The sequence below is a fragment of the Strongylocentrotus purpuratus genome, unplaced genomic scaffold (genome assembly GCF_000002235.5).
Source record: "Strongylocentrotus purpuratus isolate Spur 01 unplaced genomic scaffold, Spur_5.0 spur5_scaffold_3, whole genome shotgun sequence".
Taxonomy (NCBI): Eukaryota; Metazoa; Echinodermata; class Echinoidea; order Camarodonta; family Strongylocentrotidae; genus Strongylocentrotus; species Strongylocentrotus purpuratus.
This window is the reverse complement of record NW_022145609.1, coordinates 7304745-7376833: the sequence shown is the minus strand read 5'-3', so window position 1 is coordinate 7376833 and position 72089 is coordinate 7304745. Positions and strand designations below refer to the sequence as shown.

Here is a 72089-nt window from a genome sequence, read left to right as displayed (position 1 = left end):
ACAACTTGATGAGCAAGGAACAGACGAAAAGTACCGACAAGACAGCGGAAAAGGTGTCTGTTATTCTATTTCCAAGTAATTTGAGCATGCAGAATTTATGAACTCCCGATTTGTAAGTGTTTGTTTATTTGACAAGCAGTCAACTAAAAGGCCAATCAGACTATTGTCAAAGAGGTTCTTTAATATGAAAATACAAAAGCAACAGAACAACAGCATAAACTAATGTCTTGAACTTATATGGCTCTCCTCCATCTCTATGTATGTGTCTCTCTCATGTTTCCTCCTCTTTACAGGCTTGCTCCAATTTCTTTCTCTCCCCCCCCCTCTCTCTCTCTCTCTCTCTCTCTCTCTCTCTCTTTATGATTTCCCTGCTTCTTGTCTATCACTATGCAGGCACATAGCCAGGGGGTGGTGGGGGCGGTCGCCACCAAAGAAAATGCCGACCAAAGAGAGAGAGAGAGAGAGAGAGAGAGAGAGAGAGAGAGAGAGGGAGAGAGAGAGGACGTAGGGAAAAAAAGGAGCAGACAAATAAACTTTTTGAAAATTCAGATAAAGATTAAGAGTCGATAACGGTGCAACGAATCGTCACCTTTCTCTGATAATTTTATGAAACGTCAAAGCTTCCGCGCTTCGCGTGGGAGGGGGGGAAGGAGGGGACTCCACCTTCCTTGCACCCCCCCTTAAAGCGCTCGGTAAGTGCTCACTACCGTCCCCTAAAATAAAATCCTAGCTTCGCGTTTGTCCCTATGTGCCCCCTCTCTCTGCCTCTCTCTCTCTCTCTATAAATCTCTCTTGTATCAGGAGGCCAAACTCCCTGCTCATATCCTCCTCTATACACGCTTGCTCCAATCTTTCTCTCTCTCTCTCTCTCTCTCTCCCTCTCTCTTCTCATTTAATAAATTATGAATGTGACTGCTCTATGTCTATCTCTCCCCTCCCTCTCTCCATTTCTTCCATTCTCTATCTCTCCAGCTTTCTCTTTCTTCCTCCCATCTTTCACGACATGACCAAAAGAAACTATCACGAGGAAGCATGATTACGTCATTCCATTTAATGAGACCGTTTTGGACAAAATGTGTCAGAGAAGAAAGCAGCTGATTAAAAATGTGACTACTTACAGTCAGAACATACTGTCTAAGTCGTTGATTTATATTCATGTATACACCTCAATGTTTTCCAGTGAATTAGCTAAACCTGCTATCAGCACAATACTACATTGGGCTACATGACTGTAGGAATATTGATACTTGACTTTGAAACGAGATTAAAATTGTATATATATACGTATTTCAATTTTTCTTTTAAAGGCAGGGTTATATATTGGTTGGGGTTAGGGTTAAGGTCAATCATGACTGATAATAATATTAATAATAATGAACGATACTTGTATAGCGTATCACTAACACAAAGAAAGTCCATGATCACCAATGATTTGTGTTTCGCATTAATTTGACAAAAGTCTCAACAAACAGAGAAGTCGTCTGACCACATGGAGAAGATCCAGCTAGTCTGCTTCCCGAACTTTTCCATTCTAGCCTGAATCTTCTGTTAAAATAAAAGAAAAGTAAATATGTTATAAATGATTCCCGGGTGTTTTGGCTGTGTACTGACAATGTGCATGCGCCGGTTGCAAGTCAGAAAGGGTAAAGTGCTGTGATATGTTGTGATTCTGCTAGCGGGATAATAAAGAGTCGTACATGTGCATTCTGCGAGCAGTGTAGAATTGGGTAAAACTGTGCACATAAGAGGTCAAAATGCATGTTTGTTGAATAAAATGTACCCAACCTCGGTTAAACAATACCGAGTGTTGGTAAACTCTTACCCAACAAGCATGCATGGTCCATTTGCTCCTCGTATGTGTCAAACGTACCCAACCCTTTATTCGATTATGAATTTAAATATGGAAAAAATATTGATTGGATAGTTCTACCAATTATAAGTAACTTTAGATATGACTCAATGCCCTCTATACGAAAAGACACTCCTAAAATAGAGGAAGTTGCCAGCCGTGCTTAGTTGTTTAATCATCCTATATTAAATCATCAATCAAATGACAACGATGCTTGTTCGAGCCTGACTTGTATGAAATAAACATGGTCTTCATAATGTAATTAAAAACAAAAAGTTATGCAAAGTCTTTTTGATCAAAATTATGCAAACTTATAAGCCATCTTGTGTCATGGTTATTGAGTGCTCCGTGGTAGTCTTTAAAACAACACACTCATTCATAATTAACATTCCGGTGAACAGGACAACGTAAATGTTACCAATAAAATTATTTATGCCTGTACTGCACATACACGAGTCATATATCGACATTAGCAGTATTGCTATTATTAACTAAATCATTACGTTCAATGGCATTGATCATGTTGAGGGTGGTAACGGTGGTGGTAAAGAGGACAGCGAAAGAAATTTATCTTGCTGAGTTTTGAAGTTTGTCTTTATTGAGCTTTTTCATTTGCATGACTATCTAGAGGTGTTGAATCGAAAATTGAGGGGTGGATTATTACTACTCATAGAAACTGCATTCTATATAATATGCGTTTTTTAAAATAGATTTTGAGATATTGATAACGCTTGACTTACCATCACAAACTAGAATCGTTTTTCCCTTGCAGGTATTCTTGCCTGGGGTAGTTCATTGAAACTTCAACTGGACAAAATCCTGGTTGTTCAAAAAAGAGCAATACGAACAATTTGCAAAACCTATTCGTAATCACTCGAGCACTCTTTTCTTTCATACTAAAGTACTGAGAGTTCGGGATATTTTTAATTTACAATTAGACTGCCTCATGTTTCAGCTGAATAACAACGAACGGCCCCGGGCACTATCTATTTGTTCTAGAAAAGAAATCAAGTCCACGACTATCCTACCAGACAGGCGTTTTTCTATCACCTTCCTAGAACGAGAACAAGCTTTGTTCAAATATACAGGTCCTAAGTTCTGTAATTCTCTCGATTCTGTGATTAAAAGGTCTGTCAGTGTTCATGTATTCAGAAGAAAATTGAAATGTTATTATTTGAATACATATTGTCATTCCTGATTCCTGACTATTCTTGTCTCCAAGCTGTATACCTTTGTTCATTACAATGAGTAAATAACGGTGTGACCATGCCAACTATGTTTATAATATACTCATTTCGAGAACAAAATATATTGTAATATTGTTTTAATAAGCTGCAGATACATTCCCTTCCCTTTTCCTTGTCTTTTGTAGTTAATTGTGAGTATCGGTTCATGTATCCCTGTAATCTCCCTTTCCCTGTTTTAGCGTGTATTTTTACTTTAGTTAATTATGTCGTTTGTAGTTTAAGGAGCCTATCCACAACAAGCTCTGCTTTTCCATATAAGTTCAACTTAATGGGCAATATTCTGAATAGTGTGTACCGGTATTGTATGTACATGTATATTATAATCATTTTCAATCACTCTTTGTAAAATGAGATATTGTGGAAACCAATAAACTATCTATCAATTTAACTACAGCTAGATTTCGTATTGTTTGATAGATTGAGTAGATATCGAAGCCTGCCGTTTGTAACCGACAAGTCACCGCAGTCATTACACATTGAACGAATCAATCAACGTCAAAGAATTGATTTATCATCGCTCTATAATAAATTATTTATAATTTTAACATACCTGCATTCGTATCCCTCGTGTATGAATGTATAGTAGGTATCTTAAATGTTCGTTTAGATGAGTTTCCTCTCCATTTCTTTCTTCCTGTTCAATAATGATAAAATGTTGTATTTTAATTTTCTTAAGGGGGCCAGTCTGTTAAAATGCAAGTTGATAAAGAATTATGAATCAATCATTACTTGATTAAGTAAACTCCTATAAACTATATATTTCTGGAAAGCTGGGACGATGATTAGATTAGAATGATTAGAATTTATTGACTCATTCGACCCCCTTCTGGGGTATGAGAGTACAACACATGTACATGTCATGATAATGATACATAATAAAGAATACAAACATAGCTTAATAATACAAAGAATACAGAATACAACAAAACAACAATATAAAAGTATAACGATAAATAGGAATGATCTAAACCTAGCCTATGCTAAACATAAATACACTATTATACAGTATGGCAAGCATACATGAAAAGTGGAGAATACCACATGAACAATCTAAATACAAACATGAAGAAAAAGAAAGATAAAAACAAAAAATAATTAAAAAAATAAAATAAAATACATTATTGTCTTAACTATATAAGAAATGATAAGTTTCATTTTTGTACATGTAAGAGAGTTGTGATTGGATTGTTAAGATTTATGCAGACTAACAAAATACGGCATAATCGTCCATTGGACAAACAAAAACATAATGAAATATAATGTAATAAGACAAACAAAAACAAAAAGTATACTAACAAAAAAAGAAAAGAACAAAAGAACAAAACAAACCATCAAAACTATACTTGACCTAAAGAAAGACTGTACTACAGATCAAGAATTGTTGGTTGCTTAATTAACCTACCACTTCGGGTTGTAACATTCCTTTTTATGGGTGACATATGATTGGGTGTTTAGATTTACATGTATATGGACCAGCAAAATATGACATTATTATCCTTAAGAAGAGTACTAATTTCTTCAGCTGTCCTATACCGGAATATAAAAATAAATTCAACATGTGTAATGTGCAAGGGCGTTTAACTATTACTTTGCGACCTAAATACAACTCTCTTTCCTTTCTGAAAAAAGGGCATACAAAAACATAATGGAATTCATCACCAGACTCATGCATATCACAACATGGGCATTCAATACTAATTTCATTAAAAGCTTCTTTGAATCTGTTATTATTAATTGGTAAACGGTGTGACCTACATCTAAAACGGCTCAGTGTTATTCTATCGTTTTTACTCAGCAAAACTAAATACTTTTCAAAGAGACAATCCTTTTTAAAGATCCTATAATTCAGGCACACACTGTTTGTCCAAATTGTTGCCATCACATCTTGTTTTGAAATATCGTTTAATCTCAACTTCAGAGTGCTCAGTATCCAACTATTGCTAAATCCTTCTCCTTGCTTTAGCCAAACAATACCAAGACCAGCATGGTTCAACATTTTTTCAATACAAGATAACCACTTGAAAGAAGTAGACATATCTACATTCTGACTAATTAACCTTTGCAAAAAATAAAATTTGACTGAATATTTAGAGGGAGAACCTTTTACTATTCTTAACCAGAAACTAACCATGCGATGTTTGATACTGTTAGCTAGCCATGCCCTCCCAGTTTCTCCATATATCATACAATCTGGTGTAAATTTATTTACACATAACGCTGACCTGAGAAATTTTCTATGGAATATTTCAATTTGACTCAAATCTTCATATCCCCACACTTCGCATCCATAAATGAGTATTGGTAATACAAGTTGGTCAAACAGTTCACATTGAATATCCAGTGGCAGTTTGAGTCTTTGAACCTTTAATGACATAGAGAAGAGGGCTTTCCTGGCCTGTGATACCTGTTTTGAAATAGCCTTTTTAAAACTTCCATTATAATTAACCTGAACTCCAAGATATACAAAATCATCCACAACATCAATTTCATCTTCTCCAAATCTGAAAACTGGAAATTTACGTACTTTGCCTCTTGAAAATATAAGTACTTTAGTTTTTGATAGCATTAACACTTAACTTCCAAATTTTACAATATTGAGACAAGGCATTCTAAGCCACTTGCAATTCCTCTGCTGTGTCAGCCAATATTAGGGTGTCATCTGCGTACAACAATGTGTATTATTGTATAAAAAGATCTTTGTTTACTTCTTTATCTAAAATGTCAGCACATTTTCAACTAAAAATTTGAGACCTTTAAAGTGTTTACTGAGAAAATCCTTGAAATCATTAAGATATATTGCAAAGAGCAGGGGTGATAAGTTTTCACCCTGCCTAACACCAACATCACATTGAAAAGCCTCAGACATTTGACCATCTACTATCACACACGATTTTGCTTGAGAATACATATTCTTAATAACTGTGAACACCTTACCATCCACCCCTGACCTCAATAATTTGTGCCAAAGTGAAACCCTCTCAACCATATCAAAAGCTTTTCTATAGTCTATAAAAGCGCAGTAAATTCTCTTCCGTTTAGACAAGTAAATGTCAAGCAGGGATTTCAAAACAAAAATATGGTCTGTTGTAGAATAGCCAGCACGAAAGCCAGCCTGTTCTTTTCCAAGCTTGCATTCATTTTCGAAATAAATTGTTATCCTATAATTCAAGATAGAAGTAAACAATTTTCCCAAACAGCTTAAAAGTGTTATCCCACGATAGTTATCTGGGTCTGTATCCTTACCTCTATTTTTGAAAATAGGGACTATACTACCTAGACACCAGTCTTTTGGTACTAGACCACTCTCCAGTATTACTTTTAAAAAAAAACAGTAATACAACCAATTACAGCTGCTGAACAATTTTTCAAAAACTCATTTCTAACCAAATCTACACCACATGCCTTATTATTCTTTAGTTTCTTGATAATCTTTATAACTTCATCAACCGAGATAGGGGCATTCAGCTCATCATTGCCCATTGACTGGTCAAAATCCACATAATGTGTTTCAGATGCTGCACATTGCACATTATTCAAACTACTAAAATGATGCACAAAATCATCTAAAGAGAATGAAAATCTTTTCGTGAAATTTATTTATCTCATTGAATATGCGAATTATTTGCAAATTTCTCAAGGACAGGAATATTCAATTGAATAATCAATATAGAGTGCCTCCATGGAGGCTGCTATCTTAGCATACATACACAAATGCCCTGACCCTACTAGGCCAATATATTGCAGCAAACCTATTACTAGCCTGTCAGTTACATCCAGAGGTCCATTGCAACACTAAAAAGTGGTTAATATAGTTGGACTGTTTTATAAAGATATTTTGGACTAAAATTATTTAATTCCGGTCTGATTATTGGCTTACCAAATATTTTCTTCGCCCTAAAATACAATCAAATACTAAATTTTTCAAGAAAACAGTAATTGAATGTTGAAGAGCATATATATCAAAATATCAGTCCAATACTAAAAGCAAATATTCTTTTTTTCTTCCGTACCAGACTGGCCCCCTTTATCAAGGCAAAAGATTATATTCATAATTTCTTTATGCCAGATAATTACATCCTTGTCAATATCATTCAATTTTCTGTCAATATTCAGGATCTGGATATGATTAATCCACTCAATACACCAACGCTGTTAACCGCATCCATCGCTCCAACCATAGCTCATATGCCAATACACCATGCTGATCCCATGTGGAAAGTTTCCAAATGAAATTTGAATAAAAATCAAATATACCATGCACTGAGAGTATTCAGTTGTGTATTAACTACAGCTAGATTTCTTATCATTTGATAGATTGAGTAGATACCGAAGCCAGCTGTTTGTAACCGACAAGTCACCGCATTAATAGTGTTGAACACTGTGCTGGTGGATAAAACTTTCTAAAATTGCAATAAATATCATCTCACCAGGGGCGGCGATTTCTTTTCATGACCGGGGGGGGGGGGGGGGAGGAAATGCGAGGGACGAGGGAGCAGTGGCATAATGGGCAAAAACGTTTTTTGGGGCAGAAAAAAAAATCCGCATCACCACCACTCTTACATGTTACGCAGGCCCTGGGAACGTTTTTCAAAGTGTGTGTGTGTGTGGGGGGGGGGTAAAGTATTTACGATCAGGTAGAGCAAAGCAAAGCAAAGTGGGGCGTGCACTGGCGTGGGGCTCCAGGGGCAAAGCCCCGGCGGGTGTCAAAGGGCGTAGCCTAATGAAGCTCATGGGTTGTAGGCATTTATTGAAGTCAGTTGAGCATCCTGGGGGCGGAGCTCCCTGAAGCTCAGGGGTTTTAGGCATTCAATTACGGTCAGATGAGCATATTTTGATACCTTATTTGTGACACTGGCATGCAGGTCACTTATTGGGGTGGGGTCAAGGGGGCAGAGCCCCCAGAAGATCAGGGGTTTTAAACATTAAATTACGATCATATGAGCATCAAGAGGCCGCCTTAGGGCCCTTGGTGGGGTCCAGGGAGCAAAGCCCCTGGAAGCTCAGGCGTCTAAGGCATTTAATTTCGGTCAGATGATCAACCAGGGGCCCGACGTAGGGCCCTTGGTGGGGTCCAGTGCACCCGGAAGGTCAGAGGAAAATAATGCCATTTCTACAACATTTGTAAATCACTGGTATCGAATTAGAAATAAACCACGTTTGATTTTTCATTTTGGGGGAACTGCCCCTAAAGACCCCGCTCCCATCAGTACGCAAATGCGAGGGAGCATAGTGAATGAGAGGGGTGAAGGTGACGGAAGTGACTACCCCCTTAAAGGTTTTTCAAGTTCTGTTGTATTAAACAAATTATATTCCTTAGCAAAACTATAGTATAAACGTTAGCAATGTACTTTCTTCCCCTTCAATTTTCTCGATATTTACTTGTACATTTTGAAGGATATTATGCGAGGGAGCGTAGCTACCGAGTGAGAAGATTTTTGCATTTTTATTTGTTTAAACGCTGCACTCTTGGGCCCTCCAGAGCCTAAAAGTGTGTTGCAGTCTTTAGTCAGTATTTGCTATCCATTTTTTTTCTGCACTTTTTCAAGTTTTTTTTTTGGGGGACGTGTCCCCCTCCCCCCCAGATCGCCGCCCCTGCATGTAACAGCATAAAAATCGGGACTGATTTGTATGCCACGTCATGTTCGTGTAGTCCCATATTATTAATGTGTACAGTGCTTGTAACGTTACCAAGACTAGGCCAAATGTCTTATCATTTTGATGATTCCAGAACCTTGCAGTACACACCAAAACTTATATGCTAGATCATCAGGAGTTTTCTGATCGATTCCATTATTCTGAGGAGCATGAATAAATTAATTTGCATTGACAGATATGCACAAATTTGAACTTGAAATGAAATGTTTTCATTTTAGTGTCTAATTTCTCATCTCAATATGTTATGAAATGGTAGAAGGAAATGAGTGAAAATGAGATAAAGCAAGCTAGTGCAAAAGCTAGTAAGAGGAATGGTGAAAACAAGAGAAAAAGGGAAAGATGGAGGGAGAGAGAGAGAGATAGAGAAAGAGCTAGAGAGAGAGAGGGAGGAAGAGAGCGAGAGAAAGGAGAAGAGAATTACAAGGAGCAAACAATATTTTGACGACAATTAAAAAGTGGAATACTAATTAAGCTTTGGGGAGAACGCAAAATTATCTTATATATTTAAAGAAATTAAAAAATGTGAAGTACAGCTGAATCATAAGTTTGCTACAGATCTATAATTTATTTTTTAAATTTGTTTATCAATTTGTTAACATGTTGAAAATACACATGTTCGTATTTATTAGTTATAAATGTGCAACATAATGGACCAGTTTCGTAGTGTGTTCGGGTTGGGTGCGTGGGTCTTTGTCGGGGTGCCTGGATGCGGTGGCTCCATTCACCGTTTGGAGTGGTTGTGTTTCGGTGGGCGGGGTGTGAGTAACGTACGTTGGTTGTTGCTAGGTTGGGCGAGCTCTAATGTATTGTCAGCCTGGAAGCGGCTATCGTGTGCAATACCCATTCTGCCTGTTGGGATACGATTGTTCCTGGCGGGTGGGTGGAGTCAGTCGTGTCCGCGTGCTTCGCGGGGACCTGCGCATCCGACGTGGACACGTTGCGAAACTGGTCTATTACTTTTCAGATAGATAGTAAACAATTATCTATAGGTGTCTTGTACAATTCGTTCCCCTTCCTTTTCCTTTTCTTTCTCCTCCCTCTATTTATATCCTCTTCTCTCCTTTACGTCCTCCATCGTGTCCACCTTTCGTTCCTATCTTTCTCTCTCTTTCTCTCTCCCCCTCTCTCTCTATCTCATCACCTCCCTCTCTGCCTCTCTCCCCTCTCTCTCTATTCTGACTATTTTTTGCTCTTCATCTAGTCCATTTACGACCTTTTCTCTCTTCTCAATCTTTAAATGTCGACTCCTTTCTTAGTTTTTCCCTATTACTATGTAATTTATACTTGTGCTTTTTTGTTAATGTCATGATTTCGTGTAAATGTATGTACATTATGTGACGTAACTATACACCTAACTGTTTATCAATTATTTTGTAACTACTTTGTATTTTGTTAATGTGCTGCCAGTGGAGGCCAATTTTCTATGTTTTGAATATGGATCAATAAAAATTATCTATCTATCTATAAAAAATCATAGCTTCGCGGTTATCCCTCTGTGCTCCCTCTCTCTCTCCCTCTCTCTCTCTCATATCGGGAGTTCCAACTCTCTGCTCATATCCTCCTCTATACACGCTTGCTCCAATCTTTCACTCTCTCTCTTTCTCTCTCTCTCTCTCTCTCTCTCTCCCTCTCTCTCTCTCATATCTGGAGTTCCAACTCCCTGCTCATATACTCCTCTATACACGCTTGATCCAATCTTTCTCTCTCTCTCTATCTCTCTCGCTTTCTCTCTCTCCCTCCTATCTTTCAAAATTACCCCTTTCACGACATGACCAAAAGAAACTAACACGAGGAAGCATGATAACGTCATTCCATTTAATGAGACAATTTGGACAGAATGTGTCAGAGAAGAAAGCAGCTGATTAAAAATGTGACTATTTACAATCAGAACATACTGTCTAAGTCGTTGATTTCTATTAATGTATACGCCTCAATGTTTTCCTTTACACGTTTCCTTTACATACAAAGCACATTCACAAGGTCGTACTGTTCAATGCATTATATCAAACAATCACATTCTCCAGTGAATTGGCTAAACCTGTTGTCAACACAATACTACATTGGGCTACATGACTGTAGGCATATTGATACTTGACTTTGAAACGAGATTAAAATTGTATATATATATACGTATTTCAATTTTTATTTTAAAGGCAGGGTTATATATTGGTTGGGGTTAGGGTTAAGGTCAATCATGACTGATAATAATATTAATAATAATGAACGATACTTGTATAGCGTATCACTAACACAAAGAAAGTCCATGATCACCAATGATTTGTGTTTCGCATTAATTTGACAAAAGTCTCAACAAACAGAGAAGTCGTCTGACCACATGGAGAAGATCCAGCTAGTCTGCTTCCCGAACTTTTCCATTCTAGCCTGAATCTTCTGTTAAAATAAAAGAAAAGGAAATATGTTATAAATGATTCTCGGGTGTTTTGGCTGTGTACTGACAATGTGCATGCGCCGGTTGCAAGTCAGAAAGGGTAAAGTGCTGTGATATGTTGTGATTCTGCTAGCGGGATAATAAAGAGTCGTACATGTGCATTCTGCGAGCAGTGTAGAATTGGGTAAAACTGTGCACATAAGAGGTCAAAATGCATGTTTGTTGAATAAAATGTACCCAACCTCGGTTAAACAATACCGAGTGTTGGTAAACTCTTACCCAACAAGCATGCATGGTCCCTTTTCCCCTCTTATGTGTAAAACGTATCCAACCCTTTAACGAATATGAATTTAAATAGAGACAAAATATGGATTGGATAATTCTCCCAATTATAAGTAACTTTAGGTATGATTCCATGCCCTCTATACTAAAATGCAATCCTAAAACATAGGAAGTTGCCAGCCGTGCTTAGTTGTTTAATCATCCTATATTAAATCATCAATCAAATGACAACGATAGTTGTTCGAGCCTGACTCGTATGAAATAAACATGCTCTCTATAATGTAATTTAAAACAACAAATTATGCAAAGTCTTTTTGATCAAAATTATGCAAACTTATAAACCATCTTGTGTCATAATTGTTGAGTGCTCCTTGGTAGTCTTTAGAACAACACACTCATTCGTAATTAATATTTCGGTGAACAACAACGTAAATGTTATCAATACAATTATTTATGCCTGTACTGCACATACACGAGTCATATATCGACATTAGCAGTATTGCTATTATTAACTAAATCATTACGTTCAATGGCATTGATCATGTTGAGGGTGGTAACGGTAAAGAGGACAGCGAAATAAATTTATCTTGCTGAGTTTTGAAGTTTGTCTTTATTGACCTTTCTCATTTGCATGACTATCTAAGAGAGGTGTTGAATCAAAAATTGGGGGTGGATTATTACTATTCATAGAAAGAGCATTCTATAAAATATGCGTTTTTTAAAAGATTTTTTAGATCATTGATAAATCTTGACTTACCATCACAAGATACTAAGTTCGGTCCCTGGCAGAGGCAATTAATTCCGTTGCGAACACATTCTGCAATACGACAATAAAAGACCCCCAAAATAATGATCGAAACAATAATATATCAATTCAAATCAAACAACACTTGGGCGGTAAATCTTGAAATATCATCGACAAGGATATAAAGTGACAACAAGTGTTAATCTTTCTAAAATGTTAAATCAGCGGCTTTCTCTAACAAACCTCCCTTCGTGGCCGCCTCTTTATTATTAGGCCATCCGCCTTTAGATGTCACCGATATTGCCTCCAAATATAGAAGGGAATATGTGTTGAAGAACCTGTCTGGAAGGGCCACCTATAGTCAGTGGCCCACTTTATATGTTTTCATTTGGTGGCCTTAAAGGTACTATGTCCCGTTTGCAGGCCCAAAAAATGAAAAAGTTAAATTCCAACGGCATTTGAAAGATGATACTAATTTAGAACTCCCCTTAAAAAGTGGGGCTTGAAAATGTCTTTAAGTTGGAAAATAACAACTATTAGTTGTCAAATCGACTTAGGGGCTATAAAACCAATAAGTAATAGTCTTGATTTTCAGACCATTGTACTGCATGGTTGTTCGTTTTATGCTGCGCAAAGATTCAATCAGTTTAATTTTGGCCATTACAAGAAGTGGGTTATTGATGTAGACAAATGCTCACGTACCCTTTACAGCTCATTTTATGTATGTTATTACCAAAGAAGGAAAAAAGCCAGTCAGTCACTCAGTAGTGTCTGACAATGAAGTCTAGCAAGTAAACGGGTTTCCTTGCATAATTTGAATATTCGGACACTGCTAACGTTTAAATTTTACAGATAGGACACACATGACATAATCATAATTCCTGCAAAGTTCTACAGCATTTGAGGTTCGCTGCAAAAGGGACATAGTATATTTAAGTAGTCGGGTTTGACTGTAGTAATGATAGTGACAAACCATATTTCTATGGTACATATCACCACGTATGAAGTCCCCATTTTGTAATAGAGAGAGAGAGAGAGAGAGATGAAGCGGGGGGGGGGGGGGTGGAAGGAAACTAACATGCATATAATTTTAATACTGAAAACAACTCTGATAATATTTAATTTTGAAGACTCTAGTTGTCTATCTTTAAACCTCAGCGCACACTTTCTCAAACCTGTTCGGATTATGTGAAGACACTATTGTCACGTTAGCACATTTCAATATGTGACCGTACACGCCTACGGATATTGTCATTGCTTTAGGTTGAATGTTTTGTAATTATATTAGTTTAGTTAGTTGACATCTTTAAAAATGAATCGCTTACCAACTATTGGGTTGCGTACGTTTTCCCCGACATTCAAGGCATCAGAATTGTCGATCGCATCTTCCTCGACTAAAACACTTGCTGCCAGGGCCAAGGCAATCAGAAAGTAGAGAGCAATCAGGATTTTTGACGCCATTTTCAAAGTCTAAATAAAATAGAGTCAACATGGAATACATTTTGATCATTTGGTAAAAGTTAGGTGAAATCGCAACACAACTAAGAATATCAGCATAGAATAGTGACCTACTGAAGCCTTCTTTTACCACTCATCAAGAATGAACAGAAAGCTGAAATCGGACAATATAAAGATACATTGCGCGACAAAAAACGGGCTTCGAGACGATTGTCTGCCAGAAAATACTGGAATTGTGGTTTCCTCCGAAGAATGCAAGGCAGAAAGCTTCAGAATATCTACATTCAGTCATATTCTCCGCTTTCTGAAACCAAACAACTGAACATGTTTTGAATGCTCTATTGAAAGACGATGTTCCCGGCCCTCTTATATACACTGCTGTCTTTACATGCACTTAACAGCTTTACCCCACCCTCCTTGAGAAGACGATGATAAAGATTCATCGCTTAGTTTCATTTTCACGGAATAGCGGCAGGAGAATGTAATGTCTTTAAATTGCTATCAATGCACGGAAAATATTAAGAAATTTAATTTAATGAATAATCTGACAACAGTACTTGACCCCGTACTTGACATACCATCTTGTAATATTACTCAAACTTCCCCTTTAAAAGTGTTGGGTACAATTATTTTACACAAGGGAGGTTAAAAAGGACCATATTATTATTATGTGTGTTGGGTAAGACTTAAAACCAATCTTCAACCAATTTTAGGTACATTTTACTCCACAAACATGCAGTAATGATAATGGCTCATACCCAATTATTATTTGATTTAAAAAAAAAGAAATTTAGGAAGGTAGGGGTAGGTTAGTGTGATTAATGAGGATGATAAGATGATGAAGCGGATCCTAATCAAATGATTGGTTGAGAGCGTACACGTGACCAGGCATTTACTTTGCCTAACACGTAATTTTACTAATAACTGGTCATTAGTAAATACTTATGACTGGTCATAAATAAAATCATTTTATAAAACAAATAAAACATCATCTTATTAAACAATAAATTAATGCACATCATTTTGTTTGGGCATTAGTAAAATAACCTTCGAAACAGTCCAGTTACAACCTCGGTCATCGCCTCGGGCGTGTTAGACTGTTCCAAAGGTACTTTGTGTGTGGGTATAATTCTTACTAATGTCCTCACTGCTGTGTATTATTTGTATATTAATGCCTTGCCGAACGAAACTAGCACCCTTTAGTGTTACGAACCAGGGATCTCCCGATTACGAGATCACTGGGCCATCACAATTAGAAGCATATAGCTCCCTGATTAATGTGCACTAAAAGCCCGTTGCACAAGAGGCGAAGAAATGTCTAAAGAAACGCAGACCTACGCTCAACAACTGAATATATATTAATTATTCCCAAATCCAGACTCTCATCTACCAAAACACGTCCTACATCGGCTGCTTCGAAAACGTAGAACAATTTTCCCCTTTCCATTTATAGAGTATTAACCTGTCTGTCCACTTTCAGAAGATCCATTAAAAGAACATACTTCTTGCTTCAGTAATATAGTATGATTTACCTATTTATGAATGTTATGTTTCTTTTAGCATTCTGTTACTCTGTAAGCGATAAAGTACTTTTTGTTTTAGCGCTACTAAATAATCGATATCATTATCAATACAATTAGAAACTGTAACAGGCATAACGTAAGAGATGTTGGGCCTACCTGATTTCGATGCGGTGTTCGAGTAGAATTCTGTGAAATGATGATAAACTTTGATGTGACGAAGTGTCTCTATCCAGCTTTCTGTTGAAGTATTGTCTAGATAGCTTCTAGTTTTATAGAATATCGAAGCCTGCCATAACCATCTGCTCGTAACCGACAAGTCACCGCATTCATTGAAAATTGAAAGTGTTCCAAAAACAGGCTGAAGATAATAAATCGCTTAAATCATGGGAAATCGATGTGCAGTTCTGGTTAATAATTGGAAATTGTTGTTCCGTGTACTGTGTTCTATTTTTGAAAAACATGTTGATATTACCAGATAGGTTTTGTTTGGATTGTTTGTGATTTAAATTCCCGTTTTCCCCAATTTCCTCATAATATTCCAGAATTACAACGCACAGGGCTTATAAAGACCATGGCCTTCTAGTTGTTTTATAAGGTCATTGGTGCGTGCAAAAGTGTGCAAATCAGTAATAATAAATTTCATATCACCCAAATCGTCTGCTTTTTAACTTTGCTGCTCCCCATTGGGGATGTTTTTATTGAAGACATACTCTTACAGATTACACCATCCAAACAAAACCCAAGAGAGGGAAACTGCTCCTTTGTCAATGCCCGAAAATGCTTACGCAGTCGTTATTGTTAAAACAACTGAATGTTCTCATTAAGATGCACATAATCAGAAGGCGGTGACTATCATAGGATCAAAGAAAGAATCACGTTTAATTTCCATCCATAATAGGTCCATGATTAGACTGCCACATGTTTTAGCTGAATAACAACGAACTGCCCCGGGCACTATCTTATTTGTTCAAGAAAGAAATCAAGTCTACGACTACCCTACCCGACAGGCGTTTTCCTATCACCAACCTGGAACAAGAACACGCTCTGTTAAAAATACCTTAATATATACAGGTCCTAAGTTCTGGAATTCTCTCGATTCTGTGATTAAAAGGCCTGTAAGTGTTCATGTATTCAGAAGAAAATTGGAATGTTATTATTTGAATACATATTGTCATTCCTGATTCCTGACTATTCTTGTCTCCAAGCTGTATAGTTTTGTTCATTACAATGAGTAAAAAACGGTGTGACCATACCAACTATGTTTATAATTCATGGGTGTCGATCCCGGGGGGGGGGGGGGGGGGGGGGGGGATATATCCCCCCCCCCAATATTTCAGGTGGGGGATGGCCTGTACAATCATCCCCCAGTAATTCACCATAAAAAAAAAAGGAAGAGTAAAATTAATGATGAGAGCCCGATGAAAGTAGTTAATGGTTATTACTCGCAAGATGACCATCAATATACACATTTTGCTATCTCATTTTCATAAGAAATACATACATAAATAGAAAACAAAGTAAATGAGACAACCGTATATGAATTCTCGCTCATACGGCTTCATCAGGAATTGATGAATTTATTCAATTTATTCAATCCAACAGAATCATAGAAAAGCAGTGCGCCAAATGCAGAGCCGCAGCGTTAAAAAGCAATGAGCTATGTTAAGCGCGAAGCGCAAAATAGAAGTAGAGAGTGGGAGAGAGAGAGATAATGAGAGACAGAGAGGATAATAACCCAGGTAGTAAGCCCATGTGGGAACAACATGGGTCCCATATTCTCTGAAACATGGGCCCCATATGGAAAACCATCTGGGGCCCTTAGGCATCTGCACCCAAGAAGCATATTTTCAATTTTTCAATTTATTTGCTCATAAAAATCCAGAAAACACATGAAAACATACATAAATCAACATGATACAAAGGATAAAATTCACAAGAAAAATTAATAACAAAGTATACATTTGGATTAAGTATGAGAGGGACAGCAAGAAAGGAACAAGCCTTGTGATTAGCTGACCCTGTAACATAATACATTAAGGACGCTACAAAAAATAACAAATCACTTACAACAACATAAAGGGGGGGGGTATACCTATACATTTAAACAAACAAACTTGGTGAATACCTGTCTAAAATTAAGTGCCTAGATTTTGACTTAAAAACATTTAACGAAACTGCTTGTTTAATATCTGAAGAAAGAGAGTTCCAGATTTGGGGTCCTTGAAATAATATTGAGTTTTTAAAAGATGAGAGCCTCGGTTTGGGTAAATGAAAATCATTAGCATTTCTTGTATTGTATCCATGATATTCATTATTGAACTGAAAGAATGTTTTAATATAGTCTGGCAAGAGGTGATTGTTACATAAGTACATAAATATAAGTACCTGAAATACATATATATCATGAAATTTCAAAACACCTGATTCAATAAATAAAGGGTTGGTATGGGCAAGGTAAGGTGCATGAGACATATTTCGTATTGCACGTTTTTGTAAAATAAACAATCTATCAATGTGATTATTACTTGCATTACCCCAGACAAGAATACCATAATTAAGGTACGGATATACAATTGCATAATAAATCATTTTTAAAATCTCCTTTAGAAATGATCTTAAACAATACATTATTCCTATATTTTTTGCCAGCTTATTGCACAGACTATCAATGTGATTTTTCCATGTAAGTTTATGATCTATTGTAATGCCTAAAAATTTTACTGACGTTACACACTTAATATCTGTATTGCACACTCTAATTGAAAGATAATCTGGTATCAATAAATTACTAAAAATAATATAACTGGTTTTTGCTACATTGATTATCATTTTATTTGCGTAAAACCACTCAGATATTAATTCAAGTTCAGAATTGAATAGATTATGTAAGTCCTGACAGTTAGGATGGGATAAAAACAGACTGGTGTCGTCAGCAAACATAATACAATGTAATAATTTAGATACTTTACTAAGGTCATTTATAAATAAAAGAAACAACAGTGGTCCTAAGATAGAACCCTGTGGTACCCCACATGAGATAGTCCCTTGCTGTGATTTGCATTTAGAAATTTCAACATATTGTTTTCTATTTGATAAATAACTTTCAAATAATTTAAGTACAATACCTCTCATGCCATATAATTCAAGTTTGTGTAATAAAATAGCGTGATCTACTGTATCAAAAGCCTTCTTCAAATCTAAAAACATTGCAATCATATATTTCTTGTTATCAAGAGCATTAACAACAGTGTGAACAAAATCAATAAGAGCCGATGACGTCGAATGTCCAGGACGGAAACCATACTGGTTCAAAGATAATATATTGTACTTGCTTATAAAATCAAATAATCTATTGTACATACATTTTTCTAAAATTTTAGAGAAAATTGGCAAGACTGATATGGGTCTGTAATTTGCAACATTTTCACTTGAGCCATTTTTATATACAGGAACCACACGAGCAATCTTTAATTCATCAGGAAATATACCTAAATCTAAGCATTGATTGAATATTGCACAGATGGGTTGACATAAAATATGTATAGATTTCTTTATAACCTTGATACTTATATCATCGTACCCAGGACTGCAATCTCTCTTTATATTAGACACAATATCAATGATCTCGGAACATGTGATTGGTTTAAAATAACACGTACTAGAATTCCTATCCAAATAACGACAAGGATTCAAATTTAAATTATTGCCCTGATCAACAGGATATTTCAATTCAGATACAATATTAATAAAATATTCATTAAATACATTACAAATTTTGGAGGTATCATGTAACACCTGATCATTAGATATCAAAAAATTAATACTGCACTTTTTATTTACACGACCCATTGCACAATTAACTATGTTCCAAGTCTTTTTCATATTCCCTTTGGCTGTTGCAAAATTTTCCATGAAATAGTGTTTTTTAGCTTGTTTAATCATATTATTGACTTTATTCCGACATTTTCTGTACACTTCTTTTCGATACGGTGTTGGGTTTCTCAGATAAAGTCGATATGAACGACATTTTTTCTTTGACAACTTACGAATATCAGGATTGATCCATGGTTTATTTTTTTTGGGTGTTTTTTTCAAACATTCTAAAGGAAAACACAGATTATATACATTTAAAAACCTTTCTAAAAATTGCACATAATTTACATTTGGATTGTTATTATGGCAAGACCATTGGACCATCTGAAGGGATCTTAAAAAACAATTTATACTTTTATCATTGATTATTCTTAATGGCTTATTAAAATTTTGCTGAGATTGAATATCATTCCAGCTAATACAATATACAGGTAAATGATCGCTGATGTCTGTTATAAATATTCCTGATTCAACATTGTCTACATTATTAGTAATTACATTGTCAATCAAAGAAATTGTGTCGTCAGTGATTCTGGTAGGATGGTCTATCAACTGATACATATGATGCGACAATAGTAAATTGATGAAATTATCAACATGTTGCACTTTACCTACATTCAATAAATTGATATTGTAATCACCTAATAAATAAATAATTTTATTTTCACTATTTACAACGCTAAAAAAATTTGAGAATCTCTCTAAAAAATCATCAACAGACTGATCCGGAGGCCTATAAATTGACCCAACAATTATACCAGAATTCTTATTGACAATTTCCACAAATACACTTTCAATACAGCTATCGGTCTGTTCTAAGTCGGGACGTCTTATATATTGCACATTATTGTTTACAAAAATCCCAACTCCTCCACCCCTTCTTGACAAGCGGCTAACGCCTTCAAATTCATAACCATCTATATTACACAAAGGGTGTATGGTGTGCTCCTGGAACCAGGTTTCTGTGACACATAGTACTGTAGGCTCTAGTTTCACACTGTTTAAGAATTCAGTGATATTATCAAAACTATGAAGAAGACTTCTTGAATTCAAATGGATACATGAAAGTGGATTTGCAGATTTTGCTTTGTTTGTAATGTATGTATTAAACTCATCAGGTGTAAAATATTTCTTACAAGGACAAAAATCAATATTATCAAGCGATAAAAATTCATGCAAGGTGTTTAAGTCATGGTTGCATTTACTTAGGCATTCTCTCAAATTGTTACAGGTAGACATTTAACAACAACCAAAAAAAAAATATATAAAAAATTGATGTTCAAGAAAACAAACAAACAGTACTGAACAAAGGCTAAGTCACCTTAAAAATGTACTTAAAAATGTACTTAAAAAATGTATTTAAAATCGTACATAAAAATGGACATAAAAATGGAATATGTAAAATAAATAAAATGCCTATATAGGTATCGGAGGAATGGATTGGTATATTTTAGTAGTCTGCTTTATAAAAAAGCTGCATGAGTTGTAGAAGTGAGACATTCCAACAAGGTGTTATACAGTATATCATGAATGTGTTTTAATGTTTTTCAGATCTCCTTCACTTGCAATAAGTTTGGTGATGCTCTTACCTCCGGTTGCGTTGATAAGAGCAATGATTCGACCGTCGGAAGACCATGCAGCTGTGACACCTGAAGTCTTACGTGTTGCAGACAGAAGTTTCTGATTCTCAACTGTCAAGTCTTCGACAATTACTATCCCTGTTCCTTTCAATTTCTTTCTATTGTAGATAACCTCTCTCCTCTTCCTGTAGGTTGTCAACTTGACAATTATGGGACGTGATCGGGCCTTCCTAGCTGATGAAGCATCAGTCGACGATGTACCTGGTGCTGATGGCTCACTGTTATCATGCAGCCTTCCTGTACGGTGAGTGCGATCTAGGTCTCTCACTGGATCCAAGGTTACACCAAGCTTGCGAGTGATGACGTCAGCTACAAGGGCATCTGTGTTTTCCCCTTTCTTTTCTTGCAGACCAAATATCCGGATATTTGATCGTCTAGAGTACTGTTCCATTGCATTGATGGCAGATTCCATTCGGTTGATATCATGCTGTTGATGAACAATTGTTTCTTTCAGGTGTATAACTTCTTTCTCTTTCTCCTCAAGGTTCTTCAGGACATCAAACATATCTCCCTGGATTTTCTCAATTGAAGTAAGAAATTCACCCATTTTCTTATCAATAGCTTTACTAACAATGGCATCCAGGAGGTTAGTGAATTCATCATTCTTGACTAAGTCTCTTATTACCTGACTAGTTACAGCAGCTTGTTGTCTTGTATTAAGTGATGCAGCCATTGTGATGATAACGAAGTCCAATGTGCATTCAACTGATACAGGTGTGTAGAATGAAGAGAATTCACCTATTCCTTTGAATAGACCATCGGAAGTTCAGTGAACATGTTTCAGTGTAGCTCTAATTCCAATGTGAACTGCACTCTCAGTTAAAAACAACCCCATAAAAACCAGCACATGGGACCAGAAGATAAAAAGGAAGACCAGTTTGAAGATGTCTCACTTTTCAATCCAATATTCTCCAAGCTAAATCAAAGTTCTATACATCCTACATTCCGCAGATATCTTCTATAAGAAGTTGTAGATAAAGATATGATGAAGAGCACGATGAGAGTCCAACATTTAGCTCTATATTTAGCAATTTTTCACTCCTCTAAATTCTCGCTCCACTGGCTTCGCTCGCTATCTATATATATGAACAATATGGGGCGCATATGGGTAAACCCATATAAGACAGATGGGACCCAGATGGGACCCAAACCCAACTGGGCCCAAATGGGTATGCCCAGCTGAATTCCATTCGGTACCCATATTGGTTAACCCAGATATATCCCATGTGGGTTAACCCAGATTTTCCCCATGTGTTACCCACATGGGCATATTCATATTTTACCCATATGTGTACGCCCAACTCATTCCCATCTGGGACCCATAAGGGCTGGCCCAGATAGATCCCATATGGTTACTAAATATTGGCCGCATATGGGATACATATATGGGTTCCATTTAGCCCAGATGGCACAAGACTGACCCAGATCATCCCCATATGGGCTTGCTATACCTGGGAAAAAGTGAAAAGGGGAAAAAGTGAAAATGGGAAGAAACGGACAGAAGAAAAAAGGAAGAGGGAAGAGAAAAGGAAGAAAGACAAAAGAAAGACGGTTTTGTCCAAATGGTAGCATGTAGGAGACGAAACTTTCAGTTTGTTCTCGGATTCATACTCACTATCTATTTTGTTTTATTGATTTCATTCATTTCTTTGTTTATATATATCTCTAGAATTGTAAAACATTTGAAGAGCTATTTTCCGAAAGAAGCAAAATCTTTTGATAGCAAATGGAGAAAATGAGATACATTTTCCTCTATTTACCTTGAACGAAATTATTAACCTAAATTACGAGAGAAACACATGCATCTTTTAATAACAATTTTGCATAGACACCTGAACAAAATCGGGTAAACAAAGAGTTCTTTCTTAAGTTACATACATGGATCTAGTGCCTAGTAAGCTCTTTGTATGTACATAAACAAGCAATACAACAGAATACTTCAGTTCGATATTTTGGAGAAAGATTATTATGTCACAACTTATTTTTGTTTTATTGAAAAGCTGATGTAGGCCTATGTATTGTATTCAAACGTAACAGACATGAGATGTGTTTTTGAAGGTTAGAATGTTATTAAGTTTGAAGTTATGTTTATAACACCCTTCCAATAATAATGCACCTTCTAAGACTGGTTATAGCTTTTGAAGAAAAAAAATAGTGCTCCGGTCAGGGCCTTAGGGGAATATTATGTTTAAACAGCGTATCTGGTATAATAAGTATATCTGGGTGAAGAAGGAGATAATGGAAGTTTGTTTTTCGGTAGTTGGAATATAAGTTATATATTATGTTTTTAAGAAACAGACAGTTTGTATGAGATCAGGAGTGGAAATTTTCTGTCATTTTGAGAACCAAATTTTGCATCAGTGATATTCTGTTTCATTGAATTGAGTTTCCCGCAGAGATCACGGTTGCAGTCTGAGCATGAGCAGATAAAGGTCATTGCAGAACAAATTTTGAAATACACGGAGACGAAATACTGGATACGTGTTCATGAAAGTTATGTAACATTATTCATTCATGCACATTCAGTGCCATCCATGATACACAGGTGGAAGTATTCTTTGAAAAGGGGAAACAAAGGCTATTTATATAGCACCTCCATCGCTGTAGGAGTGATTATTTCAAAATGTAAAAAGTGGGACCTCTTCATGTTTTTAAGATCTGTGGATATTCGGGGTCATTGCAGTAATGTGCTAACCGTGAACTGGTCTATTAAAGAAGGAAGAGAGTCAAATGAAGAACCAAAAGCAATATGTTTTTCATTTACTAATGAGAACTATGTTTTTTGAGATCTCCTTACACAGAATATTGGAATGGGTTTTTCATGATGAATGTTGTTTGGAGACATCAATATTCATAAAATGTATGTTTCTATCACCAGGAAATAAAGAATTTTCTGTCTACATGAACCTTTCCTGCTTGCTTATTAATGCATTTGCCCACTGGTAACATAATACTTTCACAAGTTGATATCCCTCAACATTGGATTTTTTGGGGGTAATGTCTAAATTTCGTTTAAAAATAGATGATATCAGTCTGGTAGGCCTACACTGCAGGCAAGAGTCAGTACTAACATTTAGCATGTTATTAATTTTATTACCACTCTTATATTCTCTGAAATGTTATCTTTATTGAGGGTGACTTGAAAAAGTTAATAACTTGGAAGGGAGGGGATGCAACCTGCCACACGCTTCTACTTCTTGGTTGCTTTGATCCATTGCCGAAAATATTTTGGCACCTATCATCCCCCAACCACAGATACAAATTGACACCTCTGTTTATAATATACTCATATCGAGAACAAACTATATTGTAATATTGTAATATTAATAAGCTGCAGATATATTCCCTTCCATTTTCCTTGTCTTTTGTAGTTAATTGTGAGTATCGGTTCATGTATCCCTGTAATCTCCCTTTCCCTGTTTTAGCGTTTTTTTTACATTAGTAACTTTACTTTAGTTAATTATGTCGTTTGAAGTTTAAGGAGCCTATCCACAACAAGCTCTGCTTTTCCATATAGGCTCCGCCACTATATCTCTTAAGTTCAACTTAATGGACAATATTCTGAATAGTGTGTACCGGTATTGTATGTATATTATAATCATTTTCAATCACTCTTTGTAAAATGAGATATTGTGGAAACCAATAAACTATCTATCTATATATCTAACTACAGATAGATTTCGTATTGTGTGATAGATTGAGTAGATATCTAAGCCTGCCGTTCGTAACCGACAAGTCACCGCATTAATTTAACATTGAACGAATCAATCAAAGTCAAAGAATTGATTTATCATCGCTCTATAATGAATTATTTCAATTTTTAACATACCTGCATTCGTATCCATCATGTATGAACATATAGTATGTATTTTAAATGTTCGTTTTGATTAGTTTCCTCTCCATTTCTTTCTCCCTGTTTAATACTGATAAAATGTTCAATGTTAATTTTCTTAAGGGGGCCAGTCTGGTAAAATACAGTAAAATGCAAGTTGATGAAGAATTCTGAATCAATCATTACTTAATGGAGTAAACTCCTATAAACCATATATTTCTGGAAACTGAGACAATGGAAAATCTAAATCTTTTCGTGAAATTTATTTATCTCATTAAATATGCAAATTGTCCGCAAATTTCTCAAGGACATGAATATTCAAAAGATATTGTAGTGCTTGTTCTTTGTACTACTAGTACTACTGTAATTGTAATTACAATATCAAGGCACTTTTATGTGATTTTGATAGTACATGGTATGCACAACAATCCTATGACACCGTTTGTTTAACTTTCATCATTTACATAAAATTATAATATTTCAAAGAAAAAACAGAAATTAGAATGATTTTTTGAAGATGATTCTGTTGTGAGGAATGTGTGTGCAAATAAAAACCATTATAGGATTGTTCGTTGTATGAAATCAAATGTTACTGCCAATGTTGAAGCAATTCTGATGAATAATTTTCAAGTTATAGCAATTTTTGTCAACAATTTCTAATTCAGAGATATTTAGCATATTATAAAGGTACTTCAAACACAGTTTCCAACAATAAATTTGATCCAAAATGGGATAAATTGACGGTTGACCTGTAATCGTGAGTTCAGTGGCACTATACAGTGCGTCCCATCAGAAGCAGAACTGACAAAAGACTTAACTCCGTTTTGTTTAAAATCAGCCATGCATGAGGTCTTTCGTCTACGGCTTATTGTCAACGAAACGGAGTTAAGTCTTTTGTTAATTCCGTTTGTTGCTACAGCAGACAGCCAGTGAAAACGAATTGGTTTAAAGGTAAAAACCAGTATTGGAAACGCCCCAATTTCAAAAAATGAAATGGAAGCTCTCATTACCAATCATGTGAAAGAATATGTTTAGACTAATACATGATGATAAAAAATTTGCCGGGAAACCGCCTACTAATTCATATATTTGGTAAATTTGTTTCTCTCATGGTCTGTGAGAGATATAGGGTAGTCCCATATACATCTTTCTGTGTATAGTGCTTGTAACTTTACGAAGAATGGGCCAAATTTATTATCATTTTGATGATTCCAGAACCTTGCAGATGCTAGATGCTAGATGATCAACCTTTTCTGGTCGATTACACAACGTTTCTTTCACAATGCAATCGCATGACCATAACTGGTCTTTTCCTTTAATAAAATTATGGAAATGCGAGCACTACTTTAAACAAACATAACTTTTTTTTATTCCTAGCTCATTTTTCTTGGCTGATGTGTCATATGAAAGGGCAGAAACTCAACTTTCTAGAAATGTGATTTTCTTTTTGAAATTCAGATACCGTCCGCCAAATTATTTTTTGCTTTCCTCTCTTCAAATTCATTTTAGTCACTCATGCATGAAATATACATCATATGAGTTGCATCAATTGAAAGAAGAGGATCTAAGCTTTCCAAATATGTGTCATTTATTAATTATAAATGTGACTAAGTTAGGATAAAACATCGATAGTTCTAGGTTTCGTTTTTTCTGGGACGCACTGTCGAGTGCCTCCATGGAGGCTGCTATCTTAGCATGTACACAAATGCCCTGACCCTACTAGGCCAATAGACCCTGTCAGTTACATCCAGAGGTCAATTGCAACACTAAAAAGTGGTCAATATAGTTGGGACTGTTTAAAAAAAAAAAATTGGACCAAAATGATTTACTTCCGGTCTGATTATTGGCTTACCTGATATTTTCTTCGCTCTAAAATACATTCAAAGACACAAAATTTCAAGAAAACAGTAATTGAATGTTGAAGAGATTTATATCAAAATATCGCTTAAATACTAAAAGCAAACATTCTTTTTTTTCCGTACCAGACTGGCCCCCTTTATCAAGGCAAAATTTTCTGTCAATATTCAGTATCAATACACCAGCGCGCTAAGCCCCATCCATTGCTCCAACCATAGCTCGATATGCCAATATACCATGTTGATCACATATGGAAAGTATGCGCTGAGAGGATTCACTATTACTGCTAGATTTCGTATCGTTTGATAGATTGAGTAAATACCGCAAAGCCTGCTGTTCATAACTAACAAGTCACCGCAGTAATTGAATATAGTGTTCGATATGCCAATATACCATGTTGATCACATATGGAAAGTATGCGCTGAGAGGATTCACTATTACAGCTAGATTTCGTATCGTTTGATAGATTGAGTAAATACCGCAAAGCCTGCTGTTCATAACCAACAAGTCACCGCATTAATTGAATATAGTGTTCGAAAATATGCTGGTGGATAAAACTTTTGTTCTCAGAACACATTGTTTGATTATTGTTTTATTCAAACTAATCGTAATACTGTTTATTGTTACCTGGTTATTGGTTATACAGTGCTACCCCTTTTTTGTGTATATTTGCCTAATCATCTCATAAGCATATGTGCAATTTGTATTAATATGTTGCTAATCTTAACGCAGGAAACCTGAAAACATGGATAACACTACTTTTCAAGGGTGTTCTATATGACGAGGAATTCATTTAAGACACCACTTCTTATTTCATTATATGGACTTTATTGTCATTGTTTATCTAGAAAGCCTGAAAATAGTGCAATGCAACATTGTAAAACACTTTTTAAAGACAACACATTAATTCATGAGAAGATATTCCACGTATATGAAGTCATTAGCCTAAATAACATTATGAGTAAATTTGCATAATATGTCTAGTATATCCAGAAAAATCTAGAATGACAATTTTAATGTGTATTTTTTTAATGACAACCAATATCTATCTCAAAAGTCAATCATGTTGAAACGAAAAATAATTAGCATTTCTAGCATAAACCTAATTAGCATATTAATCAGGCAATTGGCTAGTTCATTTACGATGGCTATGAGGGTAAGCTAATTACCTGAGCTGCTTTCCGTTGACCTCTTTGCTGCCTACGACACCGTGAACCACAGAATCCTCACCTGGAACAAGATCTTCAAGCTCACAAAGGATGCGAGACGACTGGACTCATCCAGACATTGTCCAACCGGCAATTTTTGTGTGTGGTCCTCAACGGCAATCGCAGCAGATGATGCAGACCAAAGAATGGCCTCCAACAAGGAAGTGTGCTTGTACCACTGCTCTTTACATGTACACGAACGACCAACCGATCCATCAAAACACCAGGGGGTGTTTCACAAAGATCCTAAGTTGAACTTATCCCCAGGCGCGGATCCAGGATTTCTTAGGGGGGGGGGGGGGCCCAAATTTGAAATTATGCGAGCCAAATATTGGTACATAATGGTGACCAGCAGTGATGTAATTAGGGGGTGGGTGCAGGGAGGGGCGTGTTTCCACCCACCCTCCTCTGCGAAGTGCAGAAGCTTTGACATTGCAATAAATTATTAGAGAAAGAAGATGATTCGTTTACCGTTCCCAAAAATAATCCTCGTCTGAATTATGTTCCCCCCCCCCTCGCGCGGAAGCTTTAACGTTTCATTCAATCATTAGAGAAAGAAGACAATTAGTTGTGTCGTGTTATCGACTCCTAATCTTTGTCTAAATTCAGTTTCCCCCCTCCCGCGCGAAGCGCGAAAGATTTTTTAGAGAAAGAATACCAATCGTTGTAACGTTCTCGACTCTTAATCCTTGTCTGAATATCAAAAATGTTCTTTGTCTACACCCTTTTCTTCATACGTCCTCTTCCTTTTCACTCCTCTATTTTTTTTGGCCGGCGGTTTTTGGGGGACCATACTGCCCCCCTGGCTACGCGCCTGCGGTCAGATGAACATATTACGTTGATACCTTGTCCGCCCCCGGAAGGTCAGGGGTTTAAGGTAATAATTTCCGGTCAGATTAGCACTCAGGGGTCCGCCTTAGGGCCCTAGGCGGGGTCCAGAGGGCAGAGCCCCGGAAGTTTAGGGGTTTTAGGCATTTAATTACGGTCAGATGAGCATTATTTTGATACCTAATTGTGACACTGGCAGGTCCCTAATTGGCGTGGGGTTCAGGGGTCGGAGCCCTTGGAAGCCCAAGGGTTTTAGGCACTCAATTACTCTACCTCATCGTATGGGAAATGTTGTTTCCACAGAGTTTTTGGATAATCTAATTACAAAAATAATGATAGCATTCAAAAGAGTGCGTTTCTATCTACTAGTGGGTGTTTTTAAAGTTTTTAATTTAGGCACAGGCTTTGGAGTTATAGTTTAATGGATTTTGTCTGATATTTTCTTGGGTTATGTAAAATGGATTTCAAGTTTAAAGATAATAGTCACGTTTGTATAGAACTCCTATGTGTCTAAACGCCTTACATATTACCCCGATCATTGGATTCCATTGCTAACAAAAAGTCGTGTATAGGTTTACTAGGAGATCCTCTCCGAAGCCGCTATCAATGTTATTGGAGACAGTCGAGTTATGGTACGTTGTTCCTTAATCATGGTCTATATAGCTTTTTGAGCAAATGCTGAACCGTGTATAATATTTTGATTATGATCTACGCGTAAAAACACATACACATATCAACATACAATTTAACTCGTGATTAAAATGTGGATTTTCTATACCTTCACATTTTGTCTCATTTACATATAGATAGAACTTTTCTTGGCCACAGAAACCAACTCTCCTTTGAACACAAGTGCAATATGGTATTACTTTATCTCCCACGTCATTGATGGTTAGGTGGTTATTTTACCTGACTGCTTAAAAAGCATAAATGCTTGTAAGTAAGCAACCAGACGGCCGACCAGGCGCGGATCCAGGATTTCTTAGAGGGGCCCAAATTTGAAATTATGCAAGCCAAATATTGGTACGTAATGGTGACCAGCAGTGATGTAATTGGGGGGGGGGGGGGGGGGGGGGTGGGTGCAGGGAGGGACGAGTTTTCCCCCTCCCTCCTTCGCGAAGCGCGGAAGCTTTGACATTTCAATAAATTATTAGAGATGGGAGACGATTCGTTGTACCGTTCCCAAAAATAATCCTCGTCTAAATTATGTTCCCCCCCCTCACGCGGAAGCTTTTACGTTTCATTAAATCATTAGAGAATGAAGACGATTCATTGTGTCGTTATCGACTCTTAATCTTCGTCTAAATTCAGGTTCCCCCTCTCGCGCGAAGCGCGGAAGATTTTACGTTTCATTAAATTATTAGAGAAAGAAGATGAATCGTTGTAACGTTTTCGACTCTTAATCCTTGTCTGAATTTCAAAATTTTCTTTGTCTACTCCCTTTTCCTTTTAACTCCTCTCTTTTTTTGGCCGGCATTTTTGGGGGACTACCCCACTGCCCCCCTGGCTACGCGCCTGCGGTCAGATGAACATATGTTGATACCTTGTCCGCCCCGGAAGCTCAGGGGTTTAAGGCAATAATTTATGGTCAGATTAGCACTCAGGGGTCCGCCTTAGGGCCCTCGGCGGGGTCCAGGGGCAGAGCCCCCGAAGTTCAGGGGTTTTAGACATTTAATTACGGTCAGATAAGCATTATTTTGATACCTAATTGTGACACTGGCAGGTTACTAATTGGCGTGGGGCCCGCCTTAGGGCTCTTTGTCGGGTCCAGGGGGCAGAGCCTCCGGAAGTTCAGGGGTTTTAGGTGTTTAATTACGGTCAGATGAGCATTTTTTGATACCTTATTATTTTGTGACACCGGCAGGAAACTATTTGGCGTGGGGTCCAGGCGGCAAAGCCCACAGAAATCAGGGGTTTTAGGCATTAAATTACCAACAGATGAGCATCTAAGGGCCCGCCTTAGGGCCCTAGGTGGAATCCAGGGGGCAGAGCCCTCGGGGTTTTAGGCATTTAATCATGGTCAGATGAGCATATTTTGATACCTCATTATAATGTGACACTGGCAGTTAACTATTTTTTTTCTTTCTTGCTCTCTTTCTTTCTTTTTCTCTTTAATATACTTTTTCCAAAAAGTGGGTAGTGGGGGGGGGGGGGGGGTGGGGGTTCGAGGATCCCGATCCCCGCCGTTCCGCGAGCCCTGACATGTAGGCATCTCAAGAAGCATTTCCTTGCCTGGGTGTAAATTTAGGAGTTTGTCATTTTCCAACAAATGCATAAAAAAGTATAATATACTTAAAAATATGTCATTTCAGCATTATTTGTAAATCACCGTTATGGAATTAGAAATAAACCACGTTTGAATTTTATTTCCCCAAAGCCCCCCCCCCCCCCTCCCCTATCAGTACGCCAGTGCCCCCCCCCCCCCGATCTACACCTTGTTAGCGGGAAAATTGCAACTGATATCCCTTACCTTTCTTCATTCTCTTTCTTTTTCTTTCCCTTTCTCTCCTCTTTTCCTTTCCCTTCCCTTCCTTCTTTCTCTTTTATGTTTGCTGGAGGAGGGCAAGGTCATTTTGGCCCCACCCCGCTCCACACATTGTTGGCGGGATTAACCGCAACTGATCTCCCTTTCTTTTCTACTTTTTCTTTCTTCTTCCTCTTTTTTGTTCCCTTTTAGCTCTCCTCTTTTAAGGCAAGGGCCTTTTGTCCCCCCCCCCGATCCACAATCTGTTGGCGGGAAAATTGCAACTGATATCCCCCTTCTTTTGTTTTCTTCTTCCTCTTTTTTCCTTCCCTTTATCTCCTCTTCTTCTTTTATCTTTCCCTTTCCTTCCTTCTATTTTTATTTTTTGATTGGGGGGGGGGGGGGAGGCAACAGCCTGGGAGGCAAGTCCTTTTACCCCACCTCCCCGATCTCCTTCATCCCTCTTTTCCTTTCTTCTTTGTCTTCTTTTTTCCCCTTTCTCTCCTCTTTCCCTTTCCCTTCTTTTCCCTCTCTCTGTCTCCTTTTTTTTTTGCGGGGGGGGGGGGAGGGGGGCCAAGGCCCGCTCGGCCCCCCCCCCCTGGATCCGCGCCTGCTTAATCCCTCAGTTGGACTTAACAATTATGGAAAGCCGTTGGCATCTATGAGAATATTTTGTAAAAGTTATTCTAAAAGGCATAAAATGTTGATTCAAATCATTAATATTTTCTATTACCAACAGGTATGTCATGTTCTTGATGTGGAATTTATAAAAAATTTAAAATACTTGAGTTTTCGCTTTTAAATATATTTGATTTTAAGGCTACAAATGGCTCTCCATAATTTTTCAGTCCAATTAAGAGTTAAGTTCGACTTGGATCTTTGTGAAGCACCCCCCAGGAGCTTCCTCTACGCTGATGATCACTCCATCGCCACCCAGAACCAGTCTTTCGTGAAACTGGAGGAGTCCCTCAGCGATGCCTAGCTGGCCGGACTCATCCCATACTGTGGCCCCACCACACATCGGAAGGTTGGTCTTGACAATGACTAACAAGAAACCAATCGACTCCATCCACTCTTCTAACAACAGCCATGCAGTGGGCAAGCGGATCAAATCCAGACACAGCTTCCTGTACACTGTAGAGCCTCTTAATACCAGCCCTCACAACCAAAGGATGACATTGTAGTCTAACCATCTCCAGACCACTCATAAACTCTCCCTCAGCCCCAAAGAATCCCTTGCATCAGGCTCCAGCGATTTCATAATGCTACCAAGAAAAGTAAGTAAACATTAATTTTGTGTGAAGATCTCTGATTTGATCACTAACTTAGTTGGCCCTCTGTACCGTCACAACCACTGAACTCTAACACCATGTGGAATGGGCGTCACGGCTGAGTGCACGACACCGGTGCCTTTGTCTGCTATTTTGCTTCCCCCAGAAAACACTCCTCATCGAAGCAGGCCTGCATACACGTGTCAAACAAATGTGTATGTGTGTAAGAGGGGGGGGGGGGGGGGGGGGGGGGGGGGTTATAAAGTAATGTAATGACAAAAATGTATTGTTTTATAATTTCAATAAAATCACATTAATGAATATAGAGAGGTGTCATGGACGAGTGGATATGTCACCGGACTGTGGATCATTTGCCACTCTCCACCCAGGTGTTAAATGGGTACTTGGTAGGATGCGAAAGTTAATGTGGTTGGATTAGCAAGTGGCGCTTGCAAAATGGCGACTGGCTAGATTGCTCCCCAGGGAATGGAAATTGTGCATACATTGTGTTGCGGGTAAGCCTGTATCCGATTATAGGGTTAATAATAGGTGCTGCGCACAGAAACAAAGTATTAAGCGCATTATAAATGTGAGCTATTATTCTTATTATTATTATATTATGACATGCTACATCATGAAAAACAAAAAAAATACATCGTGACTCGCAAAATTGCTATTATTCTGAGGAGCATAAATTAAATTGCATGCACATGTGCACAAAAAGTAAGTTTGTTGTGAGCATAAACTTGAACTTGAAATGAAATTAATATTTTGGTGTCTAAATTCTCATCTCAATATGTTATGAAATGGCAGAAGAAAATGAGATAAAGCAAGTGCAAAAGATAGTAAGAGAAATGTTGAAAACAAGAGAAAAAGGGAAAGACGGAGGGAGAGAGAGAGATAGAGGAAGAGAGAGAGATAGAGGAAGGAAGAGGAAGGAAGAGAGAGAGAGAGAGAGAGAGAGAGAGAAAAAGAGATGAGAATAACAAGGTGCAAACAATATTTTGATGACAATTGAAAAGTAAAATACTATTTAAGCTTTGGGGAAAACTCAAAATTATCTTAATTAAAAAACAAAAATCACACACAAAAATGTGAAGTACAGCTGAATTATAAGTTCGCTACATATGTATAATTTATTTCAAATTTGTTTATCAATTTGTTAATGTGTTGAAAATACACATGTTCATATTTATTAGTTATAATCTATACTATATACAAATATACATATCACAAACTTTGAAATGAAAGACTTGTCTTGAAAAATTACTTCTTCCCCCACCCCATTACCACCCACTCCCCCCCCCCCCCAAAAAAAAAAGGTGCAAACTGCTTTCTAATATTAATCTTTACTAGCACAGTTTTCTTTCAAAACATAATATTCAATTCAATTCAATTCAATTATTGAATAAATAGGCTTTAATATAGAGTAGAGGTAAAGTGTAGAATCAAATATTGGTTTGTTACATATATTTGGTCCTTTGCTTCCTGAAAGACTCTAACATTCATTGATATTAAAAAAAAAGTTGGATTTCAGCTTGAATTACAATAATTTCATGAACAATTTGTTCTTTTTCCTAGAGATTTGTGGAAATATATGCCCTCAAAGAGGACAGCACATCAATTTCAACATAATGTAATATGAAGACAATTAAACTACATTTTTGATACTTTTTCACACCACATTGGAAGTACCGGTAATATGGACGGAATAGGGCATGGTCCCAGAGTAATGTAAACTACTTTCCATATTAGTGATAAATACCCATACAAAATATAATGAAATGATCCATTTCAGCTCCCTTTTATATATGCACACAGTAAAATCAGAGCAGTAATTTTTTTTTAGATGTAGTACATCATGCACAGTTTGATGCATATACATTGGCAAACAAAGTATTTGCCCTTTATCATACATCCAAGTACATAGAAGGGACTTTGTTCCACATTCAAACAAAGAGTAAAACAGATTTCTGAAAACAGATGAACTAGTTGTCCAACTATAGATTCAATAAATGTATTACAGTATGGATATGCATGTACATGTATATATACAAAGAACAATTTACAACTTCATGTTTGCATGCCATCAAAAGATGATTATTATTTTATTTATAAAACTTAAAAATTTGAAAGGAACTTGGATTGTGCCAAATTGTCCCCTCTCTCATGTTACCATAACTTTCAGATCTCCAGCTTGAGAATTTGTTATTTAAAAAAAAAAATTCTTCAACCCTTATGGAAGGCATGTTCACATATGACCCCAGTAAACCGCTGGCGCTGTGGTGTACCCTAAAGATTTGTTAACATGTGGATAAATGTATGTTGCAACATACAGAAATGTGAAGTGCTTATTTAACCCTTACTGTATAGGACATGGTTTAATTTTAGGGCTATAAATTTATCAAGTAATGTTCTTATAATTGGCAACAATGTTTATTGCTACGTTCTTTAAAAAAAAAAGTAAAGTTACTGAAAACAACACACATGGGTGAGTGTGAACAATAAAAGAACTTCCTGATATCGCCATCATGCATGCAACAGAATCTCTACCTGTTCATGTCAGTAAATCATATTTCAGGAAGAGTGCGGTACTTGCGGAGGGATTGAGGTACATGAGCACGTCTATTATGATCCCTCCATCTTGAATGGCCATAGTCATCGGTCAATCCTAGCATGTCCAGCTGGTCATCCATACCTAGCTGTCTTCGGAGTCTTCGGATCTCATCTTTGTATCTGATCAATCAGAAATAGATTACATTCAGAATCGATCATCATCAATAGTGATATGTCAGTTTATGACGGGTTCAGTGACCCAATCAGGATTCTACATTCAGTTTTCAGTTTCAGTTTCAGTTTATTTTCATATTTCACATGTTTCATTACATTTGGCATGTTACATTTTGTACTCATTTTAGGATGCGTTTATAGAAACAAAAAGAATAATACATAAGACTACATTGTATAGAGGAAGAAATATGATGAAGTCTAAAGATAAAGCAATGCTTGTAGGTCATAGGCTCCAAAAGTTATAATAGTCTTGTGTATATTAAAAAACGTAATTGAATTAAAGTGTCTCTCCAAGTATCTCGGTCGTAAGCCATCCGTTTCAGCATTTCATATCATGTTGATCCACATTCTGTAATTAATTCATCCAGAGAGTCTTTACGGGGTCTTCCCCTCTTCTTCTTTCCATATGGACGACCTTCTAGGACTCTTGATACTGAACTTATTTAAATTTCATATCAGTTCAATATCAATTCATTCATTCAGATCAGTTCATATTAAAGTTAATCATGTCAAATTCTAACGTACCCAACACATCACCCATACCTAGCTGTCCCTCCGTTCCCTGATCTCATATCTGTACTTGATCAGAAAAAAGATCACAATAAATAACAATTTAATTCTTACTGATTCAAATCAGATCAATACACTTCAATAAATTAAATTATTAAAAAATGAATGTACTTCAAAACAGCAAATGCATTTAACTCCAGGTCAACATAACAGTTACAAATGTAATTCAAATGCATCCATTTTAAATTTCTAAGAATTTAATCTAAATCACTATATTCAATGCAATATAAAATGATAACGTACACTACCATCATTTTAGTTTATATTGATTAGATTCCACTGTACTAAATCTTTACAAGTCCATCCAATTCACCACCACACCATCTCTGCATGCAGTCAAAGCTAAGAGCTCCGACTCAATGAATCTAAATTAGAGAGTAACATTTATTAATTCCTCTGACCCTAAAGCGTTTATAGCAGTAAATCAACGAGATTCAGGGCAACTTCATTATTAATTTCATGTGTGAGTTCAATTTACCTTGTCATGTGTGTATGTATGTAATCCTGGCACTCATTGAGTTGTTCTTCTAAGACAGAGTTGTTGGCAAGGAGATTGGCTCTCTCAGATTCTAGGTCCTTCTGCAAAATCAAAAAGTGAGAAATCCAACATATCAAGGGTTCAGTGACACAAAGACTTAACTCCATATTTTGTCAAAATGGGTATTTGATATCAAAATGTTCAGAAAAAATGCTCAGAGAGTTTTAGGGTGAGGGAAAATGCAAAGCATTGCATAACTGATTAAGGCATGTTGGTCATAAAACTGCAGGCTAATTCTGGTGATTGACAACACCTGTTATTGCATGGGTAAACACCCGAACAGTGTCAAATTCCCCATGAGAGCCCACTCCTATGCATCTTTAACCTATTGACCACTGAATTATCTGATTCCCATAGCTTCAGTACATGAGCCAACTGGTTCCTGTAGGCAGTGGGTTATAGAATGAAAGATATCCTTTATTTTGGTGATCCAGAAATCAGGCATTGTGGCATGCGCCTGCAATCCAGCTAAGAATGGAAGTTACAAACTGATTCAGCCGAGGATGCAAGTTCGAAACTGAGTCACGTCTTTGGGATGGTGACGTTTAAAGGTCAGTCCCCAGACGTAAATAATCATATCTGATTGATACACGTCTGTAGAAAACCCAATACACGCACACACGGACACTACAGTGTCATGTCAAATAAAATCTGTACCTTCGGTGTGCTTTATAAGTGTGTCTAATTAAAAGGAATACCTACCTGCGTTCTGAGAAACTCGTCCTTCAAAGACTTCCAGTGCTCATCAGATGATCTGGAAAAGGAGAGATTTTGAAGTTTTAGTAAAGAATAGGCAACATCAGTTTAGTTTATCTACATGTTGAACAAGAGATCTGGGTCTTCAGATGCCATCACAATCTATTATACCAAAAAAAATCATAACAAAAGACAAATTCATAACATCACACCTTTTGGGGGGAAATTTGTTGTAACGAGTAGGCCCCGGATTCAAAACCAATTCAATGTGCTAGTGCTCTTTGGTAAAGTATCAATCCTCATTACCTAGTCCCTCATTGTTTATTTGCAAGCATATTATCATCAAATAGTATCAATATGCAGTTCTTAGAAATACCAACCCAAATTCAAATCGCATGTGGTCAATACTGTCTTTTTTCACAATCTTTCAAGATAAATTTGAAAATAATTTTTCAACAATAAACCCCCTTATGTAGGGGAAAATATGAATAACTCTGACTGTTACGACACACTGGCTTTAAAGGCATCGTTTAACAATGTTAAATCTGAGAAGCATGGCCCTACATGTTATCAGTGTCTCTGATATGGAGTAATATTGAAGCCCTAAAAAATTGCACTTCAAAATGATCAAGAAGTGCCTCAAAAACTAAAAATATTCGAGTGAACGGTTTTACCATGATCATTTTTCCCAATAGACTGTAGTGTTATAGAGAACGTTTAATAGGGAAACAAGTTTTTCAATTTCAATTCCCAATCATAAACATCTTGATAATCAGACAGAAAATTGGCTTGTAAAAGTCATGGGATTCATGTATGACCTAAAGGTTTATAATTTTGATTGCAGCACGAGCTAAATCCAGGATTTATTTGAGAATCTGAGGCAAAGTTACCCAATCCCTTTAAAGTGACAACCGGTATCTTTTCTTCATCACCTACCCTTCTCTCCTGATTTTGTTAAGTTCTGTCTCTGTTTCTCGGAGTTGTTTCATCACTTTAGTGAGTTCTCTTCTGTTGATGGACTCCACTTCTTCCACATCTAAGGTCAGCTGATCTTCTTCCGGACCAATCTCCATTCCAGGAAGGTGCTTCTCCATGGTCCGCTGTCTCAGAAGTCTGCATTGTGGAGAGAAATTTTCACCCATTATGTTTTTAATGCACACCCAAACAGAAAATGTGACTGAGGGTAAAAACCGATAACAAAATGGAACAGAAATTTACCCCCAAAATGGCACCAAAAACGAGACAAAGAGTTAAAAACTTTGAATCTTAGCCCGCAGTGACTTAGCTGAAACACTCAAGATGGCTGAGAGAAAGAGAGAGGATGATTATGTGTGCGTGCACTCCGTGCATAAGCTGGAGGTTGGCGGGATTCCAGGGGGGGGGGGGATGCAGGGTTGTAACTTTCTTATTCTCGGTGGTCTGCTTTGTCTAGAGGTAGATACATTTATTTTTTTAGGTAAATATCTAGATATCCGGTAGCTTTTTACAGTGCTTGGAATTTGTCACGTATAATCATCTTTGAAAATAGCAGGCGATTTGATGCTATTGTCATGTCCATAGAAGTTTAATACCACGGTTTTCATTTTTGAAAAATGTCCCATCATGCAACTTAAACAATCTAAACTATTTTTTAAATCTCTTTGTGTTAGAAGAGGCAAAAGTTAATCAAGAGTTACATACATGTACAGTGGCTAATTGAACAAAATACAAAATTGATCATTTGTAAAAATGGAAATGACAAACAGATGCATCATGGTGTACTTTCATAGTTTCATTTTTTTAAACCAACGCTACTGGCACCGAATCACAAGACCAGACCTACCTGTACTCTACAAGGAGTTGTTGATGTTTCTTAGCCACCGCATCAGCAGTGCGTTTGTACTCCCTCGCTGCGTCGCTGAGCTGAGATTCTCTCGCCTGATATGTCAGCTTTAGGTCCTTCATCATGGCAGCTATCTGGCCTCGTAGCCCGTCCCCTGCATCCTGACTTGATAAAGACCTCTGACTTTTATCAATGTGATCCTATAAAAAATAATGGAGGATGTAACATTCAATATTACTGGAATATACATGACATAAATAATCAGTGATGAGAGGAAGTAGTAGGACAGTAGTGTTTTAATGATGTAGCTAAGATGGATAGAGAGACATTCATTTCTACTCCTGGGCATCTTGGAATGCAAATATCTTTTCAATGACCTAAAAGAGATCCTGACAAAGTGAAACATTGTAAAAAAAAAAAAATGTCAAATATCCTAAAACAATATATTTGACATTACAAATCAGAAATGTGTTTTAGGAAAAGAATATTCAAACTTCTTTGAAGGGCTTATTTGGCAAATAATTAAAAAAAAGGAAAATTTAAAAATCCTGTAATTGGCACCCTGGCACTATAAATGTGGTATTTTTCATTCTCTCTATTTATTGAGAAAAATACCATAAGGTTATGAGATTAAAAGTAGTATTTATGATTAATTGAAGCCAATTTTGATAATAGTATAAGGCAAAGTACGGAGGCAAATGGATTGCATGTTATAAGAGTTAAGATGTGCTAAAAAAAATAATGCATAGATATTTGTAAATGAAACTAAATGCAGGTCTCAATCATTTCCTACTGTGTGCAAACTCTTGTAGAAAATCCTGTAGGATAACCTACCGCAATATCTTGGAGGTACTTGACAAGTCTGGCTCTCACTTCTTCATTCTTCTCCTTCATCTGAAGCTGTAGTTTACTATTTGTAGACTGCAGTTCCTTAGACTTGGATCGCAGCGTCAGTAATGCCTGAGATAAATTGTAGAATGAAAGTAATATTAGTGCTGCAAATAACTATTAAAGGCCGGCTGTACCAGTTTGGCCGGGAGGGATTAGACCACACAGTGTGGTCAGTGACAGGTGGCTATCTCATCAACTCAGCTCTCAATTAACGTGAGAAAAAGAGGATCATGGGGGACCAACAGGCACCGATTAGGCATTGTTTTCTATATAGAGGGAGCAAGAAGCTACAAGTAGGACAGTGGGGCTTTAAAGCAATGACAAGTATAAAGATATTATCAATTAATGAACATAAAAATGAATTTGCCTATAATTTGTTGGGTTACAATTTGAAAGAACCTTGTCAACACACAAAGCCTGATCTGAAAGTGTATAGAACGTTGTCTGTGGATTTCTACAAAAATGACAGATTTTCCTTGCTGTTGTGCAAGTACGTACTGAAGCACTTCCATATGATGTCAGTTTCACAAGGTCTTTTGAGACAATGCTTATTCATGGACATCAGTTAAAGATAAACTTTAGTACTGGTAATGCGATTGCATTGTGAAAGAAAAGGTGTGGAAAGGATCAGAAACAGTTGATCATGTAGCATGTAAGTATTGGTGTGCACTGCAAGGTTCTGGAGTCATCAAAATCATAATAAATTTGACCGAGTCTTGGTAAAGTAACAAGCACATACACAGAAAGCTATGTATGGGACAACACGCATGGTGTCGGGGTTGGTACTACCTTGATTCCTTGTCTTTCTATGCTCATTACTCAGTCAGTATACATTTTCTTCCAAAATTGTTTGGCACATGTCATTTATTTGTAATCTTCAACATTCAGTGTAAGTTTCGTTTGATTCTGTGAGAAATAATTTTTTTTTTTTACCAGTACTCAACCTTCTCTTTAAGATAGCAATAGCAAGTATAGCAAGTACATAGCAATGGCAAGTATAAAGATATTATCAATTAATGAACAAAAAAAAATGAGTTTGCCTAGAATTTGTTGGATTACAATTTGAAAATACCTTGTCAATACACAAAGCCTGATCTGAAAGTGTATAGAACGTTGCCTGTGGATTTCTACAAAAATGACTGATTTTCCTTGCTGTTGTGCAAGTACGTACTGAAGCACTTCCATATGATGTCAGTTTCACAAGGTCTTTTTGCGAGGATGCTTATTCATGGATATATTACGTCAGTTAAGATACTTACAACTTCGGCTTCAGTGAGCTTACGATGGGTCTCTCTGTCAGCCTGCCTCATATTCTGGACGTCTTGGTTTAACTGAGAACTGAGAGAAAAGGAGAAAAGGAATGAAAATATTAAACAGACAAACAGGAAGAGAGAAAATGATAGGTGGATGGAGAAGGGAAGGATACTCTACATCATCATGACTGTCATCTTCATCACCATTACCATCATCATTACCACTACCATTATCATCATCATTACCACCACCACCACCACAATCATCATTACAGGGCTCGACTTTATCGGGAGCCCGGTGGCCATTGGCTCCCTGAAACCCCTGCGGGCTCCCTGAAGAAGTGCTTGAGGAGCCCGGCTGGCTCCCTAAGTTTTTCTAGTATCAGCCACGAAAAATGCTGTTTCTTACCAGCACTTTAATCCATGTTTTAATCCATCTAAAAACCCAAATTCCGCAGTCAAAATCATGAAATATGCGCTAGGCATTCCAAGGCACACTTGGCTCAACTCCAGCGCGAATAATGAGTTGCAAAAGAAAACACATCGAGATCAGTGCAGGAATGCCATGCATGATAACGTTATATCTCCGCACTCGTAACGAGTGCGCAATACATGCTGCATTGTATGTCGGTGCACTCAGAGAATGTAAAATTATGTTCAAACAAGTGCGCAATACATGCTGCATTGTATGTCGGTGCACTCAGAGAATGTACACACTAAGACAAACGCACGTGGTCGCTGCGTTGCCAGAGCTGAGTGTATGTTTACGTCGACTCGTGTTTGTGATACATGTGCGTTTGTGATCGTGAGTGCTTATTCTTCAGCGTGCATACCTGGATGGACTTGATTATTGTTTGAACATAATTTTACGAACTACAAACTTCAAAGGCGTGTGCAAAAAGGGGTTGATTGTTGTTTGTGAACATATGTACGAATTAGGGAGATTCGTGGCTAATCGTTAAAACGGCGTGTATAAACGGTCAAAGGGACTGAAAAGAATAAAATATGGAATAAAAAAGTTTGACTTGAATGTCGTTGGACTAACTTAACGGCAATCAATAAATGAATTTATTATTTCTTTCATATGTTTTCGCAAGGTTTGTGTACTACTATAAACTGTTGTGTGTTTTTTTCTTACAGTTTATGTATTTCACAAAATGTTTTTATTGTAAACTGAAAGTAATTTAGCCTTCCATGGGTTGGCTGTCATATAGTAATACGTCATTTGATTAATTAAAAAAAAAAAAAGTATTTGACTATTTCAATCACGTTTCGTCTGCTATTACGACTGAGCTTTTATTTGCAAGATTTCATTCATGAAAACAGTGAGTCACGTCGACACTTTCAACATAGTGCCTGTGTTGTTTGGTAACGATTGCATGAGAAATATAATCAATGACTATATCTGATTCTCATTCTGATAAAACCTAAAGTCCAATGTTAGACTGTTACTGTAGCCAAAGGGCTTCATAATAGTTGTAAGATTAATTCTTCAGTACAGTCAGTTAATCCTCATGGTCAAATTTACACTTAATAATACACCCCTCCCTGGTCCCGGCGCTGATGATTATAAAAAAAGGTATCGTGACGGTGTGTTTTAATTTTTTAATAGTTAATGACCATTATTATGACCACAAAAAAACGTGATAAACTTGGGCTCCCTGAAACCCCTGCGGGCTCCCTGAAAAAGTGCTTGAGGAGCCCGGCTGGCTCCCTAAAAAAAAAGTAAAGGTCAGGCCCTGCATTACCACAGCCATCATCGTCATCATCACCAATATCACTACCACAATCATCATCAACACCACCACCATTATCATCATCACCTTTATAACCACCATTATCATCACCATTACCACAACAATCATCATCATTATCGTCAACATCATCAACACCGTCGTCATTATCATCATCATCATCATCACCACCTTCATCATCATCACACCTGTATAATCACCATTGCCACAACCATCATCATCATTATCGTCAACATCATCAACACCGTCGTCATCATCATCATCATCATCATCATCATCATCAGCAGCAGCAGCAGCAAAAGCATCATCATCCTGCACACTTTTCTCTAACTTGATGCTTACATGATGCCTTGTAGTTTGTCTTGTTCATTGTCGTAATGACTCTTCATTTGATCAATCTCACCACGGAATCTATCCTGGTTCCCAAACAGCTGTCAAATTGTACAATAGGGATGAAAGATGAATCATTGTTAAAGCCCCTCTGTATTAGTCCGGCAGGGGGGATTAGACCACCCTGCAAAGTCACTGACAGGTGGTTATCTCATCAAATCAGCTCTCATAACATACAAAAAAGTGGATCATGGGGGACCAACAGGCACCGATAAGGCATTGTTTGCTGTATAGAGGGCGCAAGTAGCTTTAAGTAGTGCAGTGGGGATTTAAAGGTACTATGTCCCTTTTGCAGCCAACCTCAAATTCTGTAAAACTTTGCAGGAATTATGAATATGTCATGTATGTCCTATCTGTGAAATTTAAACGTTAGCAGTGTCCTCATATTCAAATTATGCAAGGAAACACGTTTACTTGCTAGACTTCACTGTCAGACACTATTGAGTGACTGACTGGCTTTTTTCTTCTTTGGTAATAACACACATGAAAAGAGTTGTAAAGGGTACATGAGCATTAATGTCTACATCAATAACCCACTTCCTGTGATGGCCAAGATTAAACTGATTGAATCTTTGCGCAGCATAAAACGTATGACCTTTCGATTATTGTCTGAAAATCAAGACTATTAATTTTGGGCTCTATAGCCCTAAAGTCGATTTGACGACTAATAGTCGTTATTTTAGAGGGTGGGTAACTTGGCATCTACTGGTATGTGAATCTTTTTCTTTACAAATGTCAGTGTACTTGACCTCCCCATACCATTTTATCAAGAGTATGAATTACATAACTAGTCCCACTTGTAAGAGGCCATCTCCTCAAGTTTTTCAAGAAATACTTGTAATGATCTTTAGAGGACAGCAGTTCTTTGTACTACTTCGTGATCCATGTGGCTTCTCATTGTATTTCTCAAAATTATTTTGCTAGACCACGGATATGCTATAGCATCAACCATCATATAGGTTAGCATGATACACTTACATGTTGTCTTAGATCATGTCTATCACTGTCAGTTGCAGCAACCTAAGACAAGAAGAGATAAGTGAAGAGATACAATAATACAAAGACAGCCTTATAGGACGGAGTGTAAACACACACGTTTTCCCTCTTCAGTGTTCATATGATATGAAGGACATACATGTAGTGTTTTGACTTAAATACTGTTGGCATATATTGTAGGTATTTTTCAAGTTCCCTGTTGCATTTTGTAAGTTGACTTCAAGACATCATTGAGATGTCAACCCAGAGATGCCAACCTCTTGACACAAAAAAACAGATTGAGTACCGGATTTTGGAGAGAAAAATCAGATTTTCACGAAAAACTCAACACTACCACTGGCCTGTCGGCCATGGGCCAGTAACATTTCTGAAAAGTGTTTTACTGGTAAATACGGTCAAGTTAATTGTTAGCTCTTTCATTAAAATTTAATGAGAAAATTGTAAAGCAAACGTTTTGTTGGGGTTGCAGGGGTTTACTTGTACATGTTTCTATGCGATTCCGCTGTTTTTATGGGTTTGTTGAAAAATCATATTTTAAGATTTTAAGATCGTATTTCACTCTTATTATCGTACTAAATAAGATTTAATCGTACTGGTTGACATCTCTGTCAACCACTTGCAGAACTACATGTCATGTTCAACAATTTCTTAGAATTTATTTAGAAAAACTTGATAGCAGAAGCAATGAGGAAATCACTGCAAAGGAACTACTGTCTGTTAGATTGTTTTACCTTTTGTCTTTCAGCTGATAGCCCTAGAGCAATGTCCCTAACCCTAGAGAGATCATCACTGCCTGCATTCCTAGCCTGGCCTGCAGCTAGTCCTAGGTTATCTCTCTGCTTCAACAGGGTGACTTCAGCATTCATCAGGTTCAGCAGCTCAAGACCAAGCTGCTGGTTTCTTGCAACCTACAAGAAGGAATTCAATACAAATTCCAAGACTGTATTGTGATGATCTGGGCCCCGTCTTACAAAGAGTTATGATTGATCCAAATCAATCGCAAGTCCTCCAATCAATCGCAAGTTTGCAGTCTCCTATCTGTTATGTACATAGTTCGCAAATAAGTTGCGATTGATATCAACTCTTTGTAAGACGGGGCCCTGTATATAAACTGATAGAAATTAGTCATGTACTAAAAAAAAGCTTAGCAAAATCAAAGCACAAGAGGAATATTCGCAAGTTCTCAAATTCCATTTATCCCACTACTTTGATTTTGATTGTAAAGACCATTCAAAAGACCAAGAGATATGAAGAGTTTAATTCCATAAGGAGCTAAATCCATTTTTGAAACTTCTGAGAAAAAAGGACTTGTTCACCAGATTTTGTATATATGCGTCTATGGAAAAGTGATGTTAGCAGGTGCATTATTTCATAATTGCTCCCCAAATTTAGGTACATATTTTTTTTAGAAAGACCGGTACTTAAGTGAAATGTTCTGATATCAATAACTCAAATTTCGTCAAAGTGGATTTAGCTCCTTTCTTAATTTAGCTCTTCATGTAATGACATAATGAAAAACAAATGGCACATGTCAAAGAAATCAAGACCTGTTCCACTGACATACCGTATATCAAATTCTTAAAAGCATCCACTAAAGCATGGGCCCCATGTATTTTCAATATCAATGTCATGCACTATTGGAGTGAGACACAATAGCTCAGTGGTAGGGAATTAGTCTCGTTACCGGCAGGTCCTGGGTTTGAAACCGATTTGATGTGCTAGTGTCCTTTGGTAAGGCATTGACCCTCATTACCAAGTCCTTTGGAGAGGACTTCAAGCCATCCGTCCCCTGGTTGCTTACTTTAATGCGAGCATACACATGCTTTCTTAGCAGTCAGACAATCCAACCAAGTACTATTCATTTTTCAGAATGCATCTGGGAGAAATTAAGGAATTCAGGTATAACAACCAAAAAGGCAGAACTTCACAAGGTCATTTTCTAATGATATCTATATAAAATTGTAAATGAATACCTTTGAAGGTACATTAATGATGATGACACTTCACTAGATCTGATTTAAAAAAAAAAGGAAATTAAGAAGCCTTGAGATGATTTTTCTCACCTCACTCTCATATTTCTTAGCCAATGCCTTATAATCTGCGTTGAGGTATACATAGCGATCTCCGACATCCTGCCTCTCCTTGTCAATCTCATCAAAATGGCCTCTGATCTGGCGGTAATCCCTCAGGAGTCGATCCCTCTCAGACTCGGCTTGGATCATACGGTTCTCTAGGGCTAACACCTACAGATCATTACAAAATAAGGTGGAATTTGGAGAAAATGTATGTAAGTTACAGGACTAGTTGCATGAGCAAGATGCTAACAAAATTAATTAGAGTTAATTAATCAATTCGAGTTGTAAATTTACGTTTGAATAATTACCTGAAAGTTCATATTACTTTCTTATTTTTTATCAGATTTCTTTTGTTCTCTGATTTTACTAAACCCAGCTTGATACCAGTGCGGACTTCCCCTTTAAGCCATGACATGTTTTCTCTCTGTCTTTTTCTCATGTGTTCTCTTTGTATTAGATCTTGGGATGATTTCCCTCGGTTACCCTTCCTCATTACTTCCTCATCTTCCTGCCTTCACCCAATTTCCATTATGATTCCTTTTTGCATTCTCTACTTTTGAAGAAAATATCCTCCCCCCCCCCGCCACCCCCTCCAATTTGTTTATACCAACCGAACTACATTTTCACTCCCTCTCTCTCTCTCTCTCTCTCCTCCCACATGTTCTTATCCCCATTCTGCTTCCCCATCTCCTTGCCTTCACCCAATTTACATTTTGATTTTTTTTCTCGCATTTTCTATTTTCAAAGCAAATGACCTCCTCTTTACCAATTTATCTCTTTCTAACAATTTGTTTATGCCAACCAAACCTATCTCTACTACATTTTCACCCCACGTTCTTACCCAATTCTGCTTTCTATCTTTCTGGGTAAACTGTCTTACCTTGTTTTTTAGTTCAAAGTTCTCTTGGGCTCCTCTCTCTTTCAGTTTGTTATTTTCAATGCGCAGATCTACAAGCATCTTGGACAGCTGGAAGTGTGAAAAAAATGAAACACAAAATGTATTAAAAAATACATGTATAAAAACCTAATAGGTGGTATTGTTTCTCTTGTGAAAAGCAGAACACTTTTACGGTATACAATATTGTAATACTGAAAGTTATCCAAAGAGTAACATAAATATGTATTTTTTCCTGCACATATTTGCCATGTGCATTCTCCGCAAATATATACATGTGTACTATCATTATCATTAGTATTTATCCTTCTGCAAGAATTAGATTACCAATAGAAAACCAGAAAGCACCCTTTTTTTTAAATCTCACCTTGAGTTTCTCTTCTTCACTGCCAATCAGTCTAGATGATAAATCAGTCTTAGCTGAGGCAATGTCTCCAAACCTGCTCTGGATCTGATCCAGTCTACGCCTTAAGTAGTCGTTCTCCTCCTTCAGTTTCAACTATGATTCAAAGAAAGTAAAATATTCATTCACAAATAGAGTATAATTTTAACTAATACACATGCAGAGGTGTTATTGTCTGGATACATCAACGGACTGTGAATCGCATGGTTTGCAGTTCAATTCAGTTTGTGTTCTGTTCTATACATTTTGAAAATGTTTTTTTCTTTTCTTCTATTTTGTTTAAATCAATGCAATAAACGTCAACTTGAACTAAAATGATTGCACAGAGTGTCTTTTTCAAAATTATTTGATACTATAAGTATTTATGGTTTTGTTTCCAAATTTAATGAAATTTCCAAGAGTAAATTGTAACATGACCTAGGACATATTCAGCAAAGAATACATAGTGTTATTCTCATTACATACAATTTCATTGGTTTATGTCTTGAGTTTAACTTACATTGTCTCTAGCCAACTTGGCTTGGTCCTCTGTCACATCATCTCTAGCTGGTTCCGTTGTCATGGTAACACCAAGCTGACCCTGGAGGCTGATGAGCCTTGCATGGTATTGGGTGATGAGGGCCTAGCAAAGACAGATGAGTGATGAGAAGATTTATCTTTTAGGAATCCACATAATTATAATACATGTAATAATATAGTATTAATGACTGCTTTGAGAGAAATAGTTGTTTTTAAACGCTCAAGGGAAGGTTAGAATTGTGCTATATATTGTGCAATAGCCCAATTGTAACCTTCCCGAGAGCGTATAAAAACAACTATTTCTCGAATATTAAAGCAGTCATTTATACTTTTATATGCCAAAAAAAAATAAAATAAAAAATAAACTAGATGGAATTCGACTGCGCGCAGTCGAAAATGATGCCTCCGTCATAGAGCAATTTTACAAACCGAAACGGAAGAAATTTTTCAAATTCAAGTTCAATTGTAATCCATTAACATGTTCTCAGAATATCGTGATTACAAGCAATTTCTCTTATATACATATATGACCCTTTGATCTTTGACCTCATGACCCTAAAATCTACTCAGTTCATTGGCTCTGCAAGATTTCCTGAGTTAAATAGTAATTCATCTGTCAGTTCTAATGAGAATGCGTCCACAAGCTATTTTTGCATACATAATGAGCCCATGACCTTTGATCTTATGAACCATTCATTGGCTCTGCAAGATACATAAATGATCTAAGTTTGGCAGGAATCCATCAATCTGTTCTAATGATAATACGATCACAAGCTATTTTTGCATACATAATGAGCCGCATGACCTTGACCTTTACCTCATGACCCCAAAATCTAATCAGTTCATCAGCTCTGCAAGTAACATACATGACCTAAGTTTGGCAGGAATCCATCAATCGGTTCTTGAGATAAGGCGATCACGAGCTGTTTTTGCATACACAATGTGCGCTGTGACCTTTGACCTCGTGACCCCAAAATCTAATCAGTTCATTGGCTTTGCAAGATACATACATGACCAAAGTTTGGCAGGAATCCATCAATCGGTTCTTCAGATAACGCGATCACAAGCTGTTTTTGCATACATAATGAGTCCTGTGACCTTTGACCTCGTGACCCCAAAATCTAATCAGTTCATCAGCTCTGCAAGATACATACATGACCAAAGTTTGGCAGGAATCCATCAATCGGTTGTTCAGATAACGCGATCACAAACTGTTTTTGCATACATAATGAGCCCTGTGACCTTTGACCTTTGACCTACGTGCTCCAAAATCTAATCAGATTGTTTTCCTATTGTGATACACACTATCACTAAGTTTGAAGTTTAAATCTCCAGTGGTTCTTGAGATATCATGATAACAATCTCAATGTATGGAATTTCATAAGTTGACCTCTGTGACCCTTGACCTTTGACATACGTGCTCCAAAATCTAATCAGATTGTTTACCTATAGTGATACACACTATCACTCAGTTTGAAGTTTAAATCTCCCGTGGTTCTTGAGATATCATGATAACAATCTCAATGTATGGAATTTCATAAGTTGACCTCTGTGACCCTTGACCTTTGACATACGTGCTCCAAAATCTAATCAGATCGTCTTCCTATGGTGATACATACTATCCTTAAGTTTGAAGTTTAAATCTCAAATGGTTCTTGAGATATCGCGCTAACAAACTCAATACAAGGAATTTCATAAGTTGACCTCTGTGACCTGTGACCTTTGACCTACGTACTCCAAAATCTAATCAGATCGTCTTCCTATGGTGATAAATACTATTCCCGAGTCTTAAGTTTAAATCTTAAATGGTTCTTGAGATATTGTGATAATGGTCAAACGGGACGTACGGACGGACGGACGTACGGACGGACAACCCGAAAACATGATGCCTCCGGCACCACCTTCGGTGGCGGAGGCATAAAAATTAAAAAAACTTTTGTCAATGATGGGATTTGATCTCTTGCGTACAGAAGGTGATGTAACTAAAATCACCACCTTAAACCGCTCGGCCATCGCGCTCTGTTACCTTACTGAGCAGTTTTCTCTAATATATACATTAAAATGGATTGAAAACGGCTTCGCGTGGTGGATGCTTCATTAAACGGGCCCTTCTTTTACTTTTGCAATGCATATTGGCACGAATTTAGATCAAGATCTATTGGCAGATGTTGTTTTTTTTGTTTTTGGAAGTTTATTTTCGTCTTCATGTCAACAATCCCCAACAAAAAATCCCCAACAAAATCCCCAACAATATCAAAAACAGCTCAACTCTTTCCAGATTTAAAAAGCTAAGCAGGGAAATCTTACCTTCTTTATAAAATATTCTTGATATTCTTGTTCGCTTTCATTTGTACTGCCCTCTTATACATGTAGATACAGTTTTTTGTTGCTACTGCAGAAGTGTACTTCTCTTTTTTTTTTTTTTTTTCTTCTTTATATTAATGTTCGATGTTGATATTTTTTTAGTATAATTAATGTTGATCTTTTTATGTATTGGTGGCCCCTTTTTATAAGCTCTGCTCTCTCCGGGGTCACCAAACCATCATCGCGTTATTCTAAATCTTGATGTAACTTATTTTGATTGTATATATATTTTGATGGTTGAACAATAAATGAAATTGAAATTGAAATTGAAAAAATTGAATTGAAATTGAATTGAATTGAACAATGCAAGACAAAAATTGTCGGTAAGATCGATCGAGATTCAATTGTATTGAAATTACCGACCAATTCTTTGCACACTTACGGTATCCTCGATCGCTCAGACCATTTTTTAACATGTAAACCTATGGGGTAACCATGGAGACTGAACTATTTTCCCGGTAACCATGGTTACTGGGATTTTAGAACTGTTTTAACCATGGTTACTGGGAAATTTACAGAAATAGTTAAAGTTTATGAATGCAATTTCGACCAATCAGATGGCTGGATTTCTTAAGTGAGGTATATAATAATATCTAAAATTTATATAGCGCTGGTATACACATACAGTTTCTAAATGCTTTACAAAACATATATGTAATGAGCATGAACAAGAAACGTGAAATGAACATTGTGCTTAATTTAGACGAAACAAACGCTCTCACTTAACTAACAGTGTATTAACAGTAACATGACAATGAAAATAAAAATACAATAAGTAACATAAATGAAACTGCAATAATTTGTTTTACATCATGTTTTAGATGATGTCAGGATATCACATATGTTAACAACAGTTACCATAACATTCTGTCTTTACAATACAGTATGAAACAATGTTTCCATGTTTTGTAAATCATGTTCCTGGTTTCAGCCCGGGCAGTTATTTTTATTGCAAAATGCTGTACAAGAAATAAAGAACTTCTAGGTACCTTGGATGGCTATTGTTGATTTGAAATAAAAAAAGAATCAGCACATGATTATGCTGACAAAGTTTCACAAGTTCTTCCATAAGCTTTGGTCTTAGGGACCAGTCGAGGCTTCATCTTTCTATGTCCTGTGAGGGCCATCATACCATATACCGGTATCTAAAAGTGGTGTAAGATCTGAATGCCCAAGAGGTGTCTCCAGGCCTTCCACCCTTTATTTGTGGGGGCGTACATGTATGTACCCAACATGATAGCTTCGCTGGAGGGGGAGGAGTATCTTTACATCATGTTTTAGATGTTGTCAGGATATCACATTTAAAGCCTGTCTGCACTAGTTTGGCCACGGGGATTATACCTTCCTGCAAGGTCACTGACGGGTGGCTATCTCATCAAATCAGCTCTCAATCAACATTAAAAAAAGGGGACCATGGGGGACCAACAGGCACTGATTAGGCATTGTTTGCTATATGGAGGGCGCAAGTAGCTATAAGTAGTGCAGTGGGGCTTTAAATAGCATGAAGCTCATAAATAAAAAGCAAGACATGGCCTTACTCTAGCAGCCATGTCATTCATGATGAAGAAGTTGTTGATCCTAGATAGTTGAGCTGATACAATGAGAGATGTCTTCAGGTGCAGAGGTTGAGGGTTTGGACTGAAGTGCATGATAGCCTTGGTCTTACAGTTGCCTCCAATAGCATTCTCTAGAAGACTGGTCACTTTAGACTCACTAAAGGAGAGAAAGCATAGAGACTGTCACAAAGGAGGTCAGGACAAGTCATAAACTCAGGGCTCTATACACATGCTCCTACTACCAAATTATCAACTTTAAATAATGAAATGTATACAAAATGCACATTTTCCTCTATTGCTCCTCGCCTGTGGAATTTCCGGCACCCATTTATTTGTGAAATTGACAACCTGGACCACTTCAAAGCTTAACTCAAAACTCACATCTTCCTTCAAGCATGTAAATGCTAACTTTATCGCAGGAGCTTGCACCTTTTAATGTTTTTCTAAACAGATAAATGGCGCCATACAAATGCTGTGAATCATCATCATCATCAAATTAATGTTATTAAAATTTGGAAAGCCATAGTGGACCAGCTTAATGCCATATTTGGATATAAACCATAAAATTTGATAAATACTAGAGATGAGAATTTTTTTCAAACTCTGAGCAAGCATAAAATGCATCTTTTGGGATTTAATACAATGTAAATGTGCACAACAAACATTAATGAAAGCAAAGATAATCAGAGTTTGTATATTTTGCACTTTCAACATATAGCTCATCTATAATCCTGCATGTTTCACCAACAACGGAGGACAGCTCTATCAAAATAAGATAAAATAGGTAGACAAGAAAAAATAGGATTTTCTACACCTACCGGTATGCCAAAGCAGAAGATTGCATCATCTACATATGATAGACAATTGAAATAATCGTCCAGACTATTCACCAAGTTCGAAATATACATGTACAGGTAACGGCCCTTTGACGTATTTTTACTCTAGGTTATAGATGCTACTTTGTCTAGACTTTCTGATCCTGCATCTACAAGCTCTAAAAAGGGAGTTGTTGCTACAATTACCTGTAATTAATAACTCTATCAGGACTCTGCCTGGTAGAGAGGTTGCTGATCAGCTGACCGAACGATGAGATAGATCTGTTCTGGACAGCTCCCTCTTTCTTGCGAAGCTCCTGCTGGTTTAAGGCCAGCTTCTCAATGCCAGGCAGCTCTACAAACAGGAACCTGGACTCGTGAGGATACCCAAACTCTTCTTTCTCCTAAGAAGTACATGTACAGTTGTATTACAGTTTGATTTTCAATTTAAATAAAATAATAATAATAACTACATTTATAGGGCACTTTATAAAGGTGTTTCTAAGCACACATGTGGTGCTGTCTAACTTAATTATAATTATAATTATTCAAAATGTTCAATAGCTTCAAAGCAACAAAATAAAATAAAATATTACCAATACAATACACTTCAGTTGAATGGAATTAACTACTTGTGTGCGCTTCCAGTATACTATAACTGATTAAAAAGGTGGTTTTTAGAAGGGTTTTGAATGATTCAATGTATGGGGCATTAAAATAAATAAATAAAATAGTAGAACTCTAACTTATTGCTAAATGAAATCAAAATAAATTTCTGATAACTTGTCTGCATAACGTAAAAGGAACACGCAGGAAATGATAATATAAATGAGTAGGACTTTATATTTAAGAATAAAAAAGACTCACCATTTTTAGTGTGACCTCAACGAAGAGAGTAGCTTTGGCCTGGATACGTCCATAGTCTGTTGATGCCTGGGTCCTCTCGTTCAATCCTCGGCTCAACTCGGACAGTGCATCACTCTCAGTTCTCAGTGTAGACTGAGTCAATTCCTACAGACAATATCAGTACCGGTAATAAGAGGGGGAAATTTTTTTTTTATTTGTTTGGAATATCTATTCAACTGCACATAGCAATGAAATGGGTACAACAGCAGAAACCAAACAGAAATGAAAGAAAATATATTTAATTGATAAAGAGTGTGATACATGTACATGTATATTTAGTGGTAACTTTAAATTATATCCAGGCATGTACTTTTTTGAAAATGCTTCTTTGATGACTTTATACCCCATGTACAACTATCAATTTTGATTAGCTTATTGAAAAATACAAATTTCTCATTTAATACAAAGCTGACTGTTTGACTGAGTTTAAATATATTTTTCTTCTGATTTGCCTGGTGAAAGAAACATGCACGGTTAGACTTCTTATAATAATGAATTAAAGAAAAAACAAGATGAATAGGACTACGTCTCTAATATGCCTCTGCCTATGTGAACCGGTATGTTCATTAATAAATTATCTTGTGATAACATCACATCTCACGGACCCAAATGCTTCTAATTTCATATTTAGTGGTTTTAAATACTTGATTACACTTTGGTCTAAATAGGGTCAAGGTATTGGAAACACCATAGTAATAAGACATTTTCTGTGATTTTTCACACTTTTATGACCCTAAGAACTTTCACCTTTGTCCTCTAACACCCACAAATCTAATCACATCATCCTTTTATGCTCAAACATACTTCATGCAAAAATTGTCCAGGGGCCCATTTCTCGAAACCGTCTTAAGTCTAACTTCTTGGACATCCCATTGACACGTGTTATAAAATTAGCACCCGTATCTATGGGATGCCTACGAACTTGGAGTTATGACGGTTTTGAGAAACTGGCCCCAGATTCTGAACCTGTTTCCTTTACCTTGACATGAACCCATTTCTTTGCATTGACCGTCAGCTCACTAGGTCCTCCTCCGTTGGGTGTTCCTTCCGTCGGCTTGAGAAGATCTCTCACAATCTCATTGTATACCTCATACATGCTGAGAGTAACTTGGCCATTCATAAGGCTATCATTCCTGCTAGCTGAAAATATATATGTAATCATATGATAATTATAGTTAGACATGTATTCATCATCATTACTGGAAAATAAAATCATAATATGCAATTACCAAGATGTTAGGCATCACGTTTTATAAGACTGTGATGTGATCCAAGTTTTTCTCCATCTAGCATGCAGCATGTTAGCTTGGTATATTTGCTAAGTGTACCTGAACAATATTATAAACTGCAACTGTCAAGTTGACAAGTTAAGAAAGGCATGGTTTAAATTTCATATTGACTAGGTCGAGAGAAATTATGCACTCTCTATTTGTCAAACTGTGATTAATGTCATTGCTTCACATTTTGTCATTAAATGTCTAATTCTGCAGTAATGGTTACTACCATGTACCTAAGATAGTCCCCTAAATCCATTGCGAGCAGGCACCTGCATTATGCTGTGGCAATTTAGAGTCAATGGATTAAAGTGAGAGGGACATATTTCTGAAACAAAATACTGGATTTAGCTCATGTTGCAATCAAAGCTATACACCGATCGCCTGTCTGATTATCACGATATTTATGATTGGAAATCAAAAATTGAAATTTCATTTTTCGTTTTCCTAACGGTGTTGATAACACTTGTCTATTGGGGGAAATGAGTATGGTATAACCGGTCACTCAATTTTTAATTTTTTTTTTGAGGCACTTCATGATCGTTTTGAAGCGCAATTTTTTTTAGGGCTCCAATATTACACCATATCACAGACACCGATAACACGTAGGGCCATGCATCTCAGATTTAACATTGTTAAACGATGCTCTTAACAGACCACATAAGGAACACAGACTTGTTAAACTCAAGTGGATCTATACTAACCCCTCTCTCTGGTGTCCCCTAATTGATCAAAGACCCCCCTCACAGCCATGTGGACCACGCCCAGTCTCGACTTCCCATCACCAAGAAGGGTGTGGCTCTTCCCAGATCCGCTCTCTCCGATGCTCAGCAAACTACAGTTGAAGCCCGCCACCATGAGATCAACCATAGAAGACACCGATTCTTGGTAGATTGTATCAGTGGTGCTGTCATCATCAAAGATGGCATGGAATCTACATATAGTAGAAGTTAGACATTGATATGTAATTGAGAGAGTAAATGGTTGTACATGTAAAAGGACAAGTTGATCTTAGTTATGTACAATGTAATACATGTAGATAGGCCCTTGATAAAAAAAATCATTTGAAAAGTAAAAAAAGGATGAACGAAAAAGTTTTCAACACTTGGGAACAACATTTCAGGATCTGAGCCAAGTTGTTACAAATATTTAGAATATTGACAGACGGCCTACTTATGCACATAAAGTCTCATTAAAAATATGTTGTTTTGAAATTTTCAACTTGTTAATTCATGTATGTTTCTTTTTCATGATACATTGAATTTTAGACCAAGACAACCATAACTAATATGCATAACCTTTTTTTTTAAACCACCTACAAAAAACCTGCCAAGAACAAAATACAAAAAAAATACTTACGTATGCGAGGCATTTGTCTCATCTTGCTTGATTTTGCTTCCTTGGATTTTAAGATTGTGTGCACCCTCTCCTCTCTGTGGCGGACGAATTCTAGCGAGCACATCGATATTCATCTTCTCTGGCTGCCTTGGTAGTGCATTGGATCAATGTAATGGTCTTTTTACTGTCACTGATTGAATGTGAAACATGAAATATGTCATATTATTAATTATGTAATAGTCAAACCTGTCTACAGCGACCACCCAAGGGAAACACAAAAAGTGGCCTTTGTAGACAGGTGGTCTTTGTAGACAGGATCCTTTAGTACATGATTCAATGAGAAACCATTTTCAAGGGAAACAACAAATGTTGCCTTTGTAGACAGGTGGTCTTTGTAGACTGGTGGTCACTAAAGCAGGTTTGACTGTACCGTGAAAAGTGTCAAAGATCAGGGTCCCTGTTTCTCAAAACAGTCATGAATCAAACTTCTTGACTAAATCAGCACCTACTACATGTATTTACTAAGCTACTTGTCCGCTACATGTTTCACAAAAGTCTTCTTTGTGAAGATCAAGAACAACACCCTAAGGCTTAAGTAGGTTCGACGGCTCTGACCCCGTTATTCAATGTGCAGTGCCATCAATGATGTATGTCATTGATTGAATAGACCATGGCTGGCAAAAATGGAACATACCGGTACACAATTCAGAAATCCTCCAGCTCTCTTACTGCACATTCACTTGAATTATCTAAACTAAAAACTTTTAGTTTTAGATTTTTGAACATTTCATGAAAAAATATCACTTATCAGGCTTTCTCCAGTCTTAACTAAATTTAATTTACGGTAGGTCTAGGCCTAGACCTACATGTTTATTTAATAATAATTTATAATAATAATAATTTAAGATTTGTATAGCGCACATATCTGCCTATAATGGCACTCAAGGCGCACAAAAAGATTCACTATTAACATTTCAAATACAAACAATGAACAAATTGAAATTAACAAATAAAAAACAAATGCAAATTACGGATTCAGTAAGACTAAGACATTGAAATTGAGAGTTAATCATATTTTTCCTTCATAAGGTAGGTCTTTAGATGCTTGTGGAATAGTTCTATTTACACATTATCAATTGGACCCCTAGGCTAGACTAGATCTACACAAGATAAACTTAATAAATCGACAAACAACACTACAGACTACAAACAGTTCACCACTCATCATCATCATCGCGACATGTCAATTGTCATTAGACTAATTATGATTCTCAATCATGGTCTTGATGGTCACATCAAGCAATTGAAGAAGAAAAAAAAGCATGTTGAGAACTAGTGGAAGCAATATCTATGCTGAGGTTAGATTTTTTGCCAAATTTAGGGATCCTAGCTGGCCTGGTCTACCGTTCGTCCGTCCAAGCAATCCCGCGGACCTGAGCCGAGCTGAGCTAACGCCAGCCACGCGTGACGATCGACGATGGCAGGGCACCACCACACCGACGGGACAGCTCAGGCATATCGAATGGCAGTCTTCCGTAGCTTTGTCTGCGGGTCTGATTTGAAGGCTGAAGCAGTGACGTTGACCCGAGATCTGCAGCTTGTTTATGGAGAGTGATTATACTTAAAAGATCTATAATTGTATGAATCTCATATTAACGTGATACGGTACAACCTAGTGGTACATGAAATATCAACAAGATAATAAATCAGAGCAAACCCACTTACAAAAATACAAGTCTTTGCTCACCAAATCGATTTATTGATTTGCGTCCCGTTGTCATGTATGGTGTCTTTCAAAACCGCGCTCATAGAACAACAGAAAGGAAACACTTTCCCGGTCAAGCAGTATAATCAGGGAGAGTTGGTATAAGTATGAGTATCATGACAGTCATTAAAGAGCAACAAAAGTTTAGCTTATTTCCTATTCTCTCATTTAAGCTAGCATCATGCCAAATATCGGCACAAGCCATCACTCCACTGCTAAATAATCTTTCAATCTTCAAATCACGCATCAAGCGACAATATAAAATATGTATCTATGTTTAACCCTTACCTTATGGGATATTGAAAAGAAAAATGTACGGTCAGGATATTAGTTTCTGATCCAAAATTCATTTTAAAAATCTCTCTAATTCGACCCTTAAACTAGCAAATTATAAAGAGAAAGATGGGAGTAGTCCATACTGTGAATCTCATACAAAAATTAAAAATAAAAACATATCAAATATTGACCAATAAAGGGCAAAATACAATTTTTGATATGAATCTGATATATTGTATACGCACTCTCTGAAGCAATTCACAAGATGAAAAGTGTTTTGGAAGAGAGAGAGAGAGAGAGAGAGAGAGAGAGAGAGAGAGAGAGAGAGAGAGAGAGAGAGAGAGAGAGAGTGAATTCCTGTTGTGAAGTATCCAAATAAGGAAATATCGTATTGAAATAGGATATAGGATAATTAGGATTATAAAAGAGCATTAATTATTTTGGCGAATCTCAAAATATGCCATGAACTTGAAGAAGAAAAAAAAGCCATACTTATAAAAAGTAATGTAGAGGGAGAAGACAATCTGACATACAGTATTCAATGAAGCTAAGTAGTATTAGCCATCAAACCTAGATCTGAAGAATAATACAAGAGAGAAAATATCATTTAAAAAAAATTAATTTAATTGATTATTAAACCAATTAGTTATTATCTTCCTCGAAGAAAAATATAAAGCCGATTGTTATTGCTGTGAATATGATACACATTAATTCAACACGTCCACACACAAACGGCTTATGTTCAAAAATATCATTGTGATAAGAAATATCCAATACACATGGAGAATATGATAACAAGTTGGAACATTATTTTAGCCTATAATAAAATCAAGGAATATATGCCCTTTTCATTTTCGTTATTCAAGAGGAAGAAATAAAAAGGGTCTGCATTGTTCCCGGTGCACAAAACTTACAAAAACATGCATACATTTTCCCTTCTATTTATCATATTTTTTCTCTATTTTATAGAGATATATATCATATATCTAGGGACACATTTCTTGTATTTCATGACTAAATGAAATGTGTCGGGGAGTAGTGAGCACTGTTTTTTTTTTTTTTTGGGGGGGGGGGCCGGAAATTTGAAAATCGTGCCAAGCATAGTAGTATACATACAATGAAAAAAGAGTATGTGACTGGGCGTGCCGTTCACCTACAGTTTAAGGGGCAGGGCCCAGTCGGGTCACTATCTCCCAGTCAGAACCTAATAGACCAATCCCTAACATAAATACGATTAAAAATAAGTATATGACTGGGCGTGCCGTTCACCTGAAGTGTAAGGGGCAGGGCCCGGTAGGCGCATCATTCACAGGTCACCACATCCCAGTCAGAATTAATACACTAAGCCCTAACATAATATAATACATACAATAATTAAAAAAAAAATGAACTCAGTGGCTGGGCGTGCCGTCCTCCTACAATTTAAGGGGCAGGGCCCGGTAGACTCATCATTCACAGGTCACCACCTCCGAGTCAGAATTAATACACTAAGCCCTAACATAATATAATACATACAATAATTATAAAAAAAAAAAGGAACTGGCTGGGCGTGCCGTTCTACAATTTAAGGGGCAGGGCCCGGTAGGCTTATCATTCACAGGTCATGATTTCCCAGTCAGAATTAATACACTAAGCCCTATAACATAATATAATACATTACATACAATAATTTAAAAAAAATGAACTCAGTGGCTGGGCGTGCCGTTCTCCTACAATTTAAGGGGCAGGGCCCGGTAGGCTCATCATTCACAGCTCACCACCTCCCAGTCAGAATTAATACACTAAGCCCTAACATAATATAATACATACAATAATTTAAAAAAAAAGGAACTGGCTGGGCGTGCCGTTCTCCTACAATTTAAGGGGCAGGGCCCGGCAGGCTCATCATTCACAGGTCACCATCTCCCAGTCAGAAATGAATACCCTAATTCCAAACATATTATAATACATACAATAATTTTAAAAAAAGGAACTGGCTGGGCGTGCCGTTCTCCTACAATTTAAGGGGCAGGGCCCGGTAGGCTCATCATTCACAGGTCACCATCTCCCAGTCAGAATTAATACACTAAGTCCTAAAATATAAAACATACAATAATTTAATAAAAAAATGAACTGATTGGGCGTGCCGTTCTCCTACAATTCAAGGGGCAGGGCCCGGTAGGCTCATCATTCACAGGTCACCATTTCCCAGTCAGAATTAATACACTAAGTCCTAACATAATATCATACATACAATAATTTATTAAAACATGAAATGACTGGGCGTGCCGTTCTCCTACAATTTAAGGGGCAGGGCCCGGTAGGCTCATCATTCACAGGTCACCATCTCCCAGTCAGAATTAATACACTAAGTCCTAACATACTATAAAACATACAATAATTTATTAAAAATGAACTGAAAGGCGTGCCGTTCTCCTACAATTTAAGGGGCAGGGCCCGGTAGGCGCATCATTCACAGGTCACCATCTCCCAGTCAGAAATGAATACCCTAATTCCTAACATAATATAATACATACAATAATTTATTAAAAAATGAACTGACTGGGCGTGCCGTTCACCTGAAGTGTAAGGGTCAAGGCCCGGTAGGCTCATCATTCACAGGTCACCATCTCCCAGTCAGAATCTTAACATAATATATACATACAATTAAAAAAAAAGAAACTGACTGGGCGTGCCGTTCACCTGAAGTTTAAGGGGCAGGGCCCGGTAGGCTCATAATTCACAGGTCACCACATCCCAGTCAGAATTAATACACTAAGCCCTAACATAATATAATACATACAATAATTTTTAAAAAATGAACTGGCTGGGCGTGCCGTTCTCTTACAATTTAAGGGGCAGGGCCCAGTAGGCTCATCATTCACAGGTCACCATCTCCCAGTCAGAATCTTATACATTAAGCCCTATAACATAATATATACATACAAATTTTTAAAAAAAAGCATATGACTGGGCGTGCCGTTCGCCTACAATTTAAGGGGCAGGACCCAGTAGGCTCATCATTCACAGGTCACCATCTCCCAGTCAGAATTAATACACTAAGTCCTAACATAATATAATACAAACAATAATTTATTAAAAAATGAACTGAAAGGCGTGCCGTTCTCCTACAATTTAAGGGGCAGGGCCCGGTAGGCGCATCATTCACAGGTCACCATCTCCCAGTCAGAAATTCATACCATAAGTCCTAACATAATAAATACATACAATAATTTATTAAAACATGAAATGACTGGGCGTGCCGTTCTCCTACAATTTAAGGGGCAGGGCCCGGTAGGCTCATCATTCACAGGTCACCATCTCTCAGTCAGAATTAATACACTAAGTCCTAACATAATATAATACATACAATAATTTATTAAAACATAAAATGACTGGGCGTGCCGTTCTCCTACAATTTAAGGGACAGGGCCCGGTAGGCTGATCATTCACAGGTCACCATCTCCCAGTCAGAATTAATACACTAAGTCCTAACATAATATAAAACATACAATAATTTATTAAAAATGAACTGAAAGGCGTGCCGTTCTCCTACAATTTAAGGGGCAGGGCCCGGTAGGCGCATCATTCACAGGTCACCATCTCCCAGTCAGAAATGAATACCCTAATTCCTAACATAATATAATACATACAATAATTTATTAAAAAATGAACTGACTGGGCGTGCCGTTCACCTGAAGTGTAAGGGTCAAGGCCCGGTAGGCTCATCATTCACAGGTCACCATCTCCCAGTCAGAAATGAATACCCTAATTCCTAACATAATATAATACATACAATAATTTATTAAAAATGAACTGACTGGGCGTGCCGTTCACCTGAAGTGTAAGGGTCAAGGCCCGGTAGGCTCATCATTCACAGGTCACCATCTCCCAGTCAGAATCTTAACATAATATATACATACAATTAAAAAAAAAGAAACTGACTGGGCGTGCCGTTCACCTAAAGTTTAAGGGGCAGGGCCCGGTAGGCTCATCATTCACAGGTCACCACATCCCAGTCAGAATTAATACACTAAGCCCTAACATAATATAATACATACAATAATTTTGAAAAAATTAACTGGCTGGGCGTGCCGTTCTCCTACAATTTAAGGGGCAGGGCCCAGTAGGCTCATCATTCACAGGTCACCATCTCCCAGTCAGAATCTTATACATTAAGCCCTTACATAATATATACATACAATTTAAAAAAAAGTATATGACTGGGCGTGCCGTTCGCCTACAATTTAAGGGGCAGGACCCAGTAGGCTCATCATTCACAGGTCACCATCTCCCAGTCAGAATTAATACACTAAGTCCTAACATAATATAAAACATACAATAATTTATTAAAAATGAACTGAAAGGCGTGCCGTTCTCCTACAATTCAAGGGGCAGGGCCCGGTAGGCTCATCATTCACAGGTCACCATCTCCCAGTCAGAAATGAATACCCTAATTCCTAACATAATATAATACATACAATAATTTATTAAAAAATGAACTGACTGGGCGTGCCGTTCACCTGAAGTGTAAGGATCAAGGCCCGGTAGGCTCATCATTCACAGGTCACCATCTCCCAGTCAGAATCTTAACATAATATATACATACAATTAAAAATAAGAAACTGACTGGGCGTGCCGTTCACCTGAAGTGTAAGGGTCAAGGCCCGGTAGGCTCATCATTCACAGGTCACCATCTCCCAGTCAGAATCTTAACATAATATATACATACAATTAAAAAAAAAGAAACTGACTGGGCGTGCCGTTCACCTGAAGTTTAAGGGGCAGGGCCCGGTAGGCGCATCATTCACAGGTCACCATCTCCCAGTCAGAATTAATACACTAAGCCCTAACATAATATAATACATACAATAATTTTAAAAAAATGAACTGGCTGGGCGTGCCGTTCTCCTACAATTTAAGGGGCAGGGCCCAGTAGGCTCATCATTCACAGGTCACCATCTCCCAGTCAGAATCTTATACATTAAGCCCTAACATAATATATACATACAATTTAAAAAAAAGTATATGACTGGGCGTGCCGTTCGCCTACAATTTAAGGGGCAGGACCCACCAGTAGGCTCATCATTCACAGGTCACCATCTCCCAGTCAGAATTAATACACTAAGTCCTAACATAATATAATACAAACAATAATTTATTAAAAAATGAACTGCAAGGCGTGCCGTTCTCCTACAATTTAAGGGGCAGGGCCCGGTAGCCGCATCATTCACAGGTCACCATCTCCCAGTCAGAAATTAATACCATAACTCCTAACATAATATAATACATACAATAATTTATTAAAAAATGAACTGACTGGGCGTGCCGTTCTCCTACATTTTAAGGGGCAGGGCCAGCTAGGCTCATCATTCACAGGTCACCACCTCCCAGTCAGAATTAATACACTAAGTCCTAACATAATATAATACATACAATAATTTATTAAAAAATGAACTGACTGGGCGTGCCGTTCTCTTACAATTTAAGGGGCAGGGCCCGGTAGGCTCATTATTCACAGGTCACCATCTCCCAGTCAGAAATTAATACCATAAGTTCTAACATAATATAATACATACAATAATTTATTAAAACATGAAATGACTGGGCGTGCCGTTCTCCTACAATTTAAGGGACAGGGCCCGGTAGGCTGATCATTCACAGGTCACCATCTCCCAGTCAGAATTAATACCCTATAAGTCCTAACATAATATGATACATACAATAATGTATGAAAAATGAACTGAAAGGCGTGCTGTTCTCCTACAATTTAAGGGGCAGGGCCCGGTAGGCGCATCATTCACAGGTCACCACCTCCCAGTCAGAATTAATACACTAAGTCCTAACATAATATAATACATACAATAATTTATTAAAAAATGAAATGACTGGGCGTGCCGTTCTCCTACAATTTAAGGGGCAGGACCCAGTAGGCTCATCATTCACAGGTCACCATCTCCCAGTCAGAATTAATACCCTAATTCCTAACATAATATAATACATACAATAATTTATTAAAAAATGAAATGACTGGGCGTGCCGTTCACCTGAAGTGTAAGGGTCAAGGCCCGGTAGGCTCATCATTCACAGGTCACCACCTCCCAGTCAGAATTAATACATTAAGTCCTAACATAATATAATACATACAATAATTTATTAAAAAATGAACTGACTGGGCGTGCCGTTCTCTTACAATTTAAGGGGCAGGGCCCGGTAGGCTCATTATTCACAGGTCACCATCTCCCAGTCAGAAATTAATACCATAAGTCCTAACATAATATAATACAAACAATAATTTATTAAAAAATGAACTGAAAGGCGTGCCGTTCTCCTACAATTTAAGGGGCAGGGCCCGGTAGCCGCATCATTCACAGGTCACCATCTCCCAGTCATAAATTAATACCATAAGTCCTAACATAATATAATACATACAATAATTTATTAAAAAATGAACTGACTGGGCGTGCCGTTCTCCTACATTTTAAGGGGCAGGGCCAGCTAGGCTCATCATTCACAGGTCACCACCTCCCAGTCAGAATTAATACACTAAGTCCTAACATAATATAATACATACAATAATTTATTAAAAAATGAACTGACTGGGCGTGCCGTTCTCTTACAATTTAAGGGGCAGGGCCCGGTAGGCTCATTATTCACAGGTCACCATCTCCCAGTCAGAAATTAATACCATAAGTCCTAACATAATATAATACATACAATAAGTTATTAAAACATGAAATGACTGGGCGTGCCGTTCTCCTACAATTTAAGGGACAGGGCCCGGTAGGCTGATCATTCATAGGTCACCATCTCCCAGTCAGAATTAATACCCTATAAGTCCTAACATAATATGATACATACAATAATGTATGAAAAATGAACTGAAAGGCGTGCCGTTCTCCTACAATTTAAGGGGCAGGGCCCGGTAGGCGCATCATTCACAGGTCACCATCTCCCAGTCAGAATTAATACACTAAGCCCTAACATAATATAATACATACAATAATTTATTAAAAAATGAACTGACTGGGCGTGCCGTTCACCTGAAGTGTAAGGGGCAAGGCCCGGTAGGCTCATCATTCACAGGTCACCATCTCCCAGTCAGAATCTTAACATAATATATACATACAATTAAAAAAAAGAAACTGACTGGGCGTGCCGTTCACCTGAAGTTTAAGGGGCAGGGCCCGGTAGGCTCATCATTCACAGCTCACCACATCCCAGTCAGAATTAATACACTAAGCCCTAACATAATGTAATACATACAATAATTTTTAAAAAAATGAAGTGGCTGGGCGTGCCGTTCTCCTACAATTTAAGGGGCAGGGCCCAGTAGGCTCATCATTCACAGGTCACCATCTCCCAGTCAGAATCTTATACATTAAGCCCTAACATAATATATACATACAATTTAAAAAAAAGTATATGACTGGGCGTGCCGTTCGCCTACAATTTAAGGGACAGGACCCAGTAGGCTCATCATTCACAGGTCACCACCTCCCAGTCAGAATTAATACACTAAGTCCTAACATAATATAATACATACAATAATTTATTAAAAAATGAACTGAAAGGCGTGCCGTTCTCCTACAATTTAAGGGGCAGGACCCGGTAGGCGCATCATTCACAGGTCACCATCTCCCAGTCAGAAATTAATACCATAAGTCCTAACATAATATAATACATACAATAATTTATTAAAACATGAAATGACTGGGCGTGCCGTTCTCCTACAATTTAAGGGGCAGGGCCCGGTAGGCGCATCATTCACAGGTCACCATCTCCCAGTCAGAAATTAATACCATAAGTCCTAACATAATATAATACATACAATAATTTATTAAAACATGAAATGACTGGGCGTGCCGTTCTCCTACAATTTAAGGGGCAGGGCCCGGTAGGCTCATCATTCACAGGTCACCATCTCTCAGTCAGAATTAATACACTAAGTCCTTACATAATATAATACATACAATAATTTATTAAAACATGAAATGACTGGGCGTGCCGTTCTCCTACAATTTAAGGGGCAGGGCCCGGTAGGCTCATCATTCACAGGTCACCATCTCCCAGTCAGAATTAATACACTAAGTCCTAACATAATATAATACAAACAATAATTTATTAAAAAATGAACTGAAAGGCGTGCCGTTCTCCTACAATTTAAGGGGCAGGGCCCGGTAGGCGCATCATTCACAGGTCACCATCTCCCAGTCAGAAATTAATACCATAAGTCCTAACATAATATAATACATACAATAATTTATTAAAAAATGGACTGACTGGGCGTGCCGTTCTCCTACAATTAAGGGGCAGGGCCCGGTATGCTCATCTTTCACAGGTCACCATCTCCCAGTCAGAATTAATACACTAAGTCCTAACATAATATAATACATACAATAATTTATTAAAACATGAAATGACTGGGCGTGCCGTTCTCCTACAATTTAAGGGACAGGGCCCGGTAGGCTCATCATTCACAGGTCACCATCTCCCAGTCAGAATTAATACACTAAGTCCTAACATAATATAATACATACAATAATTTATTAAAACATAAAATGACTGGGCGTGCCGTTCTCCTACAATTTAAGGGACAGGGCCCGGTAGGCTCATCATTCACAGGTCACCATCTCCCAGTCAGAATTAATACACTAAGTCCTAACATAATATAATACATACAATAATTTATTAAAACATGAAATGACTGGGCGTGCCGTTCTCCTACAATTTAAGGGACAGGGCCCGGTAGGCTCATCATTCACAGGTCACCATCTCCCAGTCAGAAATGAATACCCTATATAAAGTCCTAACATAATATGATACATACAATAATGTAAGAAAAAAGGAACTGACTGGGCTTGCCGTTCTCCTACAATTTAAGGGGCAGGGCCCGGTAGGCTCATCATTCACAGGCAGGGGCGTAGACAACGGAGGGGGGGGGGGGGGATGAGGGGGATGCATCCCCCCACCTCACAAGGTGGGGGGGGGGGTGGCATGTACAATCATCCCCCCCAGGTTTTGGGGAATGATATTTGCTTACTTAATAAGTCATAATGATGATAATAATAGTAATAATAATAATGATAACAATTATAATATTAATAATAATAATAATGATAGATATGATGATGATAATAATAATCCTCATCATTATTGTAATTGTGTTTATTGTTAGCCGCATTCACACGGTGAAAGCCAATTCTAAAACGGAATAGAAAATGAATGTGTTACAACAGTATACATAATAATTCGTGACAGAGAGTACCATACTACTATTTTTATAACAAGTATTATTCAAACAAACATATATAATTATGTATAATCATGAATTGTTCAACTTCATGCTCCCACTATATGACTATTGTTACACTAATACTGATATCAGGACTGACTGGTATACATTAGTTTGTTGTTAAGCTTGCAGCAGCTACATCTTTTATGTATTGTTAACTATTTATTTATTTTTGTTTTATTTAAGATGCACTTTGTATTGTATGTTGATTGATGCATGAAGACATAAGTTCGAAATGTCTAAAGAAGTTTGTTTCATGTAAAGCGCAGTGTGAATTTACCCTGTCTTGAAATGCGAGATAAAAGGAACCTATTAGTATTAGCATTATTATTTTTATTAGTATTATTTTTTATTTGTATTATTATTATTATTATTATTATTAATATTATTATTATTATTATTATTATTATTATTATTATTTTTACTATTACTATTATAAGACTGAGATCAAATAGAAGTAAATAATGCCCTAATTTGAAACGATGCAATGCCGTTATGGTTCCGATTTCTTCACAAACTTACAAAGCAGTATTGTTACTCCATGGATCATAGTGATACTGTTTATGTTTTTTGTATCTGTATGTTAATGAGCCGCCAGCCAATATCCATCTATGGATACTATGCCTGTTTCTTTGAGGTAAAAAAAAAAGCATAGTATGTACGTATTATTATGCTTTATAATGAACAGACATATTGTTCAAAGTTTAATCGTTATTTGTTTGTTGTTTATGTGTTCTATTCACAAATGGCCACAGAGGTTGTTTTCATTCATAACCACATACCCCTATCAAGACAACAAAGACTATACCTGCGTGTACACAGTTGACATTGGGTTTTTTTCTGAAGAGGTGTAACAGCAAAATTCACAGAGATAAATAAATACGTAGTGTGGTTCAATATGCAATACTATGTGTCAGTCCATTCTGTATTCGTATGCCACGGTGTGTAGATCTTGTCGATGTATGTCTGTCCATTCAAGGCGTAGTATGTGTGTGTGTGTGTGTGTGTGTGTGTGTGTGTGTGTGTGTGCGTGTGTGAGTATGTGTGTGTGTGCGTGCACGCTTGTGTGTGTTATTTTACCTCATTAAGTATGCATCAGATTGCACGATTTCAAGTTCAAAATTGCAAAAGCTCCCTACCGTGGGAGGGGGGACAGCCCCCTCCCACACCCTCCCCCGCTCGGTCCCTTCGCTCCCTCACTCGGGCGCTTCGCACCCTCACTAGCGTTGGCAGCCCAGTCATCCCCCCCCAGGTGTAAGAACCTGTCTACGCCACTGTTCACAGGTCACCATCTCCCAGTCAGGCACTTCCTACACTACACTAAATGCCATGATGAAGCGAATATTATACAATATTTAAACATGTCATAATTTGACGAAGTAATGATGAGGGATTTTTTTTTAATACGTTCTAACAAATAGAAATAGAATACGACATTATAGTTTGTTGTGAATATGGTAAAGGAAAAAACAATGAATAAAACATTATGGTGAATAGGAACACGAATTCGAATATCAGTCCTACCCCCTTCTCCCCCTTCCCTAAAAAACCACCAAGAAATATAGCGTTACCTTAAATAGGGTATGCATCATTCCTAGGTGAAAAGTTATGTGGGATGGTGACTTTCCAATTTGTTTATGTTCATTGTAATCGTTTCTGTTCACCGTTATTAAATACAGTATACAAACGAATCTATAAATAATATATAATTAAGATACTGAAAAAATAGAATAGTTCCTACTTTACAGCTGGCATACAGTATACACAAGAACAAGAAGAAAATCGTTATGGTGAAAATAATGTACTGCCATTCAAACAAGGCAAAATCATGGTAAATATAGTTTCATATCTATAAAATGTAACACAAATAGTGATATGAAGAGGCAAAATTTCATTTTGTATCTGTTGAACAGTATTTGAACATGCAAATCTGTATAATTCTAAAAGACAGAAATAATAGGAACACAAATAAGAACACGAGATTTCAACAATAAAATCTCATAAATAATTCAAACCCCATTCCATTCATAGTTGGTACCAAACAAAATAAATGGAATGGGCCTTCAGCATTCGTGGATGAGGAATAATATCAAAAAGATTGTTCAAATGTTTGTATTTACAATTATATTCACCCTACTTCAAAGTTCAGTATTAAAACAAGTAAACCTGGATTTAACACGATCACAAAATACTTTCAAGATATCATCTTAGGGGCAATTTGAAGACCCTATTGACTTGCCTTTACAAAATGATGTCCAGGTTAAGCAATAGTAATTGTCATGTTCATGTTTCAATAGGCGTGTACAAGGCTATCGAAATTACCGTAGCCTACGTTGATTTTTCGGTAATCGTGTATTATCAACATGAAGAAAAAAGAGGTGAATACTATTTCCTTTTTTGAATATATGATATAAAGTACTCAAATCGGAAAGTCTTGATTTAATTGAAATTAAAAGTAGTACAAGAGGGGAAATATTAATTGCTCAATTGAATCTAATATAAAGTATCAGCATCAGTACAATGAAGATGTTAATGGACATTGGCAGTTTTCAAATAAGAAAATCTAGATTTGAAAAGGATTTATAGTAAAGATTAGATAATTCGTTATTTGAATCTAAAATAGGATATTCAAACAAGTAAATCTTTAACTTATAAGTCCTAATGAGAGAAATCAACAGAGAGGGGGTACAGACAGAAAAGAAATCATTATTATTCATTATACATAAAAGTAAGACAGAAAAGAAAGTTCATGCAGTAAATATGTTGAAATTAGAGCACAATATCTAATCAGAGAGAGAGAGAGAGAGAGAAGGGGGAGGGGGGGGGGGGAGTGGAAATATAATATTAAATATCGGGTGATATCCAAATATAAGTTGATTCCTCTTGATGTGCAGGGCTGCATACCTCTCATATTTTTTTTATTCAAACATCCGAATATATTTCATAGATTGTTAAATATTTTTCTCAGACCTACTAAGCTCCACCCTAAAAAAGCTCCAGATCTCATTCATCTTGTGACATCATCTGTCAATCATTAGTGAGCTAACAAGAGACAGTGGTATGTAGCTTCACCAGAGCTGACCATCCGTTTACAATATAGGCGTAGCCAGGATTTTTTAAAGGGTGCTGTTTAAGACAGTGGCGGATCCAGGAAGGGTGGGGGGGGGGTGGAAATTATTATTCCTATTATTATTAGATATTATCTTCTTCTTCTTCTTTGGGTTAAGTCTATACCTCCTTCACAGTTGAAGATTCCTCAGACTGTGTGTGTGTGCGTGTGTGTGTGTGTGTGTGCGTGTGGGTGTGTGTGTGTGTGTGTGTGTGCATGGTGCAATGCTATTAACATGGTGCGAGTAAAAAGTTCCCGGACTTAGCTATACCCATATTTTACTTCAATTTGGGTGCCTGTCGCAAAAGGAAGTCTTCCCCATATTTTTATGTTTCATACTCATTGTGAACGGCATAACAAATAATTTAAATCTACAATTATAATCATGTATTTATCTGCATTATTTGCGCAGTTTTCTACAATGTTTAGAAATGCACATCAATTTGCAGTTTAGAATGATTGGTAACAAAATCATTTTCATAAAAGACCAAGTATCATTGTTTTTAGGGCCTCAAAAATGAGTTCAGACGTGATTTTAGAAAAGGGAAACAATAGTTCTATCACCTTTGAAACTACTTATAACAGTACGACTCATGGTGGACTGCGCTGAACAGATCGAAGGATAAGAATAACTAGATTGTGTGCTTCCCAGAATCCTCACATGTTACCCACGACCGATTTACAACGGATATATTAAGTGTTTGGTAAAATAAATCATTAGGAAAATATTTCCTTACTGTCTGTGTTGCCAGCACAAGAATGCATATCCAACGCAGGGGTGCCTTGCTCTTGCACCGAGAACCTCCGCGGGTGCACCAGCCGCACTTTGACAGTCCATACTGGTAAGCCATCCTTCACGACAAGGTGAAGTAAGAACTAACTGACGCAAAGTAAAAAGTCCACGAAACGAAGCAATTGATAAGTAACCTCCAAACGATAGTTTGCAATCTTGTGTGTAACCTCGCCTCAGAGGTTTCTTTGAATGGGTCATTAAAATATATCACGTGGTTCGTGCAGGGCGAACCAATCACGTTCGAGCGTTCAGGGCGTGCAACTAAATTCCTTTGGCTCTTTGAATGTAGAGCGCGAACGATGTGTCCTAAACGCAATCCTTTGTTACAATAGGCCACATTTTAGATTTTAGTCTGGTTTAGGCCTATTCATTCCTTTTTGAACGAGCTCAACTTAATTGTAAGCTATGAAATTGTAAAAATACTGATTAACAGATTTACGAATGTCATTCAAATACATGACAATTGTACTTGATACTCTAGTCATTCACGTTCCTCATTCACGGTACTGGGCAGCCATAAAGCAAAGGTGGGCAGAGCTGCATAACCTCAGCTCAGTCAAAATATTATAAAGGTGCTCATTTTGTTTTCATTATAGGCTATAGTTTGTATATAGATTATTAATTCATTATACATGTATCCAGAATGCATTTTTTATGCCCAATTTAACACTGAGGATCTTGGATCTGCTTTTGATGGATTCTATTAGTCTAGTTCCAAATTATGACACATATTTTGGGCCCTTTTCATCCCTTTTTGTTTGCTCCCAAAAATTTGAAAAAAACGCCCCTCCCCCCCCCCCCCCCCCCCCCCTGGATCCGCCACTGGCTCCAACTGTGCACTTTGTACATTTTGAAATAATCACTCCTACAGCGATGGAGGTGCTATATATAGCCTTTGTTTCCCCT

The 72089-nt window shown here is 37.2% G+C and overlaps 1 protein-coding gene and 1 long non-coding RNA gene across 4 annotated transcripts; both read right to left on the bottom strand.

The window, feature by feature from the left end:
- Positions 1-10932: 10932 nt before the first annotated feature.
- Positions 10933-15335, bottom strand: LOC105442192. Its single transcript, XR_972313.2, has 4 exons — positions 15305-15335; positions 13493-13637; positions 12180-12239; positions 10933-11142 (listed from the first exon to the last, which is right to left on the bottom strand). It is a non-coding gene; the product is annotated as an uncharacterized LOC105442192 (long non-coding RNA).
- Positions 15336-33234: 17899 nt separating this feature from the next.
- LOC752227 (coiled-coil domain-containing protein 78) lies at positions 33235-71245 on the bottom strand. Of its 3 annotated transcripts, none has more exons than XM_030996959.1 (21): positions 71128-71245; positions 55988-56156; positions 55333-55562; positions 54334-54494; positions 53316-53459; positions 52656-52852; positions 51616-51790; positions 47694-47816; positions 47159-47290; positions 46777-46863; positions 45885-46064; positions 44553-44729; positions 43804-43845; positions 42778-42866; positions 40688-40766; positions 39372-39497; positions 38538-38737; positions 37652-37828; positions 36722-36773; positions 35960-36060; positions 33235-34857 (listed from the first exon to the last, which is right to left on the bottom strand). In XM_030996959.1, the coding sequence occupies exons 2-21, from the start codon at positions 56098-56100 to the stop codon at positions 34692-34694; spliced, it is 2751 nt and encodes a 916-aa protein (XP_030852819.1). In that variant the 5' UTR covers positions 56101-56156; positions 71128-71245; the 3' UTR covers positions 33235-34691. The 3 variants fall into 3 exon arrangements, with proteins under 3 accessions (XP_030852819.1, XP_030852817.1, XP_030852818.1); XM_030996957.1 differs by lacking the exon at positions 71128-71245 and adding an exon at positions 57692-57976; XM_030996958.1 differs by lacking the exon at positions 71128-71245 and adding an exon at positions 57714-57772.
- Between the last annotated feature and the right edge of the window lie 844 nt (positions 71246-72089).

Coding starts and splice junctions, on each gene's coding strand:
- LOC752227 (XM_030996959.1), bottom strand. CDS start 56,100: ATGAATATCGATGTGCTCGCTAGAATTCGTCCGCCACAGAGAGGAGAG. Junction 37,829..38,537: donor CAACTCCTTGTAGAGTACAG/GTAGGTCTGGTC, acceptor TCCACAATGCAG/ACTTCTGAGACAGCGGACCA. Junction 34,858..35,959: donor ATACATACACACATGACAAG/GTAAATTGAACT, acceptor CTGATTGATCAG/ATACAAAGATGAGATCCGAA.